At 42.7% G+C, this 70436-nt stretch overlaps 6 protein-coding genes across 8 annotated transcripts; 4 read left to right on the forward strand and 2 right to left on the reverse strand.

Moving 5' to 3' along the window:
* Positions 1-274: 274 nt before the first annotated feature.
* Positions 275-16910, forward strand: LOC136965806 (collagen alpha-1(XXVIII) chain-like). 2 transcript variants are annotated; one of them, XM_067260059.1, is made up of 34 exons: positions 275-436; positions 1328-1902; positions 3653-3673; positions 3776-3835; positions 4785-4838; positions 4983-5027; positions 5185-5211; positions 5342-5386; positions 5525-5569; positions 5651-5704; positions 7170-7238; positions 7328-7396; positions 7538-7606; positions 9060-9128; positions 9669-9737; positions 10071-10139; positions 10324-10392; positions 10474-10545; positions 10624-10692; positions 10804-10875; positions 10972-11040; positions 11121-11189; positions 11284-11352; positions 11482-11550; positions 11684-11752; positions 12456-12524; positions 12925-12993; positions 13169-13249; positions 13334-13369; positions 13456-13492; positions 13645-14202; positions 14398-14660; positions 14817-15060; positions 15253-16910. In XM_067260059.1, the coding sequence occupies exons 1-34, from the start codon at positions 277-279 to the stop codon at positions 15453-15455; spliced, it is 3687 nt and encodes a 1228-aa protein (XP_067116160.1). In that variant the 5' UTR covers positions 275-276; the 3' UTR covers positions 15456-16910. The 2 variants fall into 2 exon arrangements, with proteins under 2 accessions (XP_067116160.1, XP_067116159.1); XM_067260058.1 differs by having other exon boundaries at positions 277-436; positions 14832-15060.
* A 1675-nt stretch (positions 16911-18585) lies between these two features.
* On the forward strand, positions 18586-21845 carry LOC136966001 (kelch-like protein 41b). The gene is made up of 6 exons (XM_067260335.1): positions 18586-19782; positions 20031-20188; positions 20411-20518; positions 20851-21036; positions 21169-21315; positions 21468-21845. Exons 1-6 carry the CDS (start codon positions 18670-18672, stop codon positions 21577-21579), a joined length of 1824 nt encoding a protein of 607 aa, XP_067116436.1. The 5' UTR covers positions 18586-18669; the 3' UTR covers positions 21580-21845.
* Positions 21846-23979: 2134 nt separating this feature from the next.
* On the forward strand, positions 23980-25026 carry LOC136966319 (2-oxoglutarate receptor 1-like). Its single transcript, XM_067260797.1, has one exon. It carries the CDS (start codon positions 23980-23982, stop codon positions 24979-24981), a length of 1002 nt encoding a protein of 333 aa, XP_067116898.1. The 3' UTR covers positions 24982-25026.
* A 2415-nt stretch (positions 25027-27441) lies between these two features.
* Positions 27442-36942, reverse strand: LOC136966243 (heparan-sulfate 6-O-sulfotransferase 3-B-like). Its single transcript, XM_067260706.1, has 2 exons — positions 36248-36942; positions 27442-28371 (listed from the first exon to the last, which is right to left on the reverse strand). Exons 1-2 carry the CDS (start codon positions 36787-36789, stop codon positions 27660-27662), a joined length of 1254 nt encoding a protein of 417 aa, XP_067116807.1. The 5' UTR covers positions 36790-36942; the 3' UTR covers positions 27442-27659.
* Positions 36943-47230: 10288 nt separating this feature from the next.
* Positions 47231-51371, reverse strand: LOC136965911 (nuclear receptor subfamily 4 group A member 2-like). The gene is made up of 8 exons (XM_067260213.1): positions 51269-51371; positions 51002-51068; positions 49957-50822; positions 49264-49393; positions 48977-49125; positions 48623-48822; positions 48335-48513; positions 47231-48243 (listed from the first exon to the last, which is right to left on the reverse strand). Exons 3-8 carry the CDS (start codon positions 50815-50817, stop codon positions 47987-47989), a joined length of 1776 nt encoding a protein of 591 aa, XP_067116314.1. The 5' UTR covers positions 50818-50822; positions 51002-51068; positions 51269-51371; the 3' UTR covers positions 47231-47986.
* A 772-nt stretch (positions 51372-52143) lies between these two features.
* On the forward strand, positions 52144-66087 carry gpd2 (glycerol-3-phosphate dehydrogenase 2 (mitochondrial)). 2 transcript variants are annotated; one of them, XM_067260432.1, is made up of 17 exons: positions 52144-52247; positions 53591-53697; positions 55126-55134; positions 55844-56015; positions 56263-56387; positions 56477-56574; positions 56853-57016; positions 59043-59207; positions 59442-59586; positions 59796-59989; positions 60098-60408; positions 61103-61234; positions 61411-61569; positions 61957-62069; positions 62200-62278; positions 62520-62618; positions 63753-66087. In XM_067260432.1, the coding sequence occupies exons 2-17, from the start codon at positions 53596-53598 to the stop codon at positions 63876-63878; spliced, it is 2193 nt and encodes a 730-aa protein (XP_067116533.1). In that variant the 5' UTR covers positions 52144-52247; positions 53591-53595; the 3' UTR covers positions 63879-66087. The 2 variants fall into 2 exon arrangements, with proteins under 2 accessions (XP_067116533.1, XP_067116534.1); XM_067260433.1 differs by lacking the exon at positions 55126-55134 and having other exon boundaries at positions 52153-52247.
* Positions 66088-70436: the final 4349 nt, after the last annotated feature.

Genomic DNA, 70436 nt, shown 5'->3' on the forward strand with positions numbered 1-70436 from the left:
TCTATCTCCTTTTTTATTCTATTTATTTATTATTTTTTGCCTTGAGCAGTGCACTAATACTTGGATACTCGAGGCTTCAAGACTGTTGTGTAAGTTACCTCACTTTACAGTTACCTGAGATAAATGAGCATGTGAAGTTACAGTCAGTGATGCTTCTGTTGTGTTCTATTGTGTTTTAGGTCGCATGTGAATACTGATGCTTGATAATAACTTGTAAGAGCCATGACATCTACTATCTCCTGTCATCTGTCTGTCTTTATCAGGGGGGAAGAAGCGATGGTGCTGATGTCTCCCTCGTTGCTCTGGCTTCTGATGCTGTGTGGGCTTCAGAGTATCTGGGCTCAGGACTATGATGAAGACTATGATGAGGAGGAGGTGGACACCAGAACCAAGAGCAAACTACTGACAACCAACACCATCTCCAAAAATGGACAGTGTAAGACAATGCCTCATTAAAGAGAAAAACTACAAAAAACTATTCATTTTCATTGGAAAATCTTAATTGACCAGGTCTGCAGATTGGTAGATAGTTAGATTGATGGTCTTTATCCATGGAGGGTGGGGAGTGGTTAATACTATAGGACATTATGTAGTCTTCAACTCCCCTATGAAGGTATGTGAAGTAATCCATCCGATTTCTGACCATTGCAACCTTCAGTCCTTCTACGTTTTATTCTCTCAAGAAAAGCACCATATCCCCAAGCACATGCATCTCTGACACATTTGCTAGGACATAAATGTGATTTATTCCCCAAGTCTAAGAGTTCTATGGCCTCCTCTCATTTTTTAGCTGAAAGCAGGTATTGTGCAGAGGGTTAAGATACCTGATGTTCTGTGGATGCTTAAAATGTCAGTGTAAGAAATGTGTTGCAGTTCACAGTTCATGAAATGGCCCCCTTCAAAGCCTTACTTACATTCTGATGACTAAACCATTTCTACTGAAGTACCTATGTCTTGTCATCTCTCTCTCTCTCTCTCTCTCTCTCTCTCTCTCTCTCTCTCTCTCTCTCTCTCTCTCTCTCTCTCTCTCTCTCTGTCTACTCTCTCTCTCTCTTTTATCTCAACCTGTAAGTCTCAGAGATGTTCAGCTTTTGCTCTTCAGAAATGGTTTGTTCAATTTTGATATTGAGCTAGACATGAGAAAGTACCCGATCCCTTGTCTGATGAGCCCCTCGCTTTTAAATGAGATCAGCCTCAACTTTGACCCTGGCTTGGCTAATGTCCAATAGATTATCACTGTTTTATCTGCCAGTATAGTCTCAGTGAGGCATTGACCCAAGGCTAACATCAATCAAACAGCTAAGAGCCAACATGTCTTTGTTCCCAGCTCTTCTGGACGAGGACTGCAGCCTGGAGCTGGCCTTCCTGGTGGACAGCTCAGAGAGTGCCAAGGAAAACCACGCCAAGGAGAAGCGCTTCGCCTCCGACGTGATGGACCGCCTGCAGGGTCTCCGTCTGCAGACTGGGCGTGGTTTGAACTCCAGGGCTGCCCTCCTGCAGTACAGCAGCCACGTCATCATCGAACAGACCTTCAAGCAGTGGAGGGGCACGGCGGATTTTAAGGCCCGCATCGCGCCTATCGCCTACATCGGCCATGGCACCTACACCACCTATGCCATCACCAACCTCACCCGGATCTACCTGGAGGAGTCGGGACCAGCGAGCATCAAGGTGGCCATACTGATGACTGACGGCATCTCGCATCCCAGAAACCCGGATATCTTTGCGGCCGTGGCGGACGCCAAGAACCAGGGCGTCCGCTTCTTTACAGTGGGAATCACTCCAGACGCCAACCAGGAGTCCAATGTAGCCCAGCTGAGACTCATCGCCAACTCCCCCGCCTCGCGCTATCTCCATAACCTGCAGGACAAGACCATTGTGGACAAGGTCATCAAAGAAATTGTGAGTAGGACAATGTCATGTTCATCACATGACAGTGCACAGGAAAAATAGGAATTATGTTCGACAATGTGTGAGAGTTCTGTTGTACAATACCTTCTGTGATGCACCCTCTGTGGTTTCAGCCAACGTCTGGGGAAGATGTAGAACTAGTAATGGTCTGAGTTAACTGAGTTGGCCCCACCCTTTTTGGAAATAGCCACACCAATCAAGTGATTAAGCAAATTGTGTATTAAGGGCGTGGCCACAATCAATAATTGTACACTACTAAAATGGCTAAAGGTTTTCCTATTCGGATTAAACAAGCTGACGTTCTTTCAAAAAGCTTTTCTAAAGAATAACCGTTTAACTGAAATTCAAGTACAATATTTAAGACACTCTCATGTCAAGACTTGTATGCTTTTTTATTGCCGGTTAGGTAGGAGGGATGCGTTCCCAATATTTGAACTATTCCAAGAAGCATTTTAATCTTATTTGTTAAGCTAGTTTTTTCATCGTAAGTGTTCTTCTAACTTTGTGCAGCATCAGTCAAATGCTTTGTGTTGTCATAGTAACAGCTGGCCTGATCCTGGTGTTTAGTCTTCACAGTACATGACAAGAGGAACTGCGGGAATCACTGTTTATGACTGTGTCCTTTGGCTGAGGCCTTAAGGCCACTTGCTACCATTCAGTTATGACAATATTATCGAGTGAACTCTGAAGCTGGTGCTGTTATGTACCCTTTGAAGTGTTCCCAGAAGCACTAATTACATGTAGTATTGTTCAGTAGACCCAGGAGATGCAACCCTGGGTTTAAGACCTGTAACTGTAACATCTGCTCCACATTAAAACCCGTTGTGGAAGATTCGGGTGCAATAGAGGAGCTCAAGCAAGATGGTGCATGCACGCCGAATAACTCAACGAGCTGAATGCACGCCACTCGACCTCCCAACCCGTGTTGATGCAGGTGTTAGACATAAGAACATGATCAAAGAAAGCTGCTCGGTAAATCTGACACCCGAGTGCGGCAGTTATCCGTCTTTTCTCTGCGTCAGCAAAGCGTTCTGCATTCTAGATGCCCTCAGTGTTGCAAGCAGGCAAACAGCACCCGCTAAGCACTGAGACTTTCATCCCGCATCGAAGCCGCATCTGTATGTCATAAGAATGTCTGTGCCACTAGCGTGTCTTTAATCTCTGGTATGCTTCCCTCTCAGCTTGCTTCAGCTCCTCTCCTCGCCGTAAGAATAAACAGGCCGTCTGTAGCTTCACACGATTCCCCCCTCGACAGAGGAAATACTCTCTAGATGCTCTGAGACCTTATATTGACCACTGCATGTGGTTCACATTTGTCTCTTTGGGATTTTGATCATTCCCCTGCTATTGCTTCTAGAGAATTGTGGCTGCCTTTCATGTTGAGAGAAAAGGCACAATGAAAGAAAGAAAGAAAGTTGGAAAAAACTGAACTCTGGCAAGATGAGAGGAAGTTTCTCTTGGCAGTTGAAGGGCTCCCAGAGTTAAGGTTCAGATGCCAAAGCTCAGCTCGTAGAATCAGGTGCAGGAGCATGCAGTCTCATGTATGGAGGCTGGAAAATATAATACTTGAATGTGAGTCTTCCTGTTGACTTGTAGGCCTTCCAAGGGCATACACACTGAGCTTGGTTTACATGTTCAATGCTCAAGTGTTCATTTTCAAAAGTCATCCTCAAATGCACTAAAAGTAAAATGCAGAGAACAAACAGCACATTTATCCATCTGTTTCTTCCTTTTTAAACAGACGGCGTTGGCAGATGAAGGGGTGAGTCTCAACGCCCTAATCTTGACATCATAGTCTATTGACACATTCTTGATCTATCTCCTGCTTTTATGGATGCCTGTGTTGTTTCCCTTGTGTGTGAAGTGTCCCTTGGAAAAGAAGTGTGCGTGTGAGAAGGGAGAGCGAGGACCGGGTGGCCCCGCAGTAAGTGTTCCAACTGCCAGCCGTAATCTGCTGGCTTCGTCCCTGGACACAAAGATCACAGCTGCTTTGAAACCGCTGTTCTTGTTCTACTAATGGCCGTAACTCTCACAAAATGGTTTTCTTGATGTACAGTAGACTAAAGGCCGACAAAGGCAGCCTTGATGGGGACTGTAGATAATTGCAATGCTTTGGAAGGGTTTTAGGGAAACGTGTGGTTTGGAGGCTGACTTGGTACTTCCCTCAAGCAGTGAGAGTTCAGCAAATACCTCACATTCCCACAGCAGTTTACTCTCAGCAAGCTTCGACACATACTTGCATGGGAAATAAGCTCAATTCAGTTTTTCTACTCTTTTGCTGGTTTCTGCAAAGACACACTACTCAGGGGCCTTTACTGTTTGTAAAAGCTATGTAGCATAAATTCCTAAATACTAATATGCTTTTGTGGGAACAAATAATAATTAGAGTATCAAGTATTTTAAAACCACAAAGGAAGTACTTCAGCATATTTGACATTTTTATAATTACCTAAATATTATGAGAAGTTGTTCACATCAGGGCTAACTGACATACTGACTAGGCGCTGTGTAGGGTTGTGTCTTACTTAAACACATACACAGAAATACACGATTCCCTCATGCAAATATACACCTGACCTGCATCAAAATACATACTTTTCAAGGATACTTTCTATCTAGTGTGTTGAGTGTGAGGTGGCTGCAGGTTTGCTCTCTATGAAAGCTATATATGTCTACTGTGCCAGCAAGAGGAAACAATAACACAAAAGCACAAAAGGAAACTCAAGTATTTTGATCCATGTTCTGGAGGTGAAACACTCTCACACACACAAAAGCATTTTTTCCAATGCCATATAACTCCTCACTAAGCATATGTTTCATTCTTATAGAATTGAATTATATCAGCTGTCTTACATGTTTTAATAAATTAACAGGGTAAAAAGGGTCGGCCTGGAGAAGATGGAAGTCCAGGGGGAAAAGGACAAAAGGTAAAGTGCTGAGAGAGAAAGAGAGCGAGAGAGAGAGAGATAGAGATGGCGATGAGGTGGCTCTAGTGGCACTTCCCTATTTATGTTTTGGGGCCCCTGTTCTGTTTGTTGGCTTGTCAAAGATACTTCCTTACTTCCTCTCAGGGCGAGGCTGGGCTCAGTGGAATTCCAGGTCGGGAGGGCTCAGAGGTGAGTGACATGTCAAACGTAACAATATATTAATATCGTGGCCTTTGCTGCATCTTCTCAGCATCAGCACAGGGGATTGAAATATTAAGGCTCTGCGGTATGTAACAAAGGTTTTATTTTTCTTACGCTTAATCCCAATTTTGTTGTCTGTGTACAGGGAAAACCAGGCTACAAGGGAGATACGGTAATGTACTATTTACCAGATGTACAGATCAATATTTCTCCAGGGTTAACACGGACATGGACATGTGAACAGGAAATATGATGCATGTGTACAACATGACATCCTGTTATCTTCCTCCTGTTTGGAATAGGGCGAAAGAGGAGAATGTGGCACACCTGGCATCAAAGGAGACAGGGTATGTTCTGTGTGCTCCAGTGTTCTGATGCTGCATCATCGTGCACTTACTTTGGGATCGGACTGTTCTCTTTTCAAACAGTCTGTGAATGGCACAGTCCTTTTGGCTTGAGTTGACGTGTGCCCTTGTTGTTCCCAGGGTCCCGAAGGTCCAGTTGGAACGAGAGGAATCCGAGGTCTACAGGTCAGCTCTCTGTCCAGAGCATTCTGGAATGGCTGTGTTTTAGCTGGAATAGAAGTTGCTAAATAACTTTTATTTTCCCAGGGGTTACCTGGACCTAATGGTGACATAGGACCTGAGGGCCCTACAGGGAAAAAAGTAAGTGTCATTCTCCTCAAGATTTCTCCTCATCTCTGTATGACAAGTTTGTTCAATGTTCAGTGACTCATACAGAGTCATTGAGATGGTCTTCCACCCCCTTTTACCTTCGTCACATGAACACACAATCAAAGGTGACCTCCTATCTCAAATCCCTGCTCACGGGACATGAGACATTTCTTCATGCTGTGCAGTGTCTGGTTCTGATCATGTCTTCGTAGTTGAGGAAAATGGGCAGACATGTCAATGGTGTTATCACCATAACACTGCCACGGTCATGTATTGTCACGGTTGTGTACTCTTGTGTCTCTACCGCGTGGCCGCTGTTTGTCTATCATGTCATTTGTGTGCCCCTCTGGGATGAATAAAGTTTATTGAATTGATTGAACTGAACAAAGGAAAGTCGGCTATCATCACCTTGCCTATCAAGCCGCAGACTTTTTTTCTCCCAGACATTTTTCGTGCTTCACAAGATTTAAATTTGCATGTTTCACAGACAATAATCCATGACATCACATGAGGCCTAAATCAGATACCAGATGGGTGTCAACACGTGTGCATGTTTTTAAGTGTTGAATAATCATGCTATTTGTTAGGTATCATCCATCTCCGTGCCCTCCGGGCATGTCCTCCTGTTATTATCTTGTCAGTTTGTTTTTCCAGCCCCCCCTGTTTAGGCTTCTCTCTTGTAGCATTAGTGCCAAGTCTGACAAGTGCTCACACTTCCAACAAAGTGTACCTTGCTTAATTATTTTTGAAAGAATGTTCGAGTTGGTTGTTTGACAGTCGACCAACATCAACTGTTGTCTAAGTTTTAAGCTTTGTTGTAACTTGTTTGAAGGGCCAAACATAAAAAAAGGTTAGCGGTATGTATACAGTACCAACCACATTTACATTAAGTCATTTAGCAGACGCTCTTATCCAGAGCGACTTACAGTAAGTACAGGGACATTCCCCCCGAAGCAACTAGGGTGAAGTGCCTTGCCCAAGGACACAACGTCAATTGACACGGCCGGGAATCGAACTGGCAACCTTCAGATTACTAGCCCGACTCCCTCACCGCTCAGCCATCTGACATCCCTGCTTTCGTGGCACAAAGGGTCCACCTACTACTGTTATTGCCTTATTTACTAATCTGACAACAGATATGATGAGTGCACTGCTAGAATGCCTAGTACCAGGTGAAGGGTGGAGGTGGTATGAGGGAAGAGAGCAGAGGGGTTCCAAGGATTTGCTGTCAGCCCGTCAAGTGGAGTTCTGGTCTTGTTCAATGGCAGACCATAGTTCTATTGATGTCAAGCCCAGGTTAAATTAGTCATGCAGATGAGGTAAAGTTACAGATTGATATGTTGCATTTTTGCCAAGATGTAATCATTGGACATCATGTTATGTATGTATGTATGTGTGTGTGTGTGTGTACTGTCTGTGTGTGTGTGTGTACTGTCTGTGTATGTGTGTTTTATAGGGTGAAAGGGGGATTCCAGGGCCATCTGGAATTCAAGGGGAAACTGGGATTGGCCTACCAGGACCAAAGGTGATCATTCCATTGTTTTGGAAAATGAGGTAATTCCGTTTTTCAAAACCCCCTGATGTATCTCACCTTGCGTGTGTTCCACTCTTCAGGGGGATGTTGGTTTCCAGGGACGACACGGCCCTCCAGGACCACCTGGTTTAGGCGAGCCAGGCCTGCCTGTAAGTATTAAAGTCTGTTCATTGACTGAAATAGTTCTATAAAAATGTATGTATGATGCACTATGCATAAAGATGCATAGTGCATTCAAAGCTCTTATTCTGTTGTATTGATATCCTTGTTTGTGATATTGATTTATTCAGGGCCCTCAAGGGCCACAGGGAGTTCAAGGAGAGAAAGGCCCCATAGGCGAAGGTTTCCCTGGACCAAAGGTAAACACGTTTGGACAAAAGCAATGTCCTCCTTTGTACATTAAACATATTCAATGTTCAACAACTTGCTTGTGTTGTGAGGTGAGGTGAAGAAGAATGTTCTTTTCTAACTAATAGAACCGAGTACGCTGATGCAGGGATTTGAAGAAAGGTTAAGAGGCCAAATGAACATGATAACCCATAACTAAGGAAACACCTAAAGTTGTCCAGGACTCCCCGTAGACATGAAAGAGTGAGTCATTCAAGGTAGTGAGGAAAGATTTAGTCCATCCACTCTTCCTGGGGTTGTTCAGACACATGTCATCCATCTGCCTATGCCAGAACTATCCCTGCTCTAACACATCCCCTGAAATGTAACTGCTACGCCGACAACATTTGAATTACCTTGTGTGTTTTGCGTTCTTGAAAAACATTTCAAATCTTCTTGAAACAACTTGCATGAAGGCTTATAATTGTGAAACAAAACACACAGAACTTTTGGAGGATTTGATAGAGTGAAATGGAGAGAAAGAGAGAGAGCGAGAGAGACAGAAAGAAAGAGATAGAAAGATAGAGGTGTTACGCAATAACAGTTTTGGCACACTGGCTTGACTACTGTACATAGTAACAAGGGAGCTTTGGGTTTCCAGTGGCATTTGTGGCACAAAAGGTTTCTATTGTTTTGATTATTCCAACTGAGCCCAGTCAACGTTTTGGAATGCTTCTAAGCAGGATAATGACAAATCTAATCTCTTAACTACAGACACCTTTAACAATAATTTTGGCAGTTTCTGTGGTTTCCATACGAACTAGTGCCAATGAAAACCTTCTTGATGTGTAACCTACACTGGAAAACTGGAAATGATACTAAACATGGCCTCCACCATCTCAACGTGTGTCAGAACCTGTCTCGACCCAATGGTCCCTCATCAGAACGTTCCATCCCCGTGCCCAGATAAATGCAACTCTGTGAGACTTCTAAAACCCACAGAACAGTCATCATATTCAGGTTTACCCTTCCTGTCATTCAACGAATACCAACAAAGTAAGCAAAGCTATCCATCATCATCTCGCGACGTCACCCGGTTGTTACATTTCGACCTAAACAGAAATTAAAATGGAATGCCTGGAAACATCCAACAAGGCAGGCAGGAAGTACACAGAATGTATTTAGTCCTGTTCTTGTCACACCCTGTGGTTGCTGGTTGAAGTGTATTGGACAAAATACTAAATTATTTTAGACAAGCAATCCTCAGGATGACTTATGAATGACTTTGGGGGGAATCTCTTGTAGATGATGACATTGTATTATCTGCTCTAGCTTTACCATGTTATGATTCGAGAGTATGTAAGAGACACAGACAGAAAATGTGCATGCAAACCCATTGGTCCTTATGAGGTCACGTGTGTGTGTGTCCATACAGTATGAGTAGGTCCAGTAATGACGATGCCTAACCCTGTCCTGTCTCTGCAGGGGGAACGGGGTCTGGATGGGCAGAGAGGAACTAGAGGAATGCCTGGTAGTGGAATCAAGGGAGACAAGGTACAGTATAGGGCCGTAAATAACCCTTCTGTGTGAATAGCCTTCATCCAACCATGCAGTCAGGCCCTGCATCCCACAGGGAAGGAGGGAAAGGGGTTGGCAAAAGCACTGGTTCCCTACATGTCTGTCCAGCCTGCTGTTATTTATGGAGTCTGCTCTCCACTCAGAGGTGATAAATGAGAATGGGCAGCAGCGTATAAGAGAAGAAATCAGTAGGAACAAAAACGGTGGCCCCTCTGGGAACGTTGTCATTTGTCAAGCTGAAAGGGACTTCATTTGATTATGAGAAAAGGTGTGTTCTGTTCCTTCTAGGAATTTATCAAAAACCCTTGACAGAAACATTATTTGCATTTTAAACCATCAATATTTTAATTGGCAAGGCTTATCCTAGCAAGGATACCCTAGATTTAACATTACATTTCTCATTGTGATAATTGCAGTGCAGAGTATAATGATCCATGGGCTTTACTAACTGTCAGGATAAGTGTTGTGGACCTTTTATTTTTTATTTTAGGACTGTTTTATTTTTCTAACCACCAGGGTGACTTTGGACCTCCTGGTTTTCCAGGTCCCTCTGGCCTGACAGGAGCTGGCATTCAAGGAGAAAAGGTCATCATCAAAGAGTTTATTGGATTTACATGTACATTTTAGTACCATGTCATGCCGATAATATATGTCAACATCCAGTGTGTGATAAGCATAACAAAACAGTAGGCCTGTTATTTGGGATACAATTTCTGCTGGATATGTATGTTTTTCACAAGAACTGCATATACTCAGCTGACATGGTATGCTACTCAAATTTCATTGATTTAAATAAATTAAAATACTATTAACAACCAGCAGCAGATACACTACTCTTTGAACCATTGCAATTGTTTGTGCCTTGGTTCTCGTTTTGGCCTGCTTCTCTTCCAACTGTTTGAATCCTGTATTTAACAGGGTGTAGAAGGGCCACGGGGTCCACCAGGGATCAGAGGCCCACAAGGAGAAGGATTTCCTGGATCCAAGGTTGGCATTTCTGGGCCTAGCTGTAGGAGAAAAGTCACAGAAAATGTTGTAAAGGCTAATGTGTGAGATAATGCTAAGGGACAGGTTAATTCTTACGATAATGCTATCCTAATTTTACAGGCTAAACGCTAAGGTCCAGGCTAATGCTAATATATTTATGCTACTCCTCTAATCTTGTCTGAAGGGTGACCAGGGCTTGCCTGGGGAAGTGGGAGCAACAGGAGATAGAGGGGCTGGCGAACCTGGGCCAAAGGTAAGGTACAGTTTGTACTTGTTGTGATCCTACAGTTCTGCAGTTTTATGCAGTATGAGACACTCAAGGTTCTTTCTTTAGGGAGAACCAGGATCATCAGGATTGTCTGGTTTCCCTGGACTTCCAGGAGAGGATGGCGCCCCAGGGCAGAAGGTGACTAGCCAATGGCCAACCAGAAATAGGGGAATTAGTAGTCAACTTGTTGATAATTGTTCTCCACCTTGATTTTAGGGTGAGCCAGGTGCTTTTGGTCAGAGAGGGCCTGACGGAGCTCCTGGGATTGGCACCCAGGGAGAGAAGGTAAACACTCACTCAGATCACCCAGCATTTATCACAGGTGAAGCCTGATATTCCTAGCAGTTGTCATCTTTCCATCAATACTTGTTTCTTGGTATTTCCATCTTGTCATAGGGAGACCAGGGTCAGAGGGGTATACGAGGCTTAGCAGGGCCTCCAGGCATTGCTGGGCCCTCTGGGGCGAAGGTGAAGACGATATTTGTGGCTGTCGTTATCAGTTAGTACACATACTGTTCTTTAAGATGGGCATCCTGGCATTCTGATCTGGATTGATTTGTCTAGGGGGAACCTGGGACTCCAGGTCGACTTGGTTTACCAGGATTTCCTGGGCGGGGCATCTTAGGGCCCAAGGTAGGAGCTCTCTACTAATAAGCTTATGGATAAGTCATGACAAGTCATATAATAACCATGTCAAACCATGTGTGTATCAGGGGGATTCAGGTCCACCTGGTCCATCCGGACCAGTTGGGGAGACAGGTTATGGCCTTCCTGGTCCTAAGGTTCGTCACCTTTTAAGCATTTTACAAACGTGTTTAAGGTCTTGATTTGTTTACTTCCAATTTGTAAATGTTTGTTTTGTCATTTATTGTCCAGGGTGATCGTGGTGATTTAGGTCCATCAGGTCCATTTGGGCCCAAAGGGGAGGGCTATCCTGGCCCTACAGTAAATAACCATCCATTCCTCTACCCATTCATCTAACACCATTCTTCATTCACGTCCATTACTCTACACATCAATTTAGCCAGCCTCCCACTAATGCATAAACTCTAACCTGGTCTCTCTGGTTTTTAGGGTCCCCCTGGCCTGCCTGGGCTTACCGGAGAACCAGGCCTGGAGGGACTGGGGATTCCCGGACCAAAGGTGAATCCTTCACTGTATCCTAGATATATTTTAAATGATGCTCTGAAACATGAATAGCAATAGTAATACTGGTTGTTGGCAATTTGTTTTTGGAAAGAGCTATATTTATAACATCAGACATTTCTCCATGCAGGGAGATGTTGGGTTCAGAGGGTTGCCAGGTTTGCCAGGACCTCCAGGTGAGGGTCTCCAAGGACCACCGGTATGTGCATCCCCATAACACTACAAAAGCACTTTGCACTATGTTAAATAGAATTTGCTTCAATTCCAATACATCACTGATATAGTCTTGATAGCATAAGGTTGAACAAACTAACTGAATTCAGCTTTAGCACTGGAAGGGTCTAGAAGAAAATGATTCTCTATCCTCATGGGGCCGTGTATTCAAAGACTGCTATAATAGGCGTTTCATTCTTACTGGACATCTATCATAATCTCCCTTCCACTCTCACACACCATGCTGGTATGGGAATTCTCCAGCATGTGTGTATAATGAGAACCACTGGCACAGTGGGTCTAACCAAACCATTCTTCAGAACTAGCTGGATTCATATAATGTCCAGATTGAGCTTTTCATCTCCTCTAACCCAAGTAAAATGATTATGACTGTTATACAGTATTAAATCACAGTACATCTGTGGGCCCGGTTTGATCGACTTCAGACTGTACGTGTACACTGTAACAGTTCTGGCCGGGTAAAGACTATCGATCAACAGGTTTTGTGTAATCAGGTCACATATACTGTAGGTCCCACAAAGTCTACATTTGTTAAAGCAATGGGCAGAGGCTTTAACAGAGCATCTTTTTTAGTCATTTAGTCATTTAGTCTTTAGCATCATGTGGCACTATGTAGTGTGGTTGCTTTCTGTGCTGTTATGCTAACAGCTAACTGGAGATGTTTCCAGGGCACCATTGGAAGACCAGGACCACCAGGCCCTACAGGGCCTGCAGGACAGGGGTTACAAGGGCCTAAGGTGGGCATTTGATTTGACTTTTGTTACTCGTTCTAGAAAGACTCCACACACAAAACATGTTTGGCAACACTTTACATTAAGGTTACATTAGCTACCATGTAAATACAGGGAAATAATGTTTAGCTGTAAAAGTTACAGCTGCCCCTATAAACTATCCACTTACAGCCCTTCGCCATACTGTGTCATCTTATACTTTTGCATAGCAATTTCTATACCACGAACACTGACAATATCATGTAATTAAATAGCAATTCCTATGTACTTACAATATTTTCACCATAGGTATTGCTATCTAGTTACATGGTAGTTAATGTAACCTCAATGTGAGGGTAATCTATAATTTTCACTTTGTAAACTTTATTTTCAAGCCTTCCTCTGTGTCTGTCTTGCACTATTCCAGGGTGAGCAGGGCTCCCACGGAGTTACAGGTCCAAGGGGACCTCAGGGAGAAGGATTCCCAGGGGTTAAGGTAAGGAAAGACACACAGAGATGCCTATAAAAAGGATGTCTTAGTCTTTTGAAGAGCACCACTGCTCCATAGGAAAACAATGGCACAGCTAGCTCAGAATGGTTTTAACGCTGATCATGCGTCACCGGTTTTAGGGTTACATTCATGACCTTGTGCTCATACAACTCCATGACAGGGTGACCGGGGCTCTGGAGGGGAGAGGGGGTTGAAAGGGGTTAAAGGTGACATGGGCGATCCAGGAGTCTCTGGCGAAGCAGTAAGTCCTATGCACTCAAGCCCTCTTTTGCTGATCTCATTAGTGGACATCGGTGGCTCACCATATGTTTTTGTTGTTGTAAAGGGACGGCAGGGAGTCAAAGGTGAAGCAGGGCTCACTGTAAGTACCTGATCTCGAATACCTTTAATAGACGCCAGTCCACTTAGAACTGAAAATGTAATCGTGAATTGTCATTTATTTTTCAGAGGGAAGACATCATTCGAATGATCAAGGAGATATGTGGTATAGTATTACATTTTTCGTTTTCCACAAGCATTTCCCAGTCTCTACAAAACACGTCTTTCCTGTATCTCCGAACTTATTTGCCTTGTTTAGCCACTAAAGTAAACATGTTCTTTACAGTGATTTTGGATATTCTCTCCCTGCTTCCCCAGGTTGTGGTATCAAGTGCAAGGAGAGGCCCATGGAACTGGTGTTTGTGATCGACAGCTCAGAGAGCGTGGGCCCGGAGAACTTTGAGATCATCAAGGACTTTGTGACGGCGCTGGTGGACCGGGTCACCGTGGGCCGAAACGCAACCAGAATCGGCCTGGTCCTTTACAGCCTGGAGGTCAAGCTGGAGTTCAACCTGGCCCGCCACATAAACAAACAAGACGTGAAGCAGGCCATCAGGAACATCCCCTATATGGGAGAGGGGACCTACACAGGCACTGCCATCCGCAAGGCCACCCAGGAAGCCTTCTTCAGCTCTCGCACTGGGGTCAGCAAGGTGGCCATTGTCATCACAGACGGACAGACAGACAAGCGGGAGCCTGTGAAGTTAGACATCGCCGTGCGGGAGGCGCACGCCGCCAACATCGAGATGTACGCTCTGGGGATTGTGAACACGTCAGACATCACGCAGGTCGAGTTTCTGAGGGAGCTAAACCTGATCGCATCAGACCCTGATGAAGAGCACATGTTCCTCATTGACGACTTCAACACTCTCCCAGGTATAAGATCAATTTGACTTCTTGAAAAATTGTTAGATTGCAATAGACTGCAATCAAACTAGTCAAACTAGTAGTCATTTGTCAGATCCTTATTTTGTAGACTGTAAGTTTATAGTACACTGCGTTTGCTAAATCAATCTAGCCATCCCAGTCCTATGGATGACAGCTTATCGTAATTTGGCCATTACCCCCCAGCTCTGGAATCCAAACTGGTCAGCCAGTTCTGTGAGGACGAACGTGGCGAGCTGATATACAACCGTATCACTAACGGTTACGGAAACAACGGCTACAAGAACAACTTGAATGGAAAATATTCCACTGGTAGCTATGGTTACGGGACCACCAACCAGGGGGGAATCCAAACTGGGCAGAGGACTGTCAACAGTGTTGGCAGTGGTGGCCAGAGCTATGGAGGGAGAGAAGGGACATCCCAAACTATTAACTCTGCCACAGATCAGGTCAATATCCAATTTCATAACTTTACTTAACATTCCATAACAGGTGTCACCATACAGGAGATGGCTTACAATTGCATTACAGTTCTCTAACACTTCACTGGTGATATAGGAATCATTTCCATAATGTGTTAATGTATGATTTCTTTCCCATCACAGATAGGGCAGCGGGAGAGAGGACATGATGGGGGTGTCGCGACCTCTGACCTGGAGACTGGTGGCAGGGACACATATAACCTCAACACCTCGTCCTCTTCCAGACCTGGGATTCCCAGTAGGGAGACATTGTCCTCCAATACAGGAGGCTCATCCTCCACATCAACCTCATCCTCCACATCAACCTCATCTTCATCCTCAGGAGCAGTCCAGTTTGTGCCAGCACCACGGCCAGCTCTTCCCCAAGGTAAATATCCAATATCCATTAGAGTTGCCTTAGCAGTAGTAGATCCAATTGTCTAAGACTGAAACGGTCCTAACGTAGCTTTACTACTCTAGAATAAGTGGCTGACATCATAAATACATGTGAACACATCACAAATCCATGTGCACAAATTGTGATATATTGTACAAAACAGATGCTTTCTTTCCACTTCAGAGTTTGTACCCCTGGACCCTCGTTGTGCCCTGATCCTGGACCAGGGTCCTTGCCGAGACTACAACATCCGCTGGTACTATGACAAACAGGCCAACGCCTGCGCCCAGTTTTGGTATGGGGGCTGTGAAGGCAACAAGAACCGCTTTGACACGGAGGAAGAGTGCAAGAGAATGTGTGTACTAGCCAGAGCCACAGGTACCTAAAGGTGCATTTCTCCGTCCGCCAGCATCTTAGCGTACAATTAGTGTCTGTTTAGGATTTTCATATTCATCATGTATTAAATGTATTTTTTACTTGATTTTTTAATATTTTTGTATAGATGGCTAAAAGAGAGCTTCTACTAACATGTTTGTTGTTATCATGTTGATTGTGTTTGAAGTTAGCCTAAAGCTCAGTCAGCATGGCGAGAGGTGGAGCACACCTGTAATATTGGACTGTTCCAGATTTGCCATTCTCTAAACCTGAAATGACTCTCCTCCCAACTTCTAGCACTTACTGTCCTGTCACTGCTCTCATTCATGTACAGCCGTGGCCAAAAGCATTGGGAGCGACATACATTTTGTGTTTGCAAAGCTTGCTGGGCCTTGCATAAAATGACTGCTAATGTAATTTCAGTAAGTCATATCATCAGCACAGGGGAAAGTGTGAAATCACTCTATCATTCTGATTGGATTTTAAGAGCAGACTGCTCTAAAAGAGGGGACTATTTGCATATATTGAAAATCTTCGCCCCAAAAAAGCTTTAACAAATATGAAATGTGCCTTATTGTGATTCCCGTATTCTAAAAAAAACGTGCAAACATTTTCCTCAAATACTGAACTGCAAAACACAACATTTGTCATTGCCAAAACTTATGGCCACGACTGTAGTTAATCCTGACAAGATACCATTCTTATTGTTGTTTTGTCACATAAAAGAATAGAGCATCATACTTAATACTGGGGCATTTACTCTCACTCAGGTATGTAGATACGAGTTCAGGACAGCTTATTCTGTTTGGGTGAGTTTTTTTAATGGCTTTACAGAGATCTTGTGAGCATCATGTTTGTGCTGTGAAGTCTTTGCAAACTGTCTCTTGACCATTGGTGTGCTGCTGTATATCTATCTAACATTTCTAAGAAAGTCATATACAAAACAGTAGCACTGGTATGTATTTTGCTCATATAACCAAGAGTACCTCTTATGTACGTCAATGTAGAGTTGACCAACACCAATAACCACTAATACGGTTTATTTAACTGAGCCCTTCTAACAATGAAATGCACCTTTACATGTGCCGTTCATATTTAGGTGATACATGACCTTTCTGTATTTTTAGTTAGTGAAAACATCTACAGCTTCAAACATGATACATGGATACGCACTTTTGATTATTAAAGTCTACAGCAAGGATTTACTGTATTGTTTTGAAAAAAGTACATTGGAGATAGAACTCTATAACTGCTATCATGTTTTTTAAGACTTTCCTCGATGGAGATTTTTTTTTTTCAAAAGCCATGTGTAATGTAAACTGAGGCTCCTGGTATATTAGATCTTCAGCTGTGAATTGCAGTACATGTAGTTATCATGTTTTAGATCTTAACTATTTACCACAAGTGGGACCAAAGTTCTGTAACTTGTTTTTGCATTTGATTGTGTTTTTGATTTATATTTTCTTAATTAAAATATGATGTGTTATTACTGTACATGTGTTTTTGATTTTCTCTCCTTTAGATTATAAACCTTGTATTGGGTATGTCATTTTACTACATTAATGCACATATAGCTGTGTAGGGCCCTCTGCTGGTTGAAATATAATCTTGCTTAATGCCACTAGAGCAAACATAATTGTCGTGCTAGGCTACAAGAAAGACCATTATATCATCCTCTACTGCTAATCATCCACAGTCATCCATAACAGCTAATATACAGTATATCATCCCATACATTTTGAATAAAAGATAACAATTGGGTTTGAAGCGACGTGTCACCTGTTCTGTTTAAACTAATACTGTACACTTTGTACACCCAATGAACTAAACTAGCCTGTTACATTCAGATTTTTGGGGTGGATTAACATCTTATTATGTTTGTGGAACCAATGAACTGACCTTTTGAACTGAAGCTGCTTGGCTAATGAGTATGATGGCACTAGTGAGGTGACACTGCCCTCTTACTAAGACTGAGCTTACTTGCTCTTATGTCTGTCACACTCACTTCTACCCCAATACCATAGTCTGGTCTATATTTAGTAGCACCCACACAAGTGCACAAACTGTTACCTAACTCTGCAACACTTACACTAAACACGTTATCAAAATCCAGAAGTCTGTTTAGCTCACACGGATTCTATTCACACAGGAAATAGTAACTGGAAAAAGGAATATTAGAATTATTTTCTCAAATCATTGATAGTCCCCTGTCTTATACCTCTCTTTCTCATGTAGTTTCATACAAGTTTAAGGGTATTTAGGATGTTTGCATGAAGATAGTGTGTTATTTGATAAAGCAGTTATTTAAAGAACCTAGGCCAATGCCCCTTCCTATTTGTAGTTGAATGCTGACCTTTTGAACAATACAGCCAGGCAAAAGGAAGAACCATGCTGATTGGTGGAGAGAACTGCCTGTCAGGCTATCTCACCTGTTGACTGTGGACACAGCTGCCACCAACTCCAAAGCCATTTTTAGTACAAACCCTTGTTCATTCATTGGATGCAATTTAAATGGTAAAACACGCCACAGTACAAGAATCATAGTACTTTTTCTAGCGTTTCATAAACAGCATATTAATGAGTGTGTTGTAATTCAGTCTTGATTTATATAATTTTTCATGAGTTCAAGAAACATTAACTTTCATGAGTTCAAGAAACATAGTAAATTGAAAGGTTTCCATTCATACTGATTTTTGTCCTGTTTACAAAAGAAATTGCATATATTGTAAAGCAAGACCAAAAGTACTGCCTAATTTAGGTTAATCACAGACCAAAACACTTGTGTTGCCTTAAACACAGAAAAGAAAAGGGGCATGCTGAACTGCAAACTGTCATCATACCCTCAAATGTAGTTAGGATTCATCTAGCTACTAGCCGGTAGCTTAAATGAACAGCATTGTCATTCACTAATCACTGTTAGCTACAGGACACTGCCCTATCTGAATCATGGGTATATCCCCATACGGCCAGCTGCTTCTTTCAGTCTGTGACAGCTGCAAGGGGGCATTTGCCTGCCGATTTGGCCCAGGCAGATTCCTCTGGACTGAGGCAGGCTGGGGCAGGGGGCTATATTTAGAGGGGGACAGGATTAAATTGCAAGGCGTTCAGACTGGGAACTTTTTCTCTGCTCTGCCTTTTCTAGCCAGGACCAAGAACCAAGAGGACTTGTGGTCACCATCTCCCTCCTCTCCGCCATCCACCACTGTTTACCCTGCCTGACACACCATGGACCCCAAAGCCATCAAGGAGGAGCTACGTCTGTTCCAGAGCACCTTGCTCCAGGACGGCCTGAAGGAGCTGCTCAATGAGAACAAGTTTGTGGACTGCACTCTCAAGGTGGGCGACCGTAGCTTCCCCTGCCACAAGCTCATCATGTCCGCCTGCAGCCCTTACTTCAGAGAGGTATTCTTCACAGAGGATGGGAAAGAGCTGGAAGATACCAAAGAGGTGGTCCTGGAGGACGTCAACCCCTCCATCTTGGACATGGTCATACAGTACCTCTACTCAGCGGAGATCGACCTCACTGATGACAATGTGCAGGACATATTTGCCGTGGCCAACCGTTTCCAGATCCCCTCGGTGTTCACTGTGTGCGTCAACTACCTGCAGAAGAAGTTATCTTTGTCCAACTGCCTCGCTATCTTTAGGCTGGGCCTGGTTCTCAACTGCCCCAGACTAGCAGTGGCTGCCCGTGACTACATCGCTGACCGTTTCGAGTCCCTGGCCGATAACGAGGAGTTCCTCCAGCTGGCCGCCCACGAACTCTTCGCCGTCATTGGTGGCGATTCCCTCAACGTTGAAAGAGAGGAGGTCGTGTTTGAGGCGCTGATGAACTGGGTACGCAAAGACAAGGACAAGCGGGTCAAGGTTCTGCCCGACGCCTTCGAGTGCGTCCGCTTCCGCCTGCTGCCGGAGAAGTACTTCCACGACAAGGTGGAAATGGATGATATCATCAAAGCCGATCCCGAGCTTCAGAAGAAGATCCAAGTGATCAAGGAGGCATTCGGGGGGAAGCTTCCGGAGAAGCCCGAGAAGAAGGAGGGGGAGGAAGGAGCAGACAAAGTGGAGGGCGAGGAGGAGCAGAGCCTCTTCCCTGGTTTCCTAAACGATAACCGCAGACATGGCATGTACACCTGCGATCTCATCCTGATGGTCAACGACACGGCGGCGGTGGCATATGACGTGAATGAGAATGAGTGTTTCCTGGCAGCCTTGTCAGAGCAGATCCCCAAGAACCATGTGATTATGGCGTCCCAGAAGAACCAGCTGTTCCTCATTGGAGGACTGTTTGTAGACGAGGAGAACAAGGAGCAGCCTCTGCAGTGTTACTTCTACAAGGCAAGGACGCTTTTCTAAATGTTTGTCTCATCACTGACTTATGATACTGTGAAGCATATGTTTCCTAACTTGCGAGAACTATCAATTTCCAAACATAAAAACATACATTTCAAAAAGAATGATCTCAGACGTAACACGGATGTATTTCCAATATTAATTGAGTATTTTATAAAAATGTTATGTTATGCTTACGAGGGTCATACTGTAATTCAGTTCTGTACTTTCCCAATGGTACCCTATCCTTACAGTTGGACCCACTTTCAGCTGAATGGGAGGCTCTTCCACCCATGCCATCTCCCAGATGTCTGTTCAATATGGGGGAGAATGATAACCTTCTCTTTGTCGTGGCTGGAAAAGACCTCCAATCCAATGAGTCTTTGGACACTGTCATGTGCTTTGACACAGAGTAAGTGGGAACAATCTCAGTTTAATCTGTTAGAACACTGCCCATAGCCATATGGGACACTTTACCTGAAGTTTAGTATCTGATAAAAGTGATCCTTTCCATTAGATTTATTCCTATCAATATTCAACAAGAAAATGTACAATTCCTTAGATGTCAGACTTTGAAAGGTGTGTTGCAACTCACTGGTCTGTGAACCTCCCATTCTATGCTGACCTTGAACAGGAGGATGAAGTGGAGTGAGACCAAAAAGCTGCCTCTGAAGATCCATGGTCACTCTGTGGTCTCCAATAAAGGTCTTGTCTACTGCATTGGAGGAAAAACAGATGACAAGTAAGTGTGTGTGTTTGTGTGTGTGTGTGTGTGGTAAACCATATGACCATATGGTGTGAGTGGCCAGCAGCTGTTTCTGGTCTATCGTTATAATCTCTTTGACAGACCATTGAGTCAATGCAGAGTACTCTGTTACTTCTCAAAGATAAGTACACAAATAAAGCCAAAAATAGCAGGTATGTTTTGTTTCACACAGAACCACACTTTGCATGTTTGCATGTATTTGCTGAATGCAATGTATAATAGACAAGTCATAAATAAAATTAACATTTGTACAAGAACAAATAGATTGACAGGTAAATTCACATGTGGAAACTCCTTCTGCCCCACAGCAAAGCCCTGAACAAGATGTTCGTCTACAACCACAAACAGTCAGATTGGAGAGAGCTGGGTGCCATGAAGACAGCCAGGGCCATGTTCGGAGCAATCATTCATAATGGGAAGATTGTGGTGGCCGGTGGTGTCAATGAGGAAGGCCTCACTGCTGCCTGCGAGACCTATGACTTTGAAACAAACAAGTACGAATATTTGGTCTATTTCGCTGTTTATCCACACATTTAATCAAGGTATAGAAAACATTTGTACCCTCAACCCTTCTGATCTACTGCTCACTCCTGCCCACCCCATCGTGATGGATCTTTCTTCCCCAGATGGACAGAGTCCACAGAGTTTCCCCAGGAGCGCAGCTCATTGAACCTGGTGAGCAGTGGGGGGGCCCTGTATGCCGTGGGGGGCTTCACCATCATCCAGATGGAAAACAAAGAGGTGGCCCCATCAGAGGTCACTGACGTCTGGCTGTAAGTGCTTCCCCCAGTATATTTCACCTTTTGTAATGCTTAAATAACACCTTTCTTAATCTTAAATGATGATGACAATGGAATGTTTTTCTGTCTGTTTTTATCTCCATTTATTTCCGCACCTGTTGAATTGGTTGTTTTCCTTTCCGTAGGTATGAGGAAGACAAGAACCAGTGGAGTGGTATGCTGAGGGAAATGCGTTACGCGGCTGGATCCTCATGTGTTTCCATGCGCCTCAACCCTGCCAGAATGGCCAAACTCTAGAAACATCTTTATTCTAGCTAATATTGAGGTTTCTTTTTCATGACAACTTAAATTTGGACTCTGTCAGTTATGTCTGAAATTCTGCCATCACCGTATCTCCTTTACTGAGGTTGTGATACAAAAATAACTATATTACAATAGCAATCACTCATTCTGAGAAGACTGTCAGTACAGTCAACCTCTAAACCATTTCCCTCTTAATAACTCTATAATAACTCTATTCACACCATTTCTAGTTTTTTGTAAAATAAACATTTTTAAACTCCTGTTGGTTTTTTCAGATTATTACTTTTTGTCACACAAATTTTCAAACTATTGATGGTTTGTCCTGTAAGAGAGGGGAATTCTAGGCGTGGCACATTTCACACAATTAAATGTCTGCAGCTTATGTCGGCTTAGGAGCAGTTCTAGACATATGTGAAGCCCTCTGTGACATTGCTTGTAAAAAGGGTTATTCAAAGGAAATGTGATTTGATTTGATTCAAATAAAACAAAACAACAGCTGCTCCCACAACTTCATGGGAAGGTTAGGAGTTTTGGAGAAACCACATCGTGCTCCAGGGGACTCCTGATGATGTGGACCCTGTAAATAAGAACCAGCCAACACAGGACACAGGGACACCTACTGGAGTCTAAGGGGTTGTATCAGGAGGGATACTCTTGGCAGAATAGCCCGTGCAAACAATGATCTATGTACAAAATACAAACTCCATGCATGTTCTTGACCACCTCATGACCATTAAGTTGATGGCAATACAATAGCTAACATATGAGGTGTGCTTGATCCAATTAAGATATATGACTTAGGGCAGTCTGAACCTGCAATCAGAGAAAATACGAATGCATCAGAAGGAGATTGTCAAGGCTTCATTAAGTTAGTGCTGTACCGTTCTATCTTTGGAATATCTGATGACTGAGTTTACTGCCCTGCAATCATCTTGCTAGCTACAACAACAATTGCATTTCAGATTGGCTCCAGATTAGGACATTTACGAAACTTCTTCTCAGGCTTCTTATGTTGGGAAACTGTTACTATACATGTTCATCTGTTTAGAACAATGGCATTACAGTCAAGTTTAAAAAGTGAAAGCTATGGAATTCCAATCCAATGACTCAGTTCAGGCATGAAGTCACAACCAGGGATGGTAGGGGTTCCACCTTTGATACACTCCACTACTGTAACTGGAACGTAGAGGCCCACTGCTTACTTCCCTGTATATAAACGTAGTTAAAATCAATTGCGCTTCTAAAAGTTTTTGATAGGCTACAGAAGGAATGATGTGTGCAATGTAAAATTTGGATTTATTTAGAATTTAGATTTAGAACATAGGATTTAGGTCAAAATGATAAGAACTGTGGAGCGGATCAGGACCAATCATTCCAATGTCGCCTACCTAAATAGCCTACCTGCAGGCTTGATGCAAAAGGCAAATAAGCTTAAACACAAGGTTTTAATATGGAACCGAAATTCAGGGCTTTGCGAATTTGTTGTCAAGTCTTCACGGTTATCAAAGCCTACGGGAAACATGTTAATAAAAGAACAGAAAATTCAGTCGACAAAGCGAGGGAACACTTGAGCCCTGCACCACTTACTACCGTGGAAGAAGTGTCCTATCTTGGCCAACTACACCAATTTCAGTTCAGAAACCTGCAATACTGGGTATTTCAATGGAAGACTTTTTTTGGCGATTGGACAACACGTTGTTTGCAGGCAAAAAAAATTTGGCTGGCCACCAATGTCAAATTACTGTACATGACTAATTGTTTCCTTTTAAACTCACTGAGACAGATGATATGGCATTAGCAGGTGTCTTTGTATCAGTGATGAAAAGGAGGGAGGTAGCCTAGACATAGGGAGGGGAAGGAGGGATGGTAGAGTTAGGGATGGAGGAAGGTAGTGTTGACAAGTGTGAACATGAGAAGCAGAAGTCTTGAGGCAACCGAGATAGCGTTTCCATCGTCTGTGAGTATCTGTCAAAACTTAAGCTAAATAGCCATGCACCAAGGGTTTTTGTATCCAAATATTGTATTGTACGTTTTCTTTGTTTTTGTTATATTCTGAAAGTTAAAAATTAAGGTTTGAGGTTCTTAATAGTTTTTGTATATTTGCCCTGAGAAAAATAAATGCTTGTGTTTGTGTGACTGGCAGAGAAAAAACTTAACATAAATATTTATAAGTCTGGCATATACGTAATTATAATTCCAACAATTGTCTGTCTGTCTTGATAATGTAAAATGAGGATATTACACTTACATGTGTATTTTTATTTCTTTCTTTTTGGCAAATTAAAACAATAAATGCTTAGGAGTGGTCATAATATGCACAATCACAAAACATTATTTAATACTGATTACTTTGTTTCTGTCAGGATCCTCTCCACACCCACTCCAACACCTACCATGTCTGCTAGTCTGATCTACTACAATGACGAGACAGACCCCAACTGCACCAATGTGGACAGATTAACAAAACGCTATTATCTGCCCGTCATGTACACCCTCATCTTCATTGTGGGCCTGGTGGGTAACCTCCTCGCCATTAGCACATACCTGGTGAAGTTACGACCGTGGACAAGCAGCAGCATCATCATGGTGAACCTGGCGGTGACCGACCTCCTCTACGTCCTCAGCATGCCCTTCCTGGTCTACTACTACACCAACGGAGACTCGTGGACCCTAGGAGACTTCATGTGTCGCTTTGTACGGTTTGGCTTCCATTTCAACCTGTACGGCAGCATCCTCTTTCTCACCTGTCTGGCCGTGTTCCGATACATGGTGGTGAAATACCCTCTGAGGACCCCGCAGATACAGCAGAAGAGATGGAGCATCCTGGCATGTGCGTTGGTCTGGGTGATTGCCGCCGCTGAGGTTATTCCCATGCTAACTATGATAAGTATGGTAGAGACTAACAACAAGACATACTGCCTGGACTTTGCCAGTAACGACCCTGCTGTGCTGTGGTGGTACGGCTGGCTTCTCACAGTCATGGGGTTTCTCCTGCCTCTAGTGGTGGTGTGTGTGTGTTGTGCCGGCATCTTCCGAGAGCTGGCTAAAGGGCCGTACACGCAGAACCCCAGGCGGGCGCGAGCACGCCGCACCAACGTGGTGATACTGGCCGTGTTTGTGGTGTGCTTCCTCCCCTACCACGTTCTGCGCGTGCTGAGAGTGGACACGCGCAGGAAGCCAGAGACGCCGTGCATGCTGGATCGTGGAGTCCACGCGGCCTACATCCTCTCTCGACCTCTGGCGGGTCTCAATACCTTCTTCAACCTGGCACTGTACACACTGGCAGGAGACAAGTTTCAACAGGCCTTCCAAAGTATGTTCAAACTGAAAAACGCCAAGTCCAGATTTAATTTGGCAGTCATCTCCAGACCCAACACTGCGACTGAAAGCATGTAGCTGTCTATCAGAATTTGGTCGATACGATACTATACATTTCTTGTGGATGGGCAGTAAACATCATGATTTGGTAGTAAAACCAAAGCTGTAATGTACTGCACTGTAATTCTGGTCTATTGTGTATGGGCGTGTACCACCTATCGAGAATTGGCATTGTCTGGGTAAAACACCTTGAATGCTATGCGAGGAGGAAGTTAGATGCCAAAGTCGGTGCTTACTGTAAATTAGATAAGAATTTATCCTGTCACAATACTTCCATTGAAAATATAATCCTCCCAGTTTCCTTTGTTTTTGTAACGCATGTGAAAGACCTAAGGCTTTGATCTGATTAAGGAACGTCATGTGACTGATGAATGATTTCCTTACCTCATAGAAACTATGTTGTCCTTGTGAGGTATGTTGACATTCTGTCTTCTTTAGAGAGTTGTAGAGACCAGCGCCATTACCTCGAAGGGGAACTCTTTGAGGAAACAAAGGCCGAAACCTCAGCTTCTAATTGAGCTTGCAAAACAAAACGATTGTTTTGGAGCATAGCAACAGTGTTTTACAATGACCTATAAAACATTTCCAATAACAACCTATGATTCATCTTAGCACCTAGTTAATTTGTCTTTCCTCATGACCAGACAGATAAATAGACCAATTATGCCCCTAGAACAACACAACGTGTCACCCACTGTCATTCTGTAGCATCCCCCTTTAAATTCCAGGTCATGCCCACTATACAGGAACAAGGTATGCTGAAACAAAGTGCATTGTTCAATATCAGTTTATCAAAAATGTAACAAGTAGCATAAATCAGTGTCAAAGTGTGAGATATGTTGTCTATTTAGAATTATTGCCATCTGCCAATGTCGTGCCTCATTTGGTAATCAATCACCTATATGGACACACTCACCTATCACTCACTGGTACAGTTAGCTAGTTGGACACAGTTCCTCTGCAGTCTGAAGATATATAATACAAGTTGCAGTCTTTAATGATGAGATTATTATATTGAAGTAAAAGGAAATGAGATATAAAATGAGATATAAAATTCACATTATGGCATATGCATTTGGTTTGTGGGGACTATTCTGTATGATACAATGTATGACTCATAATTAAACTGTGTGGGTTGGAAGTGAATTATTTTGAGTTTTAGATGACTTTTAGACGTTTTCACGCCACGTTTTAGAGAGCTGAGCTGGTACCTCTTCTAACTCAGACTCTGACACAACCGAGAACCACATATATTACTCATCTTTCAAACCTGCCTTGGAATGATTCTAGGAAGGGTTGCTGGAATGCTATCAATCACATAACAATGTCGAGGCAGAACCTTCAGTTTTACAGGACAATGGCAAGTATCGTTTCACTTTTACAGAACATATCAAGGTTAGTGTCATTCAAATAAGAAAAAAATATTTTCTAATGGTTGAAGAATGGCAGTTTCGAGGGACTTTTCCCCACTCGTGACAGGAACTGAGTTGGCCTGCCTGGCTAACAGTGGCTTTCAGATTTACTGTAAAAACGATTCTTTAAATCTTTTGTCAGACTCTTTCCGACTACGATAGCCAAGGGAGCTAGAGAGGGGGTATTATTGTATAACGACACACTTATAGTACTCCCCCTCCCTCTGCTCTATTTCCTACTCCTCCTACCTCTACATCCTCTCCTCCTCTGATTCTGTTCTCAAGCTTCTGAGTGTTAGGCTGTCCCAAACGCATAAAGCAGAATCATTTTCCCTAAATAGGATCTGTATTTTGTGTCCCGGTGGTCCCACATCTCTTGGGGCTTTAGACAATGTATTCACAAAAGCCTACAAGGAAGTCTTTCAAAACATAATCGTGGGTAGGCATGCAGAGCTGAGAATCTGTTGTGGGAGTGACACATGGCCAATCAAGCTTTAAGTGATCAATTTGAAGCTGTATTGACAGTGAATAATGTGTAATGGTTGAAATACCTCTGTGCCCCGTGTTATGAAAGGACTCCAATCGTTTCTGACAGCCTGTCTATAACGCCCCCTGCGGTTTCATCAGCCTGTGTTTGAGGGTGGAAGAATGCGTGTGTACGAGACTATGAATCTAAAATGTTGAGTGTGAATGGTGCCTTATCATAAAGAGCTAACATGTCATGAATATCATAAAGAGAAGAAGAATTCCCCACGACACACGCACACTCACACACACACACACACACACTCACACATAAAGCCCAGGTGCAAATACATTCCATAAAGCACAAATGCACACATTTATTGGACTTCTCTACTGCAAAAAAATGTATTCTTATATTCCTTGATGCGTACTGAACTGTCATTGGACACCATGTTGAAAGGTAATTGAATAAAGTCAAAACAGGGCAACAGGTTTAAATAACAAAAAAGTGAAATGCACAATGAGACAATGCATCTTGCATTATGACTAGTTTTACTAAAGGCATACATTAAACACAATAAGACACTAGTGGTCAGTCCAAGATAACTCTTGCAAGACTCATCTGCATAGCTGTACTAGAGCAGGCCTCAGAGCAGCCAAAGTACAGGCAAGTCCAAGATGGAGCTGCTTAAAGAGTTCCAGATTTGGAGAAGAACTAGAGAGAGAGGAACGGGGTTTAGAAAGACAGAGAAGCGAAAACAACTTGAGAAGACAGCCTTTCCTCCCCCTCGGCCAGCTGCTACACACCCAGTCCTCCTCTCACCAGCGTACCACTTGGCTACCGTAGTCCTCGGTGGTCCCTACCGCCTCGTCCTCCTCAAGCCTCCTGCGCTGCGAGGCGGCGGCTGTGTGCTGCCGCTTCCTCGCCAGCCTCCGCCTCAGCCTCTCCTCCAGGTGCTGTCTCTGGCGGCTGTACTGGTAGCGCCGCAGGAAGAGCTCTTTGGCATACTCGTACAGCTCCACGTCCAGCGCGTTGAGGCCCTCGATGCGACGCCGCAACTCCCCTTCCCCGACGCCCACGGTGGACGCCCGCGTGCTGTTGAGCTGCGTGAAGGCCTGGATGAAGCGCAGGCCAAACGTCCGCTCGAACAGGAACTGCGTCTTGCGCTGGAACTCTGTCAGGCCGTAGAAGGCCATGTTCCGGAGGTTGGCCTTGGCACTGGCCAGCAGGACGCGGCCACGCTCCTGCTCGCTCATGGAGGACAGGTTGTAGCAGCCCACCAGGCTGAGGTCGGCCAGCATGCGCACCTGCCGGTTGTTGGCCAGGTTGGAGGGGCAGTCCATGAACCCGTTCAGGGTGACGCCCGTCCAGTCATCACCGTGGTAACAGGCAGGCAGCTCGTCTTCGGTGGGTGAGCGGCCATCGCACATGTGGAGGGCGGTCTTCCAGGTGGCCCCACGCTGCACGTGCTTCCACTCGCTCAGGTAGCGGGAGACCGGATCCCTCAACATGGTGATGTAGTAGAAGTTCCTGCAGAAGCAGGAAGAGATAGAGGGACACAATGAGATGTGACACCACATGGGGACTATGTTGTGCATGAGCGCTGGGTCATTTGATTGTTGTTGTTAGTGAGCAAAGCATTCAACCAGCTGGAGGATTTCCGAAACATTTTGGTCAAAGTCTAACTAAAGTCTAATCAAAGTGTCACTTCTAGAATTTTGTTGTTGTTGTTGTGCATCCATCTTGATTCTGCGGTCAGAGCTCACTGTAGCGAACTATTATGGTCTATTCATTCTCCTACTTTCACTTGAGCAGAAAGAAACTCTCCTGCTATGCTAAGGATACAGTACAATGACCAGGCATCCATTTAAGAGAGTAAGGTTTTCCGGGCCATTACAGACTTTTCCTGACTCTTACTTATTAATTTACATTTACATTTAGTCATTTAGCAGACGCTCTTATCCAGAGCGACTTGCAGTAAGTACAGGGCAATTTCCCCAAATTCTGTAGTGGACTACAGAAGACTACAGAAGCAGGGAATCGAACTTGCAAACTTCAGATTACTAGCCCGACTCCCTCACCGCTCAGCCATCTGACTCCCTTTAGTGTACAAAATAACAGGGTGCCAAATGTTGGCTGTGCTAAAGTGTGTTATTTAGTCTCAATTTTCTACACAGCAGGGTTAAGCATTAGGACTAAGTATACTGTAGGATAGTTACAGGCAGCCATTATTTTTATGTCAAGACCAGAAAGACTACAGAAGTAGGTCATTACAATATGTCAGTGTATTCCTATTCTACCAGAGGTCAGCACAATTAGGTCATCATTATTTAGTACAGAATCCCAAAACACTGACACAACATGTCCTGATGGATATCCATAGTGCACTCTGTAAATAAAATCAAACCACTTTGGCACTGTGTGAAGGAGCCTTCGGACCCACACTGACAGAGATGCAGACGTTGAGATACCAGGAAGTGGAGCTGTTTGGTCTCCCTCATCTGCACGGCTAACCACAAGACAGTCTGATCGATATCTCTCTATGCATGGCTATTCATTCATTGTGACCTATTGACATAAAGCACGAAATGTCAGACACTTAGGTTACTTGTCTGGATCAAATATAGTGAAAGAGTGATTGTGAAGGTCAAGGTTGATCGCCAACAGTTGATCCCCAAAAATATCAATATCAATCAGTATCAAAAAGATGACATTAAACAACATCCCACCTTTATTCTCTCTAGGCTGGAAAAAGATGAGGTCAAATTGAATTATGCTATCAACCCCTTGGCACAGGCACAAAAAACACTACTCAAAGTTGACCAGCAGAGGGGAATGTGCAAGGGTTACCAAATTCTACAGTAAAACATAGAAAGACAAACCAACCATATCTTTGGAAATGCTACCCTCCAAACAAAAATTACAGTTATATGAATATCCTCCACTATCCAACTGGCCGTTGCTCCATGGTCATTTAGATCCTAACATTAACCACTTGAATGAGAAAAAAACATATCTCTATTTAGACTTGTTACACTCAGTTATATTAAAACGACAATTAAATTTGATTACTTAATGGAACTGATTTTAACCCTATATTGAGAAAGGAATCATGTTTGACGAATCGTTCCTGCACAAACTCTACAGGGTTCCACAGAGAAACTATCATGAGAAGAGTCTGTAATACAGGGTTCCACAGAGAGACTATCATGGGAAGGGTCTGTAATACAGGGTTCCACAGAGAGACTATCATGGGAAGGGTCTGTAATACAGGGTTCCACAGAGAGACTATCATGGGAAGGGTCTGTAATACAGGGTTCCACAGAGAGACTATCATGGGCAGAGTCTGTAATATAGGGTTCCACAGAGAGACTATCATCGGCAGAGTCTGTATATGAGCAGAGCTTGTTTTGTTCTAACAGATCATTCCCCCAAAGGACTTCAATCCACACTGGGATTTAAAAAATATATATTTTCTTTCAGTAAGCATACAATGGGAAACGATAATAAAAGGAAACTCAAATGAACTTGGAAATTAGAATAACAAACAGCATGTAAAAAAAATATCTTATTCAACTATAGTATATTCACAATGCATCGATATTAGCAACATCTCTGACATGGTCAGCTAAAAGTTAACTTTTTCACTACCGGAGCAGTCGCCATAATCCACTAATAATATAAGAGTCTGTCTGTCATCCATGACTGATTGTTTGGTCCGATCCTGAAACACTTTGGCCACTCTAGGCAGACACACCGCTACATGAGGGGATATCTAGAGGAACCATATCAGATGGCTGTTTAAAGGAGCAATGGAGCAAATAGATTGAATCCTGATACCGGCGTTGGTGTTCTACATTTCACTAGATGCATATGATTACTCAAATTCCAATGAAGGGAAGAAAAAAAAGGAAGAAATAACATTCCTTGGCCTACATGTTATTATATATACTGTATATATTTTAGATATAAGTTATTCTTCCAGAATCTCTAATGCGTACTGTCAGAAATCTATTTTAAAAAGTTGGGTTAGAATGGTAAACACCCTCCACGCAGACAAATTGTCTGTTTTGTGTGCAGACGGCTGATCTTGTTGACCTGTATTGGAGACTTGGGAAGAAGCAGATACTAAATAACTGCATAACTCATTGTGACAATGTTCATTCTAATGACCCATTAGAGTAAAACCATACCATTTGTTTGTTTCTTATCAACACGGCCCTGCAAAAGCCAAATCTCTGTCAGATAACCTTGCAGTTAATGCCAAGTTGCAAACTCAATTCAACACATCCCCCTGATCCTCAGGTCACCTTAATCTTCACCACAAACAGATCCTCATTGATTTCCCAGGATGGCAGGGTGAACTTGACGCTTCTCTCTGTCTGCCTGCTCTGTGCCCTCAATGAGCTCAGGCCCTAACGAGGAGGAAATAAGGTGCAAGGGATCAATATCAGCACACTTCTCATCCAGGACTATCAAGGACGGCAGGCTTCCAGAGATGCCCATTCCTGGAAGCTGTGTGTTAACTGGTTTGTGAGAACACAGCTCCTTTCAGGTAGGCTTAGTGGTAACCATTACACCAGAATATGGAGCAGACACCTGCCCTGGATAGTCACTCACAAACACCCTACAGCAGGATCACCATTCAACCAAGGGTAAAGAGCTTCCTCCATCTTTCTGAAAGTTTAAACGTCAAAGTTCATAAAGGATTGTCGACTCTGGCATCCCTGCCTTTACGATCCTTTACCACTATGCAAGTGGAAGATAGAGGATGCGAGTAAGTCCACTTCACACCAGAACAACTCAAGAGTGTTGATGGGTGTCGAGACAGCCCCACACAGGAAGTACAAATCCAATTCAAAGGTGTAATAGCAGCAACGTCAACGCGGCAGCATTGCGTTACATTCTGTACATCTATAACCCCACACTGCCACCAAACACACACAAACAAACACACATAAACAGCTTCACATTCCCACATCCACCTCTCCCACACAATGGCCAACCTTATTCAGTTGACCAGCCACCAACCCTGACACCCAATAGATGTCCTGACACCTCACTGGAGTGTTGCTCGTCGAGCTCCCTGCAAAACATCTGAAGGGTGTTTGTAAACACACTTTATTTGTCACACCCAAAGAGGGGGGTGTCTGCCTTCTTTTCCTGTCCTTCTCCAGACAGGGGGCCATCTTGAAACTATGTGTCCTTAAACAGTGCTGGAAGTCTCAGAGTGTAAGTGCTGAGTGAGTGATAACCCAACAATGATGGATAACAGTACAGAATTAGAGAGAGTATCACAGTTGCACAGGTCATATCAGGATATGTGTAAGCAAATTACAACATCAGACCCTAGCAGAAGTAAATCCCAACTTCCCAGTTTGGGACATTACTGTAAAAGGACTCTAAACTACAGTAAGCAAATGTTTTCTATATTGTCTCATATGGAACAAAGATATTGTTGTTAACATCCTTTCCCCTCAATATATATATCATGGTGTAAGCCTTGATATTGGTAATATGAACGATCAGATGGAATGGTTTGGACTAGCAGTGTGGAGTCTGAGCCAGGCCATGTGGAGATGGGGGGGAATCCTGCCAGCTTGCCCCCCACCCCCCTGGAGGCCCACCTAATGATGTCTCACTGCACCACAGGGTAGGAAAGGGAGGGTGAGAGAGAGAAATAAAAAGAGAGAGAGAGGGAGAGAATATTAAGAGACAGACTGATAAAAGAAAGGTAGTGAGACAGACAGACAGACAGACAGATGGAATAAACTAACAAACCTGTAATAACCACTCAGGTTCTTTCCTTTTCATATCCAATCATGAATTGTCTTCTCTAAGGATGCTATAATCCATGATTATGATTCTGACATGGGAGGTACTGTAATATTTGTTTGACACAATGATTGATGTTTTACAACAGAAGGGAATAACGTACCCTTCTACTGTAGATACAGGGGTGTCTTAACAACCCTTTCCTGGCTGTCATAGAGTAATGGTGGCTTGCATATTTAATCTATTCATATTTTTGACTCATCTATCACTGCCTCATCAAGGGAGCTAGGCCAGTCAGGGCATGCACACACTAATACCCAAGTATTTACACACAGCTAAATGCTCTCGCTAACACACTCACTAACATACATGCAATGGGCATTCACAGTGAACTATTTTCTAGTCCCAAAGCCCACAGGAGAGAACAGACAGGGCATGTTACACAATCCGGCACAACGATCCGTTTCTGATGCAGTGGGAGACAGAAGGGGGGGGGGGGGGGCAGCGCTGTGCTGTGGTCTCCACTGGTCTCAGATCTGAAATGCTATTTTTGGAGGGCGAGGAAAAAGCCCCAGGGATGCTGGTGTGGAGACAAGAGAAAAATGAGAATTTTACGGGTAGATTTGATGAGGTGTGTGAGCATGTCCATGATTATGAAAAGAGAAAATAGACGTTCGGAGCAACTGCAAATGATACTACTACTAAAACTGTTGTCACTTTATTTCTTTAGTAAGTTCTTTAGTTCTTTTTGACACCTTTGGAACTTTTCATCATCACATGTTTATTATCATAAAAACACTGTAATACAGGGGGTGAAATATTGACATTTCTGATGCAAAGAAATCAGAAAAAACATAAAGGAAAAATAAGTTTGATTTCCATCCATCCATATCAGATCCCCAGGCATAGTTACATGTCTCATCTGCCAATCTGGATATCCTACATAATCTCCCTCCCCAGATAATAAACTTGTCTTTGGGCATTCCTAATCTCCCTTAAGGATGGTGTGGGGTTTATCCAGATCCTCTCAAAATACCTCACCAGAACGCCAGACAGATGTATGCATGCTCTGATTTCCACAACAGGGTATTTTCACAATACTGTCTGTCTGTAGGTAAGTATTATGGGATGAATAGTTGTGTGTATAATAACATTTTATACAAGAATCCCATCAGTCGCAATAGTCTGTTTAAAGGGAGCATTACAGAGTCTGCATCATAAACGCTGTCCACTCCATTTAGTGAACACCCTCTGACAGAGTGACCTTTCGGGGGTCTCTCTCTCTCCCTCTCTTTTCGCGAATCAACTGCTAAAACCATGCCCTGGGCTCCATTTTCACCTAAATCATGTGTTAAAAGGCAAGCAACTGTTGGAACCAACAACCCCCATGCACCGGTCACATCTTCTAGATTGTACCCTCAACAAACCCTGAACAAATAGCCTGGCCTTAGATAATGATGTTGTATTCAGAACTTACAAAGTAGTTCTCTTTACACTGTAGCTGACTCTGTGCATCCATGATGTAGCCTATGGAACATGGAGGAATCTAGAACGAGCTACTCACACCTCATATAGAGGCATCTGCTGCGGAGCAGTGGTCCGCCAACATTTAAATCTATTTCCTGTATCCATCAGCCTCCATCATCAACGCCTTAGTTTTTATTTTAGCGCCCCCCCACCCCCCTTCTGCCCCATCCTATCCCCCTGTCCCCCCCCCCCCCCCAGACTTCTGACATTCATGGTGATGTTATACACTCTATAGGACCCTAAAGCACCACTCCCAGGTTTCTCTACTGTGTTGAGAATGTCAGTTGAGTTTGTAAATGTGGGTAGGGGTAGGCTTACACCATGTCTGTGCCAACCACTGAATTGAGGAGTGTGATTTTAATTTCAATAACATCTACGTATCTGTGGAGAAGGGGAGGGGGGGTGTATTCTTTTCAATGAAATCCTTCTCTATTGTCTCTACATGGGTTTGGGATTTAACTCTTACTTAAGATACTGACATAGCCAAATGTGGAGCCAGATTAATGTCTGAAATTTGCCACCAGATGTATTTTTACCCACACTGTGAGCTTTGGACCTCTGTGAAATGTGGCGGAAGATGAAGATGACCTAAGTCCTAGTGAGTCTTCTGGCCTGTATTTAACAATTTGATAATATATGATTGCAAAAAGGAATTTCACTACAGATTAAAACCGTATAGGCTGAATAATGGATTTCAGTCATCTGAAAAAGTTGCATGCCATAGACCATTGCAAACAGATGGACAAGGCTGAAGGATTGTGTGTTGGACTATGTCCAGTAACAGCTGGATCATTCTGAGTCAATGTAGGGAAAAATGTCTAGTCTCTAATAGTGTCTCATTCTTAAACATCACTCTTAACATTGGCTTTCGTGTATTCATTATGCATTAAACCAGTGGCTTGCCAAGCTGCCCTGACTACATGAACTCTAATAAGATTGACCATTGACCCCTAGCCTGTGTTTTCTTGTCTCTTTGGTCAAATAAAGAGATCTCTACTAAGGTCACACACTGTTCCTCCCCAGTGTTCTTCAGAGACCGTGCTAGGGTGGCCTGCTTATAACTACTGAGGCGGTTCTAAAAGAGGCTGGAACACACAGAACGTGTGAACAGCGTGCGGGCTACAACGGACCAACTGACCCATTATTCAGCTGATAATGGACTGTGTTCTTGCATGGCGCATGGGTAACCATGGTAGTGGCAGGAAAAAGGGGAGCTCTGTATAACACCAGGCCCAGTCAGTTCACTGTATGTTTCTTTGAAGCTGCAGGGTTGGTGATTAAGGATGTTAATCATCAACGATGTGTCCAATGCACATCGTGTTTCCAAAGCTCTCCCAGGCATGGTCTGGCTAGAAATTCCATGCCTTCGCAGAGTATGGCACTAGACCTGGGGAATAGGGAGGGCCTTCAGGAGGATAGTGAAGGTAGCTAGGGGCAACAGCAGTCAGATGGTGACTGGGTCTCGACAAGGTCCAGGACAGACACCTGCATGTTGGCATACATGTGCAGGCCTTGTTTTCGCTTAAACTCAGTACCAGAAAACTCAGAAGCTCCTCCGCAAATAGTTATTCCTATGTATTTCTAGTGTTCTGTCAGTGACAGAGATTGAAGTAACACAGTCTCAGTGAAACAGTTAGTGAGAAGTGAGTTGGTGATTAATTCTTTTGTGTTTTTATCCACTATATTCTTTATTGCGCCACTCAGGCAAAAACGGCCTAGTTACACAATATTGTGCTTCAATACTAAAACAATTTAAGAGCCTTATAGATTTGTGAGAAAGGAACTGCAGTTATATGGAAATATTGATGTACTTTCGTCATCAATGATCAGCGATGAAACATTTTGGGATTATGCATTCCCAGAAATACGCTTTCACCTAATATCCTCGTGAAGCATCCACCCCAAAGCTTTAAGGAGGGATCAAGACCCCACAAACAAACAAATGCAGTGTACACTTAGTCTCTTCCTTAGCAGGAAAGCGGCGAGATTACATATTATGGTATACTGTTTTACACAGCGCGCACGCGCATTTACGCAGGCACAAACACACAGCCTCTATAATTATGGTGAGAGATGAAAATCTGAAATAATTCTGACACCTCACCGTCGATTCCTTTGGACATTCTTCTTGTCTTTTTTATTCATCACTACTGGCACACAGTTTGTGAGCTCGGTCCAGTCTGCGTGCAACCCACAACTCCAACCCGTTGAGAACCTGGAGAACAGCCACGATTCCTCTTTGCCCGGGCGGTGACATGTGCATTTTTTCTGTTCAGGCATGCAGTCGCATGGTTGCTCGAGTTTAATGTTTTTAACAAGGTGCCGTCCGAAAGTGGTCCCCCCTGTCTTTTGAATGTGTAGAAACACAATAACGTCGTCTCCTTTGATGTTAAAGTCTATGCGGCGTTCAAGGTCTCGGTCAGTGAAATTGAATTTGGACTGGATCTTAGAAAAACCGTCTTTGTCGATCTCTTGGTCCACGAAAATGTATTTCCTTGAATGTTTGCTGAACACATCACTCAACCTTTCCCCGGTGCTGAAGTGACATGAGTTACTACCAGCGGGGCAGATATACTGGTATCCAATCATAACAAAAAGAACCCCCAGAATCGGAATCACCAAGAGTTTGTTCAACTTCTCCTCCATTGTGACTTGAAAAACGAGTCATGCCATTGAAGGGATATAAGTAGTCTGTGTCTTCCTTGTCTATACTATGATGTCTGATTCACGTTTCTTTAGGTTGTTTAGACTAAACTATTTTCATTCAGTGATGTGTTTTTTATGGTGTGTCATTTATATAGTACTAGGCTTACTTACGGATAACCCGCACTTCCAAAAACAGGTGTGAAACTTGACAAACGACGTCCACTGTGGTGCGATGCATATGGTCTCGTTAAAAAGATGCATATTTATTTTGCAAACAAAGTATGCAAATGATGAGATGCTGTTCAAATCCGCTAATGGGTCTTCTCTCAAGGACACTGTCAGATGCCTACAAACTGGCTTTAGAACACTACATAATCTCATAAAGAACGCAGGATGATGCTCCGACTGTTCTCTATGTAAAACACACTGTCCCGATTCAGCGTGCAAGCTCCTAATCTATAATGCCCACCAATCACAAGCTAGACATCACACTAGCTTGTCTTTCCCCTTCTCTTTCGAATTGTCTCTCTCCTTCTTCCCCCACCCCTCCCCTCTCTCTCTCTCTCTCTCTCTCTCTCTCTCTCTCTCCCTCTCTCTTATTCTCCATCTTACTCTTGCTCTTTCTAATTCCCCCCTGTCCTATCTCTTTCTCTCTTTCCGTCAGTTTGATATTGTGAAGAAGAGAGAGGATCATGCTGTTTAAAGTAGCACGACACAAGGTCCTGGGACGCCTTTGTTCTTTCTATGTCATGTAAAGATGAAGGAGCATGATAACAAAGCATTTTAATGTTTTATTGTGGAAAAGATGGATAAAAAAATAAACATATTTGGATGGGTAAATAATCGTATCCATGGCAGCTAGAACACTTCAACCCCTGCTTTCCCAGCTAATCACAAAACACAAAAACATGAACAGATTGAAGCAATTCATAGAATCCGATGTATTACTATGACAATGTTCTGGTAATAAATAACGATCAATGAAGTGGTGACTGGTTCAATGAAGGTACCATGGACACCTTTTCAGAACCATGGACAGGTCAAACAGCACTGGACCTAAAAAATCACTTGGAATATCACGAATGAAATCACATCTACAATTACACCCTGAAATGATTAAATACGGTCATGTTTTAATGAACATCACATGACAACATGCACCTGGTAAGCTTTAATGTCATGCACGTTTCTTAAGCTTTTACAGATTTCAGGCTTTGTGTTTGTTTTCCTGAAACGCCCTCCATCAAAGGCTTTACAGATTCACTTTACAGTTCAATTCAATCCTCTTTTTACAGGGGCTGTACCATCAAATGCCTTCTACCCTGAATCGCAGTATCATAATCTGGCTGCCCAACAGTCAACTCTAAACAAAGATGTAGTCTGCCAATGCCAGACAAGCAAAGAGCTTCTGCAATGCCCTAGAGATGTGTCAAAATGCACCATATTGTGTTACAGAGATGGACAGGACAACCATGAGCTCGATCATTTTACATGGAGGTGCCTGCTGATTTGCAATGCAGGGACCTCTGCTATCATAACATCTGCCTATAAACATTTATTCTGTTCCATGTTTGTACATAGTCACATGATTTCTGTCAAATTCTTTACGCTTTTGCTGTAATTTTTGTACCTACATATCTTAGCCATACTTTAAAATCATAGACATGGGTGTCTGCCCTTTCAGGGTTGAATCTAACCCCATGTTAATGCCAATGCAGCTAAACCACGGCAACATTGAATTTCATGAACACAATTTGGAATTATCCTCAAAAAGTCGCCTTTTCCCTCTGTGGTTGTTTGCAAGGTGATAAAAATGCCTTGTAATGTGCCTGTGTGGTCCTGATCTTTATGGGGCTCCCTCGGGCATGCTGTATGAGGAATAACCCCTCCAGGGTGCTGAGTCAGCACCATACTTCACCTCTGATGTATGGCCTCAACTGCTACCGCAGATTTCACGAAATTAGAATTGGATTTTGGGTCCAGTGTTATGGGGATATGGGCAAACTGACTTTGCTTTTTAACTTACACACAGATAAGACAGACTGGGCCAGAGCATAAAACAGGCCAGAAAAAGAGAGAAAATAGATAAAATGGTGGGAGTTTGTGGATATGGGTGTAAAACACCCTTATTTAATTCATATCTCACATAAAAAGGAATAGCATCTATGCTATGAATTTTTTCTTCCTTTCCGGGCCAGAAATAACAGTGACTCCCTGAAGGTCTGTTGTAGGGAGTCATGGCAGACTGTCTTGGTTTGGTTGCCTGTGATGTTCAGTGGGCTCTGTGAATGTAAAGTCACCACATGGATGAACCCCCTGCCCAGACACATAATAGGAAATCTCCCTCTCTTCCACTTGGCAGTGTATGAAAGCACTTTACCTCCTGCTCCCCATCGATCACAAGTAACAAGCTCTGATTGGTCCATTTACCATTTAGCGTGTGCCAATTATCCACATTGAAAAAGCCAAATTAGGTTTAAATTAACCTAGGTTCCACAGGAAGTATGTTGAGGCCTGTTGAGGTCACACATCAAATTGAGGTAAACGGAGGTATAGGGATGCATCACCTCCACTGTGCCATTACCTTGCCAACAAGCCAAATAGATGGAAGTGATTTCTCTATGCCACATCTGGTGAGGCTGCTGGGGTAAATTATTGTGCCACTGTAAGTCCAGGTGCCAACAAATAATTGTCAGTCGCTGAGCTGTAGCCTACTGTACATTCTGTCTTGTCCATTCAAAGATGAACGTTCAAAGGCATTTCCCAGTAATGTCTCCCTTCCTTGATCTTAAAGATAGTCTTTAGCTATTGAATGAGTGAGAGTGACTATTTTTTACTTTTGATTCTTCAAAAAGTTATGTGCATAATTTTGTGAGTTCCCTTCTAACTCAAAGGACAGCAAACACCATTTGAACCAAAAAATGAAACTTTGCTTTTTTAATGTGTTCACCATATATGTATGGCTAAAGTATGGGCAATAGACTATTACCAGCAATTGAAAAGTTCTGTTGCATCTTTGAATGGTTTATACTGTATCTGTCTTTGAATGTAGATGAACCCTTATCTAAATTAAATCCAAAACTCTATAGTATATCCACCTACTGTATACTGTACCTAAATCATTGTTGTTCCAACACAAAAGTCTTTCTGCAAATGACAATGACAAATGTACAGCTACTTGGGCTAGCTGAGTGTGATGGGTTTGTTTCTTTCTGGAGGTCAAGGACATATTCAATGACTATACCTGGATGTAAAAAATAAGTTAATTTTTTTCCACACCAAAGTTAAAGCCTTTTTTCATTTCTGAAACATCTGTTTCTGCTGTTACAGTTTTTACTACCATTGTTTATCTAAATGCTTGTCTGAGACTGGCAATGTGAATGAATTTATGCAATCATAATTTTCAGCTGTTCAGAACAGTGACAAGCTACTTGGATGGAGGTAAACAAGGTAAATGGTGCCCTTGAATGCAGTTTGAATTGCAGTAAGTCATTATCAACATAAAACACCTTCCCAAGAGGAGACATCGAGAGGCTTCAAAAGGACACGTTATTATTAGAATGCAGTCACATTTCACAGGATAGGAATACTGCACAGAGGAATCTTTGAAAGCTCGTTATTCCAGCAGACTGCTGAGGTAAGTGCATTAGACAACCGTACATCAAAGCCTAGATATATTCAGGCTGCACAAAATTGGATGGAATATGTACACAAATGGATTACTGCCCTGGGGTAAATACGTTGAATCTTGCTTATAGGAACATCCCTTTTGGCAGTACTCCTTCATCAGAGTGACATGGCATGATGATATTCAGAGACAAGAATCAAACCATGGCATTGTGTCCCTTTTAAACCTCTCATGAGTTCTGAGCAATCGATGAAGATCCAACACAATCCTCCTATGCATTGACATGCAGTCATCAGAGCTGTGGCAGGACAGCATAACAAGAACCGCATGCTGTATGTTCAGTGTCACAAACTGGCAAGGTTTCAAATAGGTTGAGCAGGATATTGCTCACTTTTATCCTGAACAATAAATGCGGCATTCACTCTAAATCTTCTCCTTAGAAGACATCTGCAAAGATCTGTGATTCATCTTTATGTGAACTTTTTTAGATTAGCAAAATAGACCCTGATATATTTTAAGGGTAGACCTTGGCTGCCTGTTACTTTATATCAGGAATCCTGCCAGCTAGAAACTTTAAAGACAGACGTCAAGACCTCACATTAAAAGTTCTCAGATTCACACATTTCTGTGGTACTTTACAGATTTCTCATTAGAAACAATAAGTTGTGGGTTGCCTCATTTAGAAGCATCACAGCACAGACAATTATTTTTGATGTTTTCAATGACTGCCCTGTGAGTTGAATTCTCTTGTGAACAGGTGTAATTGGGAGTCAGTCAAAGATGCAACTTACGGTCTATCCCTTTCATTTTGCTGCACACATCAAAGTGATGAAACAACTTAGGGAGAAAGTAATTGATTAGTCTGCACTGAATATCTGTGCCAGACGATTGCTACCCTTTTGCGGGTGAAATATTCATACAGTAGTCTCTTGCTGAGCTAGTTGCTTTGGATGTCAAAGAAGAAAGGCCTCCATGAATAAGTTATATTCTCTGTAAATGTTTAATCTTGCAGACACTAAGACTTGAAGCAAATGAAACGCTGTTTAACAGAAGATGGCTTTCAAAGCAGTACAATGGCTTGTCACAGGTCAACCACAGGTTGACTTCTGTCTGACCCCCAAGCACATGTAGCTTACATGTGCGGCCCTGTACTGTTACAAACGGAACCGGTTTTACATCAAAGGATTGTTATAGCACTAATAGGTTGTTTAAGAAGATTGTTCTTTGTTTTGCGATGTGTCTTTTAAGCCTTGAGAGATGATGTTTGAGTGGTGCAAAACAGCAAAGGCTTTATGTAATCTCCAAAAAACCCAGTACATAAAACAAGAACATAGGACTTTTTGTTCGTATAGCTGTGGAAATTTCAGCTCCCAAACCACTGTCCCACTTGGCATTTAAACATATGCCTGTGATAACATCATCTTTTCTTGAGCTTTTTTCTCCTGGCCTCCAGAGAAACCCTCTGAGCTCCTCTAAATGTCACATTAAGTGCTTCTCTTGTCCTGGTTTGACAGGAATGAGATCCTCTCAGAATTCTGAGTGAACTCGTCTGGAACTTTGCCAAGGTCTTATCAAACCAAAGTAGTGGATATCTTAACCTGACATCTAAAGTTGACCCAGAAGATTACAAAAAATGAGTCAGTCAAAATACTTTGGAAATGCCATATTCTTTTGAATTAAATATTCCTGGGGGACAGCTAGGCATTTACAAAAGTAATTGTTTAGGATAATTAGAAATGTAAGGGGTTAGGTCTCTGGAAGGTCCAGAGGCAGTAATGGCCCATGTGAACATTAGTGTATTGCTGCCACCTTCTGGACTGGAGGGTGATTGGGGCAGTTAGGACTACTTCACACCATGATACTTACTCCCACCACATTTTCCCTACATTTTGATATGATTTATAGAATACTTTATATACTTAATACTTCTAAATTGACTTTACTCATCCATCACATGAACACTAATAATGATTTATCATTAGAAACCAAAATTGTGACCGGTCATTGTCAAAACCATTCTCACATCTCTCTAATTGTTTGTGAACAAAGCAGCAGGTGATAGTGACACATATGTAATCTAACTACATGACAATACCTACTGTAACAAATTTGAAGTTACATAGGCACTGCCATGTATTGTCCTTTAAAAAAAAGGCTGGTGATGATACCTGTTTATCTAAAAAGTACTTTAGCAGTCATCGGAGACTAACACTCACACAGTCAACACGTTTAATCATTCAATGTTTTTATATTTTTAAATTTAGTTTATGTTCTATTGTTTTACTCGATGACTAATATCCACTAGATGGCAGCGTTGTCTCAGTGTTGATGCCAGTTCTCACAGAGCCTGAGATGCTTTATTCTCCCTCTGCTCTTTTCCTTGTCCTGTTCGTGTTTGTGTCTGTCCTTCTGTCATTTTATAGTTGCAAATCATTTAGTTTTTATGTCCTACAATGCCTGCCGCATCAATGTGTTTGTATCTTGCTATCTGTACACCAATTCTTGTACTCGCTGTGAAATGTTTGTACTGTTGATTGTTTTTTCTACAGGTACACTCTTGCAATCTTGTGGGGAGTTTCATGTTGTTCAATTGTAACTTGGTAAACTGCATGCTCTTATGGTTCTTCCCTTTGGCACTTATTTGGTTTTCCAACATGTATGCTTCATGTTTTGGCTGCTCGCAATGTTTGGGGCTATCTCGTTGTTATGATCAGTGACCTATGCTCTTTTGTAAAGCTCTCTCTTGAAAGTCGCTTTGGATAAAAGCGTCTGCTAAATGCATAAATGTAAATGTAGATCTTCAGAATCAGCAACAATGAAAATGCAGATCTATCTGTTCATAACAGTTTCTCCAGACTTCATCTTTACTCGATGCAAAAGTGGCAGTTCAGCTCAGTTCTATCTCCTCCATCTCTTCCGGATTTCTCCACAGAACTTCCCTCCTAGGGCATTAGAGAACCCCCTCATCGGTTGCTGGAGAAAAAAATCTAATCCTCAGACGGTCCTAAATTCCTCCAGATGCATCTTCATCTCCAATCCACCAATTTCTCCTCAAACTGTCCCCCTTAGCTCTTCCAAGCCAGCAGAGAGGTTGCGATTGAGGCAGACGATCAAAATCTCTTTCAAGAGCTCAATTTCCAACCCCCCCAGGAGAATGCTTGGGGCTGAGGATTTCTACAGCCTCACATCTGCCTGAAAGGAGTTAGCCTGTACACTATATGTCTTCTGTTCTTCTGTCTTTCTTGACTTGTCTTTAGAAAGTTTATTAAAGTGTTCTGTATGGAAACTTTATATACAATGCAGTGCCATGTCAATCATTGCCCTCTTAGCCTGTGTACAAAAAGCAAAAAGCCAATATGACCTATATTGTATTCTTTAGTACATTGTGTAAATCCCTTGTCACTACTGGTACAGTATTTAACTAATTAGCTTCCAGATTAATGTAAGGTACAGTAATAATATTTTTCAATCAATGCATGTATTACAATTTGATTTGTTAAACAACTATATAAAAGTTGTGTGCCTTGGCTAAACAGATGGGCTTTTTAGGTGCAAAACAGGGGAGGAGAAGATGAGGTTATCACTGTGTGGGGGGTCTCTTAGGGAAAGAAGAGGCTGGCCAGGAGAGGACCAAGGAGAAGCAGGGCCCTTTCATAAGGGAGACCTTCAAGTTCATCCTTCAGAATCAAAGACATTTTGTGGGATACAATTTGTATCCCTTTCATTTTGATTGCTGTGATTGAGCTTGGCCCAGGTAAATACAATCACCATTATTCTGTACAAAAAGGATCTGATTGTCCCATTTGTTATTCAAAGAAAGCAATTTCTTTTTTGTGTTTGTCCATATAACTGTAATACCTGTGTTGCAAGCTTGATTAATCTTTGAGACATAAAACCAACATGGAACTGACGTTCAGTACAGTATGTGTTTCTTATTGATCATGTAAAATGCATTTTCTCTAGAACATATCTTCAAACAGAGCAGTAGTGCTTTAAGCTAGTCTGTAGTCACTGCAGACTGAAAGAACACTTTTGCAGTGGTGGTTAATTGACCAGAATACATTACACCTCCAAACACCCAATATCTGCCTCTGGCAACAAAAATGTACTGCAACACACTGTGTGTGTGTGTGTGTGTGTGTGTGTGTGTGTGTGTGTGTGTGCGTGTGTGCATGTGTGTGTGTGTCATTCTGTCCCTCTGTTGGTCTGTCTGTCAGTCTGTGTGTGTGTGTGTGTGTGTGTGTGTGTGTGTGTGTGTGTGTGTGTGTGTGTGTGTGTGTGTGTGTGTGTGTGTTCAACATAATCTTTGGCCTGATTCCTGGCTGATAAATACATAATATGTAAGCATACAGCTCCAAACTACAGAAGCAGCAGTCAAGTTTCCCCATAGCATACACCCAGAGGCAACACCATTCCTCTGCATCGCAAGTGGAGCAATCAAAGAGCTGTATCTTTGAAGGTGGTCAGTTAGTCAGGCTTGTGCATACAGATGGATGAGACTTGTCTGCTGCGGTCTTCCCTGAGGCAAACCTCTGGTCAAATAGAAGGCCCCAACCCCCCCACCCCATCCCCCCCACCCCGTCAACCCCACCCCGCCACCCCCACATGTCCCCCCTGTCCCCACAGAACCCCACCTATTAGTCAAACCGAGACCGTCAGTCTCTGTGTTTGACCTCCCAGTCTACACACACAGACAAACACAAGGCAACACTGATAGAAATGTGAACCCTTGCAGACGGACACACACAGGCTGATTGCTAATGGACGGGGTGCTGTGAGGTGAATGTGTGCACAGCTACACTGATACAAAATGATAAGCAGACTTTATAGATCCAGACAGATGACAATGAATCCATGTGAGGTGCACGCTAACAAGCAACAAACACTCACTCCAGCGGATTATAATTTTTAATGACTTTTATTGACCACAATACATGGCATGACAAATATGTGTCCTGATATGTCTAATAGGTCTCATAATTACATTTAAATAATTTGGGGGGGATGTGGGCACAATCTTGCAAGGTGAAAAGAACATACTGTAGCATTTCATAAGAATATACCACATGTGGAAAGATGTGATAGGAATAGTTTCTCCCACAATCTCACATTTTGAGAATTCAGACTCAGGACTTGATAGATTGCTTTATGCAAGTGGATCAGTATCGTAATGACAGCAAATCTGTTACCTAGGAGGGATGGGAGGGTGTTACATGGTCAGGTGATTTTACCACAATCCCAAAAGTGTTCCCCCTAGTTATTACATTTCAAGAGCTAAACAGCCTATTGTCCTATTAACAAGACATAATCCAAATATCAGGATTTGTCCTACCAAGTGTGGTAATTGTAATCTATTATAATTATATTTGGTTGCTTTTAATAACCAACACTAGAGATATAACAACACTACGTTTGGGAAACTGGAGACACAATGAAGACCATGCAGGGAATACGGTACCTTGGGTTCCAATCCTTGCCCTCTTGGACTGGGCTCTGTGACAGCCATAGAAAAATGAAATGTTCTTAGTTTGGCCCTTCAACAGACATAACATACATTGGATTTGTCCAATGATCGTTGAGAGGGAGTATGTAGGCTGGCCTATGGTGGTCTGAGCAGCTGGGCTATCTGGGATAGCAGCGATAAAGGATTTAACTGCTCTGAGGTAGCCTCCACACTGAGATCAAACCCCGTCAAACACCTCCATAGACATTTTCTGAGCCCAGAAAATGCCTGCTCTGGAGATAGAGATCAGAATGAATTGGCACTTGAAGGGTAATTCAAGAATCAAAAATGTAATTATGCTATAAAATAGTTATAGTTGATAGGTGGGTTGTTGAGTGGTCATGGTACAGATGGTCACACCCTCTCAATTAACCAGGGAGTCAGGTGGCTGAGCGGTGAGGGAGTCGGGCTAGTAATCTGAAGGTTGCCAGTTCGATTCCCTGCTGTGTCAATTGACGTTGTGTCCTTGGGCAAGGCACTTCACCCTACTTGCCTCGGGGGAATGTCCCTGTACTTACTGTAAGTGCTCTGGATAAGAGCGTCTGCTAAATGACTAAATGTAAATGTAAACCATACATAAACAAACACACACAAATGCACACACAAACACACGCAAATGTTAAGTCACGGTGTGTGATTTGACATCTGGGAATAGTTCCTGCCACTCATCATCCACAATTTGGCATTTCACAAATAGTATTGATTAATTTAATCTTAGCATTTCAGGCAGCATGACAGCTGGGTGCACAGAGCTGCAACTCCATTGATCTCCAGCCTATTAAACCCTCTTGTGAGCATAATCGTTTTTGTGAGACCTTTTACAGCCGATTAATCAATACTTCAGTTTCAACACAAGGCAGAGGAGATGTCATATTGGAGCAGGCGCATCTTACACCTGCATAGCGTTCCCAGTTGCATAACAACAACTTCTCTCCATGTTTATGAGGAGAATAATTTAAGAGGAAATCGGAATATACGAAGGGGTGAATGTCAGGTCAAATATACTAATGTATATCAATCCAAATTATTTCCGCATATTTGTAACCAACTTAAATCACTTTGCTTTGTTGTTATGGTAAAAACTGTGACTGGAAATCCATTCCTTTAATGTCAGAACTGTCGAGAGGTTTTTAAATGTCATTCAGTCCAAATCCTTATGATTAAGATTAAATAATGTTATTTGGTAACCTTATATGCATTTTTATTCATAACGATTTGTTAATTCATAACTTCCTTATCAACATATGTTGTCCATAAATTCAAGGTACATTAAAAGACTAGGGTGAATGTAAATTTAATTACATCTTTACCTTCAAAACCGTACACAAAATATAGATTTTAGGGACTCACTAACTTAAAACTGTAAATTCAGAACGAAAGCTGGTTGATAAGCCATCGCAATAAAATGTGCCTTCGACATAATTTTATTTTGTCTCATTTCTTTTGACAAAATGAATTGATTCAGCTTGCACATTAATGTTCACAAATCAGAACATAAGTTCAGACAACAAACTTCAAGCATTTATAACATGACAGTAAGCAGTTCAGAGAAGAGCAGTTGGTAGAGCTTGTCAACTATTTAATGTTTTCCAATAAATAAATATATTCTAACTTAAAATAGAGCAAATCATTTCGGATTGCATTGGGTTATTGTATTCTCTTTTGCGAAAGCTTACATTTGGTCCTAACAATGACATTTTAACGAAATAAAGAAACAACAGGATTTTAGGTATATAAGTAACAGGCTACACGTCCAATGTACAGCATGTAAATACCAAAGTGGTCTTTAAGGACATACAGTTACAGGCCAGTATAAATCACATCACATTTGGGCCCATGCAGATATAATGCAAGACTTTTACAAGTCAAATAATATTGATCTACATTGACCTTTCGCATAGGCTAATACATCAACTAGGCTAATTTTGATAAAACAGAGAGGGAGCAGATAGGAAAATAAAAAGTACGATGCTGGTTTAAAAAAAGGTAATATACAATATATACATATTATGATTGACAATTTTTTAGTTTTTATGTACAACGTAGTGTAAAGGTCCGCATGGTTTTTAAAAGGGCAAAGTATCGAGGAATAGCTTGTCTATGATAGCGGGTGGAGGGACCAAGTCTTCCAGCTTCAAGTAGAAAATCCGTTGCAAACCCTGAGTACACAGCGTGCGAAGCTCAGGTAGTTTTTCCAACAGTTTTGATAAACGATGTGGTTGACAAAGATCTGCATCGTTTATATTTAGTTGGTCCTTCAAGCACTTCACTATCTTACTTTGAAGTTCTTCCACTCTCCTCGGTTCCTTTAATCCATGTCTCTCTGTGGCAACAACAGGTGCAATGCTTTTAAACACTTGAGGAAACACTGTAATCACAAGTAAGTAGGCCTCCATTTACTATCGCACACCTACCTGTCACGATGGCCAAAGCGGCTATACAAGAGAAAGTTGGAACGTCTATTTTCATGTCTTGCAGATTAGAAGAGAACTCCATGATGGTATCAACCCACTCTCCAAAGCCTCGCCTGCACTGGAACCGGTGCAAAACAAGTCCATTGCAAAATATTAGCTTTCCGTCCTTTGGGTCGGACCTGCAATTAACAACAGACCATGATTGTGGTTGGGGACGTAAACGTTCTTGAATTAAATAAGTCTGGTGACTTTTACGCATAGCTAACTTGCATGAAGTCTACACGCTACCTGTATGCCAGACGCAGGACGAAGAGCTCCAAGAACGCAGATTCGAAGAGAAGATCTTGATCCTGTTTTGTTAGCTCGATAAACCCTGGTATATTTTGCGCCCAACCACGAATGATATCCATGGCGTTGGTCAAGACGTCATAGAACTGCTGTATGTGCTGCACGTCGTCTCCGGCTGGGCCGTCGGGGTTAACTTGAAACTATGTATTAGAAGGTACATTCAGAGTTGAGAAATTGTAGTTTAAACTGTTCAGTAATTTAAATAACTGAAATCATTTCGATCAATGTGTGGACATTTCGGTTTTCTATAATTATTTCTGGATAGCTTGATAGAGTACGTGAGCTTATACTTACGTTGGAGTAGTCGAGTCGTGACAGAGAGGGGTTGGACTCCACATGGGCACTCACGAGCGCATTTAGGATGCTGACAGGTGGAGACGAATCCGGTGGACGTTTGGAAGGTAACCGACCTCGTCGACCCTTCAAATTCGCCGTCCTAACCACTGCATTCCATAGCATACAGGAAATACAGTTGAAAATGTTTTGTCATTTAACATTTGGGTGCAATGTATTTAAAGGACAGGTCTTCCATGCATAAACATTCCAGAAAGTGAACCAATTGCAAATGTAACTTTTTTTACCCTCCTTCACCATTCCCACAACAAGGCACTTTTGGAAGCGGCAATATTGACATCTATTTCTCCTTCGTTTGTCCACAGGGCAGTTTTTACCAGCTAAGCAAACGTATTTGGCGTTTTTCTGGACCGTGCGCTGTAAAGACATAGAAGAGGACGGTATACTAACTGCATACAAGATGTGTATATTAACATGCATTAGCAAAAAATTGACAGAGGCTTCAACTGAACTCTGACTCCTCTGGACTCTATGCAAATGTTATAAATTCTAACTGCGGATCAAGCAGAGTAAATATAGTTCCGTGTCCACTCATAACTTGGTGCTCTTTTAGGTGAAAAGAGAAGATTAATTATTTAGCGTCAGACACCTTGACCTGTCTACAGGTAGATAGTACTTAGCTTCCTGACACTACATAAACAATATAACCTATAAGTTCCTTATAGATCAGCCTAAGGCTCGACAATAGAATATTTTCCATATAATTATACCAATATTTCAAATTCATCACTTCATTTCAATTTGAGTAAATCCTGAATGCCTATAACAGACCAGCTAAAGGCTGTTCACAAAAATAGGGCAAATGTAATTTCGAATATATTCCTGATTGCATATATCATGGGCCCACTCTAATACTGTGACATGCTGCTCCAATGACATACATATCAAAGTTTTACTGCCGTTTCCTCCCAGAAGCGTACCTTAAAGAATCCCTTGCAGCCTTCACAGGTGCGCACGCCGTAGTGTTGGCATGCAGCATTATCTCCACACACCGCGCACAATCCATCATTACTGGGGGATCCCCGACTCGGCGGCGAAGGAACCTGATTATCCATAAAGTGGTGTCCGTGACCAAGTTGGAGTGAAGGAAACACTACGCCGTGTTGTTTCCGTAGCCCGCTGGCTCCAAAGATACCCTGACTCTCCAGTAAATGATGCGCGCACGGTGTATCCACGTGGAGAGCACCGTCAAATCTCATTTGACAAGTAGACGAGGAGTGGCCAGGTTGGGGTTGCTTTAAAGAAAACAAGGAGAATCTGGATAGAGCGTTTTTGCATTGGTCCATTCTGTGTGCCACGGTCAAATAATCCTGATGGAAGCTGCACCGGTGTCCCGAGTCATCCCATAGGCCGGCATGGCTGGCTGGACTTTGAAAATGAGTTGTGGTCGGTGTCTGTGGCGACGGTGACTTGTAGTATGCAGATCCAGGGGAAGTGAGCACTTCGTTGGACTGATGTAGTTGATGATGGGCTGGATGGTGGTATCCATGCACAGGGACATCCTCAACTTTGACGTAAGCCTGTTCTCCCGGAACGGACATTTGAAACAAACACGGCGACTTGACGTCGTAGCTGGAATTATAACTGTCCATCACAGCGCCGAAATTCGGAAGAGAGGTGGTGGCTGCGATTTCAGTATTAGTGAGGTCCATGCTGAATTTGACAAACTCCGGCGTCAAGAAGTCGCAGCTGTGTTCCTCGGCGGAGTGGATGCTTGAGCTCTGGGAAGCTGGGCTGGCTCCTTGAGGGGATGAGCCGCACTGAGCCTGAACGCAAGGCATTGTTTCTAATAAGAGAGGAAGATAACGTGCCCTTATGAATCGATTTGTGTCTTGGCATAATCCAACAAAATACAGACGAATATATAAATGAAGATCATGATCATTTGTTGAAACAAGTCCAGATGACACATTTAAAAAAACTTAAATACGCGTACATTGTCAGCAATATTCTCTGCACTCTTACCTTAAAATCAAATTACTTCTGGTTAGGTATGTCAGGAGTGATGCTCTAAATCCCCACTTGAATCTCCCTATAAATCATATAATGTAATTATCGACAGTCAGAAAGTAGATATTTACATACAATTTACTGGACAACTTGAGTGTCAATTATGTAGGCTACTGTAAGGTATATCTGTGCAAACAATCTAAATTAAATGTGACTGATAGCTATTTGTATGGCGACTACACATAGGCTACCATATTCCAAGTAAAACAATCAATAACGTACCTTACAGTGTACTCCGTAAAAGCATAATAAAAAATATATGGAGGAGAAACACCTTCCATGTACGCAATAGCCTACTATCCAGGAAAGCGATTTAGGAAAGGACATGGGTTTGTGACCGAGCAGCTTTGCGACTTGCCAGCAGAGTGGCCAAGACAGGCACCGACAATGTGCCTTTGTTTTTGTGTCTCTCACTTGGAGCGCGGTTGTGCACGTGCCAGAGAAATTCAGGACGTCACCCACTTTTACGCACAGGCTCCCATCACATTCCAATCCTAACCATGCTGGATGAATTTTACACCGAACTATTTTATCCTCGGATAACTTAGTTTTCAACTCAGACAATTGTTTTGTATCTTAAGGAATGTAATATTTTCTCATAAAGAGTATTCTATCATATTCCTTCGTTTGCATAGTCCTACATCGCAACACATAGAATTGAATGACATTCTTTTTTTAAAGTAGCCCATATCGGTGAGACTGAGAACATACTTCTGTTTCAGCAAATTTGTCACAATCTAACTGCAGCCTATGTGAAAGTAATTTACGCAGGTTAAATACTAGGTCACAAATTGTGCCAGTGTTTCTACCTTCTCAGATGTTGCAACCGTAGCTCAACAATACAATGCTAACCCCAACCTTAACGTTGATCTTGCTGTGAGCACAGAACCTGCTAATTGTGTACTGGTGGGAAGCAAAACATGACAGGACACCGACGTCTCATTTTTGTGATGGGGCGAGAAGTGTGTGGGAGTTTAAGATATTGTGCAATAGTTTCCCCCATCTACGTCACCATTTTAAACACCTACTAAAGCATGATTGGACAAGTTAACAACATGCGCAATCCCATTGGTCTTTCTGTTTGTCTGTTAGCTTGCATTCACTTCCTGGTTTTCTAGTAGATAGGAATAGGATAACACTGTCCTCAGCTGACGCCCTGCATCTTCGGGCGATATTGTCATCAATTGAGGCGTGAAAATCTGTAAGTAAAAATGCTAGATAGTTTAATTGGTCTATTATGTCGGTTTTAATATTTTTTTTATAACATTTTATCTTCATGATAAAATGTTGCGAAAAGGATAAACCTCATGTTGACTGCGGCTGAGAAAGCATTCCAGAAGCCATAAGACGATATCATATCAGTTACTCCATATAGCCAAATTACACTTATTTTCAGCAATGATAACTAAACGTTTAAACAACTTAGACTAGGGCTCATGCCTAAATGATCATAACTACGTAATTAGAGGTTAAGTGTAGCCCATTATAAGAACAAATCACTCGGATTGTGAACAGACGGTCTTCATTATGTAGCCTAGTTGCGCATTTAACTTCGCCTATAATTGAAGTTAATATGAGCATGTCTGTAATACTGTTATACATTCGAGAATCACTAGTATTTTGTTCAATTGTAGGCCTATGTCGTTTTTTATTAGTATTACTAGGCCTACAATGTTCATGCAGATTTCAAAATATATAGATATATATTTGTCCACATGAAACAAAATGCATGGACAAGGCTACTAAAGTTTAGGCCTAATCTAATGTTAAACTTTGTAGGTTATGAAGGGGGATACAGTAGGATAGTCAGAAATGGCGTTGGGTTCCAGGCGTGTTACACTTCTTCTTCCTCTGTCTTGCATGAGTCATTTCATTTACTCACAGAAAGAGACATGAGGTCATGTTGACTTTTGGCCAGGTGGTAAGTGAGAGTAACCCAAAGTGTGCCAGAGCAGTGACACACTCTCTAATTAAGTCACTGTAAGTTGTTGCTAAAGCCTGGCTGAGGAAAATACCCTCGTCATTCAACTAAAGATGAAATATCCCAGCACAGAACTTCCCAAGTCATGGGACTTGGAGAGACAGAGTATGCTTATAGCACTAGTGCCTGTGTATTTACTGGCAAACACATTCAGGCCCAGAATGTTACAGACAATTCCTTTTTCTACCCTTTGTCACTTTGCATAAGTGGTTATTCACGGTCACATACCTAAACACACAGTCATTTACTTTCTCTCTCTCTTTCACACGCATGCACACACACAGTTTACAAATGACCAATCTCATATCCTTCTACTGCTGCCAACATTACCTCTTCACGTGACCTCTTGCCCGTTGAGTCATCCCTCTGCCCAGTCCGATTGGCTCTTTGCTCTCCTATCATGACCACGCCCCATGATGCCCTGTCATGCCTTTCCAATATAACCCTGTGCCTGATTCAATACATTACTCCCACAGCCCCAGAGTAGTGGACTTGGAAAAGCTTTGTCTTCTTGTCTCCATCCTTTCATTCATCCACTTCTCTGCTGTGCATCTGTGTTTCAGGATCAATGGCTTTCCGGAAGGCTCTGAAACACACGGCCATCATAGGGAGTGGTGCGGTTGCCACTATTTTTGGCCTATCTCAGCTGTCGGAATACCGAAAGACACAGGTTGGTTAATGTACCTTCCTAACCATAGCAACTATGAATGGATATCAAGTCAAATTAGTGCTCTAGAGAGGTATTGACTGTGTGTGAGATTTAAGTTGGAGGTAAGGCCCAATCTGTGAGCTAGTAGTTTCTTATCCTTTCACTTGATCTGATGCCAGAGTTTAGTAATGACACAGTACAATCAATTTCTTAACAATAGGAATTGACTTGATAAATCTCTTGCCTTTTTTTATTTTAATTTTTAAGCAAGAGGACCTTGGGGTTTCTATTTGAGTCATAAGGGGAATGCAGGTCCCTAGTCCCTAATCAGAAGACAACCATGAGACTTCAGCGCCCTTCTATGAGCATGGCATGTGAAGCCTAAGCATTATACATAGCCTACAGTTACTGTACTAACTGGTATGGTAATCTGTTTTCAGGCTAGCACCACACACCTTTTTAGGCATGTCTTATCTAGACCCAGGAATGTGTTTTATGCAACCCCACTCAGGTGGATTATTGTTGCCGTGGTTATAATGGTGAATGCCAACAGCTTTGTGTGGCAAAAACGAATCCCTCAGTAATGGTGTTTGGTGTTATGTTATATTTTGACATGTTATGAGTATGCATGTTATGTTGTTTTACCATTTGTACATTCTGTTGTGTCAGATACATGGGTTACATTAAGTCGTGTCTTCTTTTGTCATGGCAAACATTGCATACAAACATCCAGAACTTGAATCATAACATCAATGACTTTTTAGCACATTTTTAGGAGATTATATCTATAGCCACCATATTCCTTTATGTACATTTGATCAAGTAAGCATTAGCAAGAGCTTGTCCCATGGGTATTTAGTTATTACACAGCTAAATTAATAAGGTCAAGTAGATGGAGATAATCAACAAGATCTTTGAGACAAACAAGGAAAAAAGCAAGCTGAGGAGCAGTGGGACTCCTGATTTTATTAGATTTGAGATCCAATCTGCGAAATATCCTGTTGATCGTTATCTAGGGTCTGTAGGTTAGTGTCTAAGGACAACTTTGGGAAACGGGCAAAGATGCCCACGCTGTGTTTCCACGGAAACCAGTCACTTGACTCTATTAATTAGGCAAAATGTGTTTCTTGAACAGCGGTGTGAATAGAAATGCTATGATTGGAAAAGAACGAAGCAAAGATCATAACCGTTCAGTCTTTGATCTGGACCTCAAGGGTCCATAAGGGCACCAACAGAATCCTTAAGGTTTTAAATAGCAAAGGAGTCACACTTCTGACGTTTGAGAGGGCAAAACAGGTGCCTATTCTGAACATAAACTATCTTGGTCAGCAAAGCTATTATTAGTCCATTCCAGTCCTCTGTGGAGCTTTTGACCCTTTGTTTGACCTAATGTTAACTTTGTTTTGTGTCCTGATGGAACGTTTGTCCCACAACGTCTCCTGAACCAAGCATGAATGGGTAAGCAAAAGTCAAAGCTGACTGACAAAGCAATAATCTACAATCAAGCATGCCAGAGACAGAACCTAACCCTTGAAATGTTAATCCTAATTGGATAAATAGCACTGTCTGTTGTCTCCTCTGAGGCAAGGGGACTGGCCGCTCTCGCCTCGCAAAGTTTTCACGGCAGCGGCCGATTGGTCATTTGCATGAGACACACCATGGTACTCATGTCCTTATGTTGATTGCAGGGAGAGGCCAGCGTCTAATCGTCTGTGGGTGTCAAATATGCACTGCCTTGGGAATAGACACTAATTATTTGATCTTGTTTGCTTTTACAGCCCTAAATTACGAACGCCCGGCTCTCATTTGCCTATTTGCAAGTCAAATTGACCGCTGTTTTCGAAAGCAGCTTGATGTAATCATTTGAGTCCAATTGCTCAATAGAAAATGAATAAAATGTAACATTATAAATACAATCCTTGACTTTCTCTGTGACCATCCATCAGTTCACTCACTCTCTCTTGATTTGACCATTTCCTTCCTCCAGATTTCTTTTGTGCCATTAAATACCAGATAACAAAACGTAGTGTAAGTGGACGTTGTCAGACGCTTCATAATGTGACCACGTACAACGTGTGTACGTGTGTGTGCGTGTGACTGTGTGTGCGTGTGCTGTATGATTGTGAATGTGTAATTGTGTGCTTGTGGGTGTGTGTGTGTTGTCCAGGCACGGCTGGCCTCGGTGGCAGCGGAGGGGGAGCTTAAGGTCCAGTACCCAGAGGAGCTGCCCTCTCGCCAGGCCCTGCTGTCCACCCTGCAGGACACGGACGAGTTTGACGTCCTCGTGGTGGGCGGAGGGGCCACAGGCTCGGGGTGTGCCTTAGAGGCCGTCACACGCGGTAAGAAAACGCAACGCAGGACAGACCACGACGTTTGACTGTACTGGGTGAACAACGGAAATGCAACCTCTGCTTTCGCTCTCCTTCAGTACGGCCAATATCAATACCACTGCTGTTACTCACTGGCTGTCCGTCTGTTTTTGTTTCTGTTTCCCTTTCTCCTTGCCTCTCGCTCTCCATCCCTGCTTTCCGCCGGCCTCGGTCGGCTCTTTCCTGTCTCTCGGCCTGCTCGTGTGTCCCTCTCCAGACCTTAAGACGGCCATGGTGGAAAGGAGCGATTTCTCCTCAGGCACCAGCAGCAGAAGCACCAAGCTCATCCACGGCGGCGTGCGCTACCTTCAGAAGGCCATCATGAAGCTGGACTACGAGCAGGTACACATGGGGTGTGCCGGAGGCCTCCGGTCAGGGTGGATTCTCAATCCGGGGTCGCTAAATAGCCTGTCTTTACCCCTTTGATACAGTATATGATGGTGAAAGAAGCCCTCCACGAGAGATCCAACCTGCTGCACATCGCCCCTCATCTTTCAGCCCCACTACCCATCATGCTGCCTGTCTACACGTAAGGCTGTCTCTCTCCCCTGCTCTAGAGAATTAGATGAATAGAAGTCAAATAAATCATTTTTTAGGTAAACCATCAGATGAATTGATTTCTTAGCATAAGGCCTTACAATGAAGGTCGCCCAGGATACACTCTGAGACAGTGGATTATAAATAAAGCTGAACAACAGACAAGAAGCTTACTGAAGATTAACAATGTGGAAACCGAATAGACAAATGAGGAACGTACTCTGTGTGTGTGTGTGTGTGTGTGTGTGTGCTGTATATCTGTGTACTAAGATGGTGGCAGCTGCCATACTACTGGGCAGGGATCAAGATGTATGACCTGGTGGCCGGGGCCCAGTGTCTGAAGAGCAGCTATGTCCTCAGCAAGACCAAGGCCCTGGAGCTCTTCCCTATGCTCAAGAAGGACAGGCTGGTGGGAGCTATCGTTTACTATGACGGTAGGACAACTTCTTTGTTGTTTTTTTAATATTTAAATGCATATTTTGACAGTATATTATCTGGGTAGTTAGTTCACTGGTTACCGGTCCTGTATAGAATTCAATTTAAAATCCTGGTCCTTACCTTTAGAGCCCTGCATGGTCAAGTTCCTCCCTACATCTTTGATGTGATACAGCTTCATACTCCTACTGGTAATCTGAGGTCATTAGGGCAAAAGCTATTAGTGGTTCCCTGTACCCATTTAAAAACTAGAGGGGATCCATCATTCCTAGCAGTGGCTCCTAGGCTGTGGAATGTTTTACCTCCCTTTATATGTTGTGCGACTTCTGTCGAAGCTTTTAAAAAGCAATTGAAGATTCTGCTATTCAAGCAGGCTTTTAGTTAGTCAAGGGGTTTTTAATGGTTGTTTGTCATGTTTTCTATTTAGAATGTATCTTAATTTGTGATGTTGTATTGCATTTTGTTGTGAAGCACTTTGGGATTTGTATGTGAGAGGTGCTATACAAACATGTTTTACTTACTTACTTACTTACTTACTTACTTACTTACTTACTTACTTACTTACTTACTTACTTACTTCAAGAAGTCATAAAGCCTGAAAGCTTGAAAATTATAATAGTTTTTTTAATAAACATTTTGTAACCAGAGCATTTTTTTCTGACGGAAAGTGCATTTCTTGAATTAAAGATTCTCAGGGTTTTATTGGGCCTGGGGTTTAGTACCAGTGACCTGTTGTGGTCTCCATTGGTCCCTGACTAAATATACCTGCTGGCGGCTGGTGTTCCTCTTTGAGCCCGGGGCTAAGGCTGGGATTGCCCCAGATTGGCATCAAGGAAAGACAACCATATGTTTGGACTCTGTCTGGCTCTGCAGAATTTGCCTTCTTTCTCTCACTCTGTTTTTCACACCATGTGAACACACAACTTTGTGTCCGAAGGCTACTTCATCTGTCAGACCTCATTAAGCATTCAGTGTTTATCCCTGAGAAAGCAAAGCCCCTGCATGTGTTTGTTTTCTGAGGGGTTACAGCTAACTGTACAGCTATCTTTTTTAGTGCTGGCTGGGAAAAGGGAATGGGTTCTAGCAAAGCAGCCCCCCCACACACACACACGCACATATGTGTGTGTGTCTGTGTGTGAAGTAAAAGGAGAAGGAACCTTTCTCCAATTATTCCATCTGGAACAATCATGCGTGTGACATTTGGGAATCTGACCTTCTCCAAAGCGAGCAGAACAAAGCATGGTGGTCGTAGTGACTAACTGCTGCTGTATGACTATCTCCTCCTCTACTTCCTCTCCAACTCTCCTTCTTAGACAACTGGTCTTTCAGCCTCTCTACCTCGCCCCTGGGGTGCTTTGTACACATTCCCCTCAGGGCTGTAGCCTCTAGACAGTTTGCACACACAAGACCAAACCGAGGCATAATCAAACGTAGCCAAAACACAACCTTTCCTCAAAACCGGCATCTCTCACTTTGAACAAATTTGATTGGCGCCACAGCGAGGTCAATTAGACCATTCATACTACTAATTTATGCATCCCTACTATCACATGTAATGTCATTTGATCTCATGATTGTTCCAAACATATATTTTTCTTCTATTTCTCATTTATATGTATATCCAGACTGTCTGTCAGCACCTACCCAATTTGCATCAGACAGTGAGCCAATCACCACAGGGTATTGTTTAGAATAGCGGGCGGGCGTCTGTGGTCATGCTTGCCAGGCGTAGTCTTGTCCTAACAGGAGGTGTCAGCCCAGCCAAGCGCGCCCCGCCCTGCTAGACCAGGAGGGGGAGGGGGCTCTGACTGCAGGTCATGAGCCTGTCACAATTGTCCCATCATCCCTCTTGTACTGGGCCTCGGCCTCCTCCCTACGCTCTCTCACTCTAGTGAGTTAAGTAGCACCCAAAGGCAGGGAGCATCGGAACCATGTCAAAGGGTGCCACAAGGGAAACAACTGAACTATCTCCCCCATCTCCTCCTCTCCGTCCCTCTGCTCCCCCTCTCCTTAACGTATCCCAAGGACAGCACAACGACGCCCGGATGAACCTGGCCATCGCCCTCACCGCCACCAGGCACGGCGCCGCCGTCGCCAACTACACCGAGGTGGTGCGCCTGCTGAAGAAGAGCGACCCGGAGACGGGCGAGGAGAAGGTGTGCGGCGCGCGCTGCAGGGACGTCATCACAGGTACGCACACACACACACACACATGCATATCTACTGGAAATACTCTCTTTCTGTCTTGTTTGTTCCCTCTCTCTGAATTACTCTCACAGACACACTCACATCCCATAAATGAGCGCACAGTCAATTGAATTCATTTGTTAAGCGTAAAAACAATGTAAGACGCATAAATAAGCTGAATTTCTAAGACACGTAAACACAGCTAGGACTGACTGATACGGCTGTTACCACTGGCAGGGCAAGAATTTGATGTCAGAGCCAAATGTGTCATTAATGCCACGGGTCCCTTCACGGACTCCCTGAGGAAGATGGACGACCAGAAGAATGAGAACATCTGCCAGCCCAGTGCTGGGGTCCACATAGTCATCCCTGGATACTACAGGTACAAGGATTAAGACCCGGACATCCACTGTGTTTGATTTAGCCATGTCTGGCACATTGGAACTAAAAGTGATCCTAAAAGTGCCTGTCTGACTGAAGGATGGGCTTGTATTCATTGATGTCATCTGTGTCAGTGATACTGCTTGGTTGTTCGGTTCCTCTTTCTCACCTTTCTCCTGTTTTTGCCTCTTCCTCCTCTTCCTCCTCCAGTCCTGACAACATGGGTCTGCTGGACCCCGCCACCAGCGATGGCCGTGTCATCTTCTTCCTGCCCTGGGAGAAGATGACCATCGCCGGGACGACTGACTCGCCCACCAGTGTGACGGCTCATCCCATCCCCACGGAGGAGGACATCAACTTCATCCTGACGGAGGTCCGCAACTACCTCAGCCCGGATGTGGAGGGTACGCGCGTGGCAATAACACGCACACACACACACACCCTCACGCCTCTGTGAGCAGTCCATCGCTCCGTCACCTCCTCCTCCTCACCAGCCCACCTCTTCTCACCAGTGCGGAGAGGGGATGTTTTGGCAGCGTGGAGTGGAATACGACCCCTGGTCACGGACCCCAACTCCAAAGACACGCAGTCCATCTGCAGGAACCACATCGTCAACGTGAGCGACAGCGGCCTGGTGACCATCGCTGGGGGGAAGTGGACCACATACCGCTCCATGGCCGAGGAGACCCTGGACGCAGCAGTGAAAGCCCATGGGTTGAAGGCCACGCCCAGTAAGACTGTGGGACTGCTGCTGGAGGGGGGCAAGGACTGGACCCCCACCATGTACATCCGACTGGTACAGGACTACGGCCTGGAAAATGAGGTAGGGCTCCAACTCCCAGTTAGTCCACGATTCTGGCATGTTTCTTTTCTTAACCTTTCAATACACTATGATATATTTTCAACTTAAGTGTGCCAAGTAGGAAAGCCCACCCTGCTTGAAAGTCTGAGTTCCTCATTAGAGGCAGCATCCTCCTTAGAGGTGGCGCTTTCTGGAATATTCCAAAAGGTCACCTTTGATATTTTGACAGCATTTGACCTTTGGTAGTCAACTACCTGAATTGCAATAAGCATTTGTTATGTCCAAACCCATGATACATCATTGTCCACAGTGTAACCCTCAAACAGCTAAACTGAGTGCAATCTCTAAACAGAGAAAGATTGCATTTTTAAGAGGGACTGAATCAATATGAACCATTGTTTCAAAAGATGTTGCCTTTCATCATCGCAGAGGGTGGGTGGGTCTCGGAGTACATCAAGGCTCCCACTCGATCTAGCAAAACAATTGCAGCGAAATGATCAAATTCTTTAATTTGAGTACGTAGTAACCAGATAAAATGACATTTGAATCTACCTATCAATCTACCTGTAAATCTAAGATGCAGTTGGAGTTGAGTGGAATAACAGTCATAGCAACAGGAACATGAAGCGTTATTGTCTTTATACACAGCAATCTCAAAGCAGCAAGTTGAGTGTCTTGGTTCAGTTGACTGATTTGCCGTCTCTGTGGCCCTCAGGTGGCCCAACACTTGGCCGCCACGTACGGGGGACGGGCGTTTGATGTGGCCAAGATGGCACATGTCACAGGGAAGAGGTGGCCCATCGTGGGCAAGAGGCTGGTATCGGAGTTCCCTTACATTGAGAGCGAGGTAATTCATAATATCATCCAAGCTACTGTCTAACTTCTTTATTTGCCTTTGTCTGCATACGCCATAAGTGGACTCTATTACCATTTTCCCTGTCCTTTTCCGTTCTTTCTTAATGTCTCCTATCCTATATCCTCCACATGTCCCTCGATCCCTGTCTTCTCTCGGTCTCCTCTCAGGTGTTGTATGCCATGAAAGAGTACGCCTGCACGGCCATCGACGTGATCGCTCGGCGCACGCGACTGGGCTTCCTCAACGTCCAGGCGGCTGACGAGGCTCTTCCACGCATCGTGGAGATCATGGGGAAGGAGCTGGACTGGAGCGAGCAGAAGAGGACGGTGAGGGAGACACCACGCACCGCATTCCAGTTTTTGATGTGGATGTCTATTTTTGTTCATTGTTTCCCTACGTGAAATTATTCTTGTGTGCTATTTTTAGATGAAATCCCCTCACAGCCTTTTTTAGATTGCATTATTTCCGACCACATTACACTTCAGTCGAAAAGTCCACACCCTCAAGAGCACGATTCAATAGAAAGGTGTTTCCACCTCAGGGGTTTTGTGTGTGCATGAGTATGCATGTGTGTGAAACTGTACCCAGTTTCTGTGTGTGTCTCTTTTGTATCCAGCTGTAATAATACCAGGCCAAATATTGCTTCATTCAAAATCTTTTATCTTTAACCCACGGACATAAACCGTCCTTCTGTGTTTTGTATGTGTTTGCAGGAGGAGCTGGAGGCAGCGAAGAAGTTCCTCTATCATGAGATGGGCTACAGGTCCCGGTCTGAACAGATCACCAAAACATCAGAGATCACCTTGGACGCACAGGAAGTGGCCAGGTAGATTCTGATGGAAATTTCTAGCTGAAGCCATCCTATTTTCTATGTCATCACCCGCTATTTAAAGCATAACCATCCCTTGAGCACCTGAAACAGGCCAGTCAAGACTCTACCATTCTGTTATTGACAGGTATCAGAAACGCTTCCACAAATTTGACAAAGAGTGTAAAGGTTTTATCACCACCGTGGATGTCCAAAGAGTCTTAAAGGTGAGCATTTATTTGAAATATTGCCCACAGGAAAATTACCAAATTTCATAATACTTTTACATAGTAATCTAACTCGGGTTTTATCAAATTCTTTACCCACTATTATCACACTCAGGAGATGAGACACCAACAGCCCTGTAATTGTCATCTTAAAAACTTCCTGCTTGTCACAAATCTTCTTCTCTCTCTGTCTATGTATCTCAATCTCTCTCTCCATCTCTCTCTTTCTCTCATCCCTCAGAATATCAACGTCCAGATTGATGAGAACGCACTCCACGAAATACTCAACGAAGTGGACCTTAACAAAAATGGACAGGTGGAAATCGACGAGTTCTTACAGGTAGGCGTTTCACTAAAAGAGCAGAGATCAAGCCTCAAGCTTCATCCAAGCAAATCTAGATGTGTTATATGTGAGTGTCTAAGAGAGTGTGAGAGTGTCTCTTTTGTGCCTTCCCGTATGGCAATACCTATGACTCCTTGTCTCAGCACTGACAAAGGGATTCATTAATTCTCCAGACTATGGTCAATATCTGCCCTCTCTTTGCCATGAGAACCTGAGCAAACAAGACCAGACAAGAGAACTATGATAATAGAATCCTCTGGGAGGAGGATCCATTACCTCAACACACACTCACGCACACACAGGGGTGCGCACACACCGAAAATACAGATGCGTTCACACGCATACTGCATGCAGTCTCACATATGAGCACTCACATATGCAGGGGCACACACACCCACGGTCACACACACAATCACCTGCAAGACTCCCTTCTCTTTCATTGTCCCTGCTTTATTTTTTGTTCTTATCACCAAGTCTCAGAGCTTGACATGGCCTCCTACAAATGGAGGTAGAGGTGTGAAACCCCAGGTCTCCTGTGAGCATTTCCCCCAGACCAGTAGGCCTCGCTGGAGGACACTAATTAGATGTCTAGCCCCCTTGACAATGAGCCAGGGTAATGATGAGTCTTCCTGCATAGAACTAGAAGCCACTGAAGAGGCTAAAATAGATTTATTAGAGAAGCTGGTGACAGCTGGTGATTTAGCCTTCATTAGTGGATGTGTCTGTGCCGGATACCTGCGGAGTCCTGCTGAAGGTGTACATGTGGATGTAGATGGATGCTGTTGGGATGTGAGCCTGTGCATCCTGATGGTTAGCTGATCTTACTTGAGTTCAAGACATGCTCCAGGCTTTGTAATGATCCTGCCTCAAACGTCTGGACAGTTAAATTATATGATACATGGAAAATTCCTGAATTTGTCTCTTTCTGTCTCTCTTGCTTTCTCTCTCTCCTCATCTCTCTCTCCCTACCCCCCCCCCCCCCTCTCTCTCTCTCTCTCTCTCTCTATGTCTCTCTCTCACTCATTCATTTACTCAATCACTCACTCACTTGCTTACTTTTTTTCTTTCTGTGTCTTTATGTCCTCCCCCCCTCTCTCCTCCCCTCTCTATCTCTCCCCCTCCTCCCCCCAGCTGATGAGTGCTGTGAAGAAGGGTCAGGTGTCTGACAGCCGGTTGGCTCTCCTTCTGAAGAGTGCTGAGGAGAGTCTGGACCTGAGGGCCCCTGTGTCTGTGGACCGCAGCGGGGGAGGGGTCTGAGGGAATATACATCTACACAACTTTCATTGTTACCTTCATTGAAATGGAATACATGTATTTGTTGTCAAGCGGACTGCTTAACACTCCGTGTTCAAGTTCAACTTGATTGCACACAGAGTAATCCTGCTTTCTGACACACCATGAGATGTTGTTTAACCTTGCATTTGATAATTGGCGGGAATAAGAAATATGGTAATAGGATGATCTGAATGAAGATATTTTAATCAGGGATGGCCAAATCAGATGTGAAGACTAGTATCTATTCCTGTGCTTTGTGTGATGGAATCTAGTCCAACAAATGGCAGTTGGCAGGGTAATATTAGAGGCAGGGTCGGTAATTTTGTTGAGATGCGCTTTTGGTAATATTTGCTGAAATAAACTTCACATCCTAATAGCAACCAATAAATATAAAGGTTTGGCAGTCAAATGAAATAAATTAAATATCTCTGGGTGTCGCAAGACTGTAATAAACAGATAATTTTGTTCGGACCGAACTTAATGATTGGACAGCATTCGGACCGAATGCAGTGACTAGATGGGCTACTTGTCTGTCTACCAAGCTACCTCCCGGCAGTAATCAAACAGCACGTTCAAGTGTTTTGGGGGAGTGGCTTTGAAAAGAGGGGGTGGGCTATTTTGGGTTGAATCCTTTCAAACTTAATCCAAAATTGCTAGGTTCGCAAAATGTACCTACCATGCCTTTAAGGACCTTTTTGACATTGCCTGCGTATACAGAATATTTCTGACCAACTGAGTTTTTCATGACACTTGATTGCATTCACAATACAATGAGTGCCTCTGACTCTGCACTTTGACACACATACCTATATTCAAAATTTCCCAGCACTCCACCTCTAGGCTGTATTCTAATGTTTAGCAATTTTCCTTCTAGCTCTTTGCTTTGTCGAATGAACAAAAAAATATAACTGAAAAAGCTAGATTCCCAGCATGCTGCTGATTGTATGTCCTTGTCTTGTACCTGAGGATCCAAGATTGCTGATGCAGACTAAGAAAACCTGTATTAAACCTACCTAAAAGAAAGAGAGAGATAACAGTACTACCATGTCTTATAACAACTTTTTGCATTGTTTACATAGAGCAGATCATGTCTAATTTAACCAGTTTTGCTCAAGCAAAATCATGGTTGTGATTTAAACTGACACTTAACTTGACTCTGAAGTGTGTTACTGCATCTTTTTCTAGTTATGTTTCTGATGGTTTGTATTATAGTACACTGGTGGCGGGATGTTCCTGCGAATCTACTGTCCTTACACTGGCCTGTTTTTTGCACTCTCTGCCAAACTCCTATGGTTTACATAGCAAGGTTTCAAGCTTTATCAGTACTCTTGTCAAATCATGTCAACATGACTGCTTTTTTACTGCAGTTTAATCACATAACTATATATTTATATGAGATATTTATTCATTTTCATATGTATTCATTAGAATAATCTTTGAATAATGTAGACATTGATTAAATATTAGGAATGTGGCTAATTGCAAGATTGTAATTGAGAAGTTGGTTCAAAAGGGGACCCATGTTGGTCTAAATTGGGTCTGTTGATGTTTGGTTATTTACGGTTATCCATAGTGATTTTATTAAAGTAATGTACAAAATGTGCCTTATTGGTTGTGGAATGAAGTGGAACTATTTTCACTCTTTTTAAGTATTGCTATGTGGAATTATAATGATTATAACTGAGATATTATAGAGCATTTCAACATAAAGAACATATAAATATATGAAGTGAAATCATTTAAAATAATGGGACGTTTTGTATTGCCAGAATATTGTGTACTTGTAAACATCATAATGTAATTTTTATGATGTAATCTTTTTGTATGTCAAGTCATAGGATGGTGCTTCAACCAGAACGATGTTGGTAAAGTATGAAACAAACATGACACGGTTTTTAATTGTGTAACATCACAGTAAAATATGTAAATCATGGGTATATTTTCAGTTGATTTAAGCACAATACCTCGACAGGAAGGTCTCTTTTACATGTCAACTGCAGCTTGTTAGAATACCTGACAGACATCTTAACTTAAATCCATGTCCCTATGTTTGATTGTGTCTTTTTGGATGAAATTTCAGCTTCATCCAAAATGAAAGAGATTCGTATTCCAACACTGTAAATCGATCTTGATAGCTTTTCAGAAAAATGCAATTATCTAATTAAATGTATCTGGTTGCTTGCATGCATTGTTTTGGTGTGGTTGATTTTTGTGACATACTTTTTTTTCACCTCACTGACCACCATTCATATTTCTTGGCAAAACAAACTGGCTTTTCTCACGGGAATAGCCCTATGATGCACTTTTATGAAACCTGACACAGGAAATGCTAGCATTTTGAAACCTTATAGCCTGAGGTTCTACTAAGTTGTTTCTACAAGTCTTGTGTAGAAACAAAGACCTTTGGTTTGACAAGACTTCATACTTTCTTACAGAAAAGCTATAGCTTTAGCCTGTAAGTTCCATATCCATCAGAGACAAGTATAACTAGGCCCTCTATCATCAAATTTTGATTGCTTCAAACCAAGTGGCTGGTTACAAATCCACCTAAGCTTTTTTATATACTTTTGATATGGTCAAGTTAATTAATATTGATGAAACAATGGCCTTTTACTCTCTTTGTGTTAAGGCCTCAATATGGCTGCCCCCGTCACCTAGTCTTTTGTTAAATCACTTGATTCATTGCAGAACCAAGAAGAATTGGAGAGGCTAATAGGAATTCAAAGGTGATCATCAGCATATAGCATAATGCAATTAAATAATCTGCACGCTCCATTCCCAAACTAATTTCAACTGCTGTATGACAGCACTGTGATATTGGAACAATCATGTGAGACTCTTATTAGGTTGTGTTGACATGGTGCTTGACATGCTTACCAGTTAGCACAGCAAGGTGAGAAAGAGGTAGACCAAATCACCAGGTATAATTAGATATATGTAAATGGAAGCAGTATTGAGAACACTTCTTAGTTTTATGTGTGTGAAAAGAGGCAAAGCCGTATGAAATGTGTCATGATATGACGAACCAATAGCTCTATCTAGGCTAGTTTATGTGTATGTCACAGACCATCTACAGCCAAAAGTCAGACACATTGGTATCTCAATGCAGTGTGTATAACAAGCACTAGGAGAATGAGTAAATTAGCTGCATTGAATAATCGTACAAATCTGGTTGACATATGACCACTAATGCGCTCTATCCCCTGGGGTTTAGGCCTGCCTTAAAGAGACACTGTACTCCAATGTGTCCGCACACTAATTGAAAGGAGCGGGGGAAAGGTGACCAGATTTCAGAAACTCAGGGAGGACAAGGACAGGACCATTTCCTTTGTTTTATGAATGATAAACTGGGACCATATGATGTAAGTCCATTGGCCAGTTGGGAGGAATGCCTGTCAAGTTTGGCGCCAGTGTTGTGTGAGTTTGTTTTTCACTGTCAATCTGAACCACCCCTGTTTTCTGGGTTTATCTTACTCTGTGGCTCTGTAGCTTCCCCCACCCACCTTTGTTTGAGTCAAAACAAGTAAATGTGTGTGTGTGTGTGTGTGTTTGTGTGTGTGTGTGTGTGTGTGTGTGTGGGGGGGGTTCTTTTGCAAACAAACAAAAAGATCATGGCTCACTGATGAGAAAGACAGAATTTCGACCCAAAAACATCACATGGTCATCACTGTTATGCTTATAAACCAAGAGTGTACGGTTCGAAACATTGTAAGGATTTTAATTATATCATCAGTTAAATCAAACTCACAAAAACAGAAATATATTCTCAACGTGTCTTCTGTCATTCTCTAAAGGTTTTGGGAGAGTCTGTCAGACAAGCATGATTGCATTTAGAACATTCTGGAAATATTCAATCGGTAATTATCATGCAAAAGCATACACACTCAGTGTTTACACAGCCATTCCAGGTGTTGTCATGAAACATGCTTTAATTAGCCTTAATTAGAACTTGGATAATTGTTCGGGGGATATGGAGAGGCCCATGAATGTTGTCAATATCCATACAGGAGCACTTCCTTATTTAGTCAGTAAATAATTATGATAATCATGATCATAATTAACCAGACTACTCAAGAAACAAAGCTGACCTTCTCTTATAAAACCAATTAAGTCAAAGTTCATCTTCCTTTTGAATCACTGAAAAGGAGTCAGACAATATTGGACACAGCCATCCAGTACTGTAATAACCTGTTCTATTGTTGTTGTTTTTACCCTCAGGAAGAGGTTGTGTTCTTCTGTATCTCATCAAGGTAGGAACTTCTGGATTATTTTAACCTACTTTTACTTAGATTGGGGTATCTCAGGTGGCTTATGTAATGATTTTATTATTGCATTCAATAAATACAAAAAAACACTCATTCATCTTAGGCCTGGAAGAGAGAGATAAGTGAACATTCCCCTCCCTGCCTTGACCCTGTGTCACATGACACCTCCATGTGTAGGAGTTGGTCAATTTTCGGACAAACGGGAAATGATAGCAAACCTTGGAATACTCAGAGCCTATCTAATGTATGAGTAAAATGAGTAATTATGCTTTGCCACCCTTCCAACCCAGCTCGGTCCGGTTCTCCACCCCCCATCCTCCAACCTGGAGCAATAATACAAAGGGCATGTGCAAAGCGTGGTGACATTTATCCAGGTCGCATAGCTTTGTGATGAAGAAGATCACATGTATGAATAATGATGCCTGGACAGGAAGTTCTTTCTTTTGCATTTCAATGGACACCTGCCACTCTTTGCCATACTGCCCTCCCCCACACACTCTCCATAAAATAAATAAATCCGTTTTTTTGGAATAGCAGTTATGCTAGGAGTATTTACAAGGTTTCAGTTTGGTGGAGCCAATCCTCATAAAGAACGGTTCCCCATGGCATGACGCTCATTTTCCGTCACTTATATAGAGTTGCTTTGACATTCTTCGCTAATGGACTCCATCCCATTTCAACAACGCACTGCGAAACACTGGCTGCATTTGTCCTCTGAAGTCCTGCCCTGTCCTACTGGCGCCATACCACTGGAGACAACAGACAACGGAATGAATGTCCTCCATGTCTTCCAATGCTGTGTTACATAGTTCCCCCCCACATTGAGAAATTAAAGAGTGTGTGAAGTAAACACATCTCTCTCTTTTTCTCTTTCTCTTCCTCTCTCTCTCTCTCTCTCTCTCTCTCTCTCTCTCTCTCTCTCTCTCTCTCTCTCTCTCTCTCTCTCTCTCTTTCTCTCTCTCTCTCTCTCTCTCTCTCTGTCTTTCTCTCTCATCCTCTCTCTCTCAAATATGTTCCACAGCCTTGCTCTTCAACTCCCCCAACAATGTCCTCTTTGAGACAAGTGTTCACAATACCCTTGAATGTTCTTCCTAATATCAGACGTCAAGTGCGGCTGCCAAAATTACGCACTTGTAGATATGGAATCTGATGGTGACTGGTCTGCTCTCACTTACTGAATTTGCTGCCATATTGTTTGACAGGCAACAAACAGATCTCAGACATCTGCAGCCAATAAAGCATTAATAATTTGGGAAGATTTTAACATTTACTTTTTACAAATGATTTGCCTGATGCACCGGAGCACAGTTTGTCTCTTCCGTTCTTTTCCAGAACCCACCCCGAAATTGAGCTTTAAGTTTAAAAGTGTTTGGTCCCAGTGCAGTTTTAATCAGAGCTGTTCTACAGAATGTAGATGTCAACCATTGTGCTGCGGGTTCACACTCTCTCTGGCTCTATAAAACTCACCCCCACCGTTCTCACCTATCACGTTTTAATTACCTCCTTAAATGTCACCAGAGAGCGTGCTGTTTTATACATTGGATTAAGATCTCATTAACTTGAAATGGATGAAATCCGCTGTCACCAGCAGAAACTGGAACATGCAGTTACCACTACACTAATGGAGGAGGCCATGAGCAGGCCATTGCTGTTATTTTAACAGCTTCTTTCAAAGTGTTCAAGTTCAGAAACTACCACAAAAGGATGCTATGTGAGGTGAGGTTGATTTAAATGACACCTGAATTATTTTGAAAATGTAAACAATGTTGGTAGGGTGAAGTTAAACATAATTCAGCAAAACAATCTGGCAATTTATTTGTGTGACAAATATGCTTAATTTAAAGAAATACATTTTAGGCCTTCAGAGTGGGTCAAGTCAAGAATGAGTAAGATGTCTTTTAAGAAATTATAATTTTCATTGTACCGTGTAAATGCTTCTTATTCTTGCCCAAAAGCCATAGCGTCAGTTCTACTCCATGGTCCAAAAGGTCAATCCTTGCCTCAAGAATCCAAACTGAAAGTGCTTCCTGTGACCTCCACACCAGGTTGTTCAATAGAGCTCCTTGCAGAAGAAACAGGTAGCCTGCAGCCATGCATAGTTGACATTTGCTTCAATTCAAATGAGACAGGACAATATACATCTCAACGGCCATGTCTTTCTTCTGCCTCGACCACAGCCAAGAGGAGTTCAACTTGGGCAGAGTTGCTCTGCACCAAAAGCAGATAAAAACCTACAATTGACAACATTTTGTCATTCGGCCAAATGGTTATTAAT

Source organism: Osmerus mordax, chromosome 22 (assembly GCF_038355195.1).
Source record: "Osmerus mordax isolate fOsmMor3 chromosome 22, fOsmMor3.pri, whole genome shotgun sequence".
Classification (NCBI taxonomy): Eukaryota; Metazoa; Chordata; class Actinopteri; order Osmeriformes; family Osmeridae; genus Osmerus; species Osmerus mordax.

Bases quoted from the DNA above. Each gene is read 5' to 3' on its own strand.
- LOC136966243 (XM_067260706.1), bottom strand. From the start codon at position 36,789: ATGGAGGAGAAGTTGAACAAACTCTTGGTGATTCCGATTCTGGGGGTT. The intron at 28,372-36,247 runs GTGAGGTGTCAG...CTGCTTCTGCAG, and splicing joins AATGTCCAAAGGAATCGACG to GAACTTCTACTACATCACCA.
- gpd2 (XM_067260432.1), top strand. From the start codon at position 53,596: ATGGCTTTCCGGAAGGCTCTGAAACACACGGCCATCATAGGGAGTGGT. The intron at 60,409-61,102 runs GTAGGGCTCCAA...TGTGGCCCTCAG, and splicing joins ACTACGGCCTGGAAAATGAG to GTGGCCCAACACTTGGCCGC. The intron at 61,235-61,410 runs GTAATTCATAAT...GTCTCCTCTCAG, and splicing joins TCCCTTACATTGAGAGCGAG to GTGTTGTATGCCATGAAAGA.
- LOC136966001 (XM_067260335.1), top strand. From the start codon at position 18,670: ATGGACCCCAAAGCCATCAAGGAGGAGCTACGTCTGTTCCAGAGCACC. The intron at 20,189-20,410 runs GTAAGTGGGAAC...GACCTTGAACAG, and splicing joins GTCATGTGCTTTGACACAGA to GAGGATGAAGTGGAGTGAGA. The intron at 20,519-20,850 runs GTAAGTGTGTGT...TCTGCCCCACAG, and splicing joins GGAGGAAAAACAGATGACAA to CAAAGCCCTGAACAAGATGT.
- LOC136966319 (XM_067260797.1), top strand. From the start codon at position 23,980: ATGTCTGCTAGTCTGATCTACTACAATGACGAGACAGACCCCAACTGC.
- LOC136965806 (XM_067260059.1), top strand. From the start codon at position 277: ATGGTGCTGATGTCTCCCTCGTTGCTCTGGCTTCTGATGCTGTGTGGG. The intron at 3,674-3,775 runs GTGAGTCTCAAC...TTGTGTGTGAAG, and splicing joins CGGCGTTGGCAGATGAAGGG to TGTCCCTTGGAAAAGAAGTG. The intron at 7,239-7,327 runs GTGATCATTCCA...TCCACTCTTCAG, and splicing joins TTGGCCTACCAGGACCAAAG to GGGGATGTTGGTTTCCAGGG.
- LOC136965911 (XM_067260213.1), bottom strand. From the start codon at position 50,817: ATGCCTTGCGTTCAGGCTCAGTGCGGCTCATCCCCTCAAGGAGCCAGC. The intron at 48,823-48,976 runs GTAAGTATAAGC...TCTAATACATAG, and splicing joins CACGACTCGACTACTCCAAC to TTTCAAGTTAACCCCGACGG. The intron at 48,514-48,622 runs GTAGCGTGTAGA...TGTTAATTGCAG, and splicing joins GTCCTGCGTCTGGCATACAG to GTCCGACCCAAAGGACGGAA.